Source organism: Ursus arctos, unplaced genomic scaffold (assembly GCF_023065955.2).
Source record: "Ursus arctos isolate Adak ecotype North America unplaced genomic scaffold, UrsArc2.0 scaffold_30, whole genome shotgun sequence".
Classification (NCBI taxonomy): Eukaryota; Metazoa; Chordata; class Mammalia; order Carnivora; family Ursidae; genus Ursus; species Ursus arctos.
This window is the reverse complement of record NW_026622986.1, coordinates 27,982,696-28,054,784: the sequence shown is the minus strand read 5'-3', so window position 1 is coordinate 28,054,784 and position 72,089 is coordinate 27,982,696. Positions and strand designations below refer to the sequence as shown.

The window sequence follows — 72,089 nt, the reverse complement described above, 5'->3', positions numbered from 1 at the left end:
CCCGTATCATCCTGCTGCATCTGTCCTAGCTTATACAATTTTCCAGTCGCTAAAAATTCATCAATCTTTTCAGCAATTTTTGTTCCTACTCCAGGCAATTTCTTAGCTTCTGCTCCACTTTTTATTTTGTATGGGTGCTTTGCTATCACAGATGCTGCTTTTCTATAGGCATGGTCCTTATGGATGGCCTAGTTCATGTTCTTCTCAAAGTTCGCAAGTTCTGTGAGCACGTCGGTGATTTTCCTGTTGAGCGTCTCTGGCTGTGCCTTTCATCTGCTCATGGCGGCCTGCCCAGGGACTGCAGAGTGCTCAAAGTCAGGGACTGGACCCCTCCCCCAGCTTTAAGGAGGGGCTGGCTCTTGGGGAAGGGGGCAGACCAACCCCAACAAAGTCAGCACGACCCACTGAACAAGGGCTATCTCTGAAAACATTGTACATATTCTTATTACTGATCAAAATAGGTAGGACATATTAATGAGAGGACCTCTGACTACAAATTTCTGCCTTTTACAATAATGCCCAACCTTTTCCTATTGCAAAAGAGATAATTAAGGCCTAGAAATAAAAATTATATATATATATATATATATATATATATATATATATATATATATAATTTTAACCTCACAAATTAGAGAAAAACTAGAACCTCTGTGTGTGTGTGTGTGTGTGTGTCATTTGTAAACTTCTCTTAATACTGTTTACTTGAGTAGAAATTCTCAAATCTAACTCTGCAACAGAATCACAGCCCAGAGTTTTCTTTTTTGTTTGTTTTTTAATTTGGTTGTTTTTTTTTGTTATAATAAAGATTTTCAGGCCCACCCCACGCATACTGAATCTGAATTCAGATGTGAAAGTTTCCCCAGAATCTGTATTTTTAAAAGTTGCACAAATTCTGATAATCAGATAAGTTTGGGAAATGTGATACAGAGAATGTACATCAAGAGAGCTGTACTAGTTTTCTACGGCTTCCTTAACAAAGTACCACATAGTAAGTAGCTTTGCCATGAGAAACATACCGAATCTCATCTTACAGTTCTGGAATCTAGAAGTTTGAGATCAAGATGTCAGCAAGGTTGGTTTCCTCCTGAGGGCTGTGAGGAAGAATCTCTTCCATACCTTTTCTCCAAGCGTCTAGAAGTTTGCAGGTGCTCTCCCCTGCATGTGTGCCTGTGTCCAAAGTTCTCTTTTTTATAAGGATTAGAAGCCAATCTTAGTCCAGTATGACTTCATCTTAACTAACTACATCTTCAAACAACCCCATTTCCAAATAAGGTCACATGCTGAGGTTTGTATGAATGTTGGGCAAACACAATTCAACCCATTACAGGAGTCTAAATTTACAACTACTCTTGTATAATTTGATTAAAAAAAAATAATAAGCCAGCTACGGCTAAGGCAGAGAGAATTGGTGGAGAAAGGATGTCCTTTGTTGTACTTGCTCTCTGATTTCAAGCTTCAGGTATACCAGCATAAGGTTGTACACAGGAGGGCTAGGATCTCACCTAGATTTTGGTGAATTTAATTTCCCTCTTCCACATCTTAGTGGGAATACTTCACCCCCTTTTATTATTGCATCCATTGTGATTACCAGCACTATCGAAGAGGACCTCACCACAAATTCTGGTAAATCAGACTTTGGAAAGCAAAAATGAAGTCACTTTGATCATTCATATCATGCTTGATACTTTAACATTCTTTGATTTTCAGTTTCATTATTTTTTTTTTTTTCCTTAGCTTTCCCTAACTAACATAAGCTAACATTTATTTATATCAGCCAGTGGTTAAAAAGGAATTGTACCAATTGGTATAGGAATATGATATCATATAATATCTAATTTTAAGCTAATTTCAGTGATTTTATTAAATAACGCAAAGCTTTAGGACCAAGAAATGTTTGTGGAGTTGCAGAACTGATATAAGTGATTATTAAGGTCACATGCCATTGCTTTAAATAGCTCTTGGATTTTTTTCTCCTAGTTTTCTAGACTGTTTTTCTGAATGTCACATAAGATAAATTTTCATTGCCTCCTAGACATTGTCTAATAAAAGGGGATGGTATCATTTTGGGGAAGATAATCAATACACTGACATTTTCCAAGAGTGATGTTTTATAGAAATTTAAGACCTAAATAAACAAACCCTCACAAGTAGTAGCACCTCTATAATTTAAGAATCCTTTTTCCGAAGAATCCCCAAGAGTTAATTTTAATTAGTGGCATACTAGAAAGCTAAACTCTATTGAAGACCTTTCAAGACTTCTCTGGAAGGAAATCATTGGCTTATTTTCTCAATCCTTGAAGGCAAGTATCCAAATTGTGTTAAAAAAAAAAAAAAAGACAAGGTTAAACTAAAGGAGAATTTAAAAAACAAGTCGTGTTTGTTCTATTAATAGTTTTGTACAGAGATTTTTGCATTCTTGTGCACACAGAAGTCAGATTGACAAAGATCACTGTAGACTTCTTAAGAAATAGATTTTCAACAATTTATTTCAACATTGCAATAAATCTTTCCCATCTTGTTGATAAAAGGAAAAACAATGCCTTTTGGGATTGGTCTGTTTGGTCCTCAACTGCAAGTTCAGCTTGCCCATAGACGGTCAGTATGGAGCTCGTTCTGTTATCTAATTTTGCAGAATTAGTGCACAGTGGTGAGAAGAAAGAAGCTAAACCTGACCACCTTTTCTCAGAACCAGAGGTCCCTCATCTCCTGTGACCTCTAAGTGGAACTGTGAGGCTGGCAGGCAGGCACAACAATGCTCAGAAGCTGATACTATAATCATTAAGTTTCTGATTTTTATCACCATCCCCATCCCTTCTTCACACATTCCTACTCTTTTCCCATAAAAGCTCGGTGTATGGAATTATCATGAGGAAAAGTAATAAAACTAAAGAATGTTTTTTCTCTGTCATTCTCTATTTGGCAACACCCTTGCTTTGAGTGTGTGTAGCAGAGCAAGTCAAGTGGACTCCCTTCACCTGCTTGGCTGGTGGGAGAGAGTGACACTTTTTGTCATTGCATCGTATGCTTTTTTTTTTTTTCCCTGATGTAAAGTTCGATGATTCATTAGTTGCGTATAACACCCAGTGCACCATGCAATACGTGCCCATTCGTATGCTCTTTGAGCTTGTGTTTCAGGTTTACAAATTTCTTCAGGGGTGTGAATACGCTGGGGTGTCAGAGGAACTGACATTCCCGTTTACTGAGTCTGTTGCGTTTTAAATATTTTCACCTGATGCCTTGAGAAATCCTTCCAGAAGCCTTCTTTATCCATTTAGCAAATCTGGTTATGGTTATTTGGTGTGGACGCAGGCAGGCTATGCAGACATCTGAAGTAGAACACAATGAACTGTTTATTCCTAGAAAATGCAGATGTGGGAATAAGCTAAGCTGTATTGAGGGAAAACTTCCAAAATCGAAGGACTGTATAAGCCTTTAAGCCTTAATCTGGTAGCCAATAATCTTATGAGGGTAGTAGCTGACAGAGCAATTTTTCTTGCAGGAAATATCACAGCTTCCTTTAAATTTATTCCAGTAATTATTTGACCCTCCTTCCCAAGCCAGGCAGAGCCCTCAGATCCCCAGAAACCTTGCTCCTTCACCACGCTCACCTTCTCAGAGCTCTCAGAGCACAGGATAGCAATGGCTCCACCTACAAGACCATGTGTCTTCTGGCTTGAGTGCATTTGCATTGGCAGATTAATCATTAGCAGCAAAGGCTCCCTAGGTCTGGCCTGAGGATCCCCTGTGACCTCGAGAAGCACACATTTCTATCGAAAAATTAGGAGGAAAACGGGAAACGAGTATCTATAAATGAGGTTGTCACAGCATTGCTGAAGTGGTAGTTGGGTCATCCTAATAGGCAGTGAGTGTAGAAACTGGATCGGAGGGGAAGTGGGAGCGAACTCAGTAAGTAAAACAGTGAACAGACAGGAGCAGCTACCCCAACTTCCCAGACTACTTAGATAGAAGTATTCTATTCCCTTGATGAATATCGGATTGATAAACTCAACCATATGACTGAGATATATTAAGGCAAATTAATGCTATATTTAAAAAATAATACAGAATAGTAGTCTATATGAATGCAAATAACAACATATTATTCCATACTTTTATAGATGTAAATTTATCTTTATTTTTTGCACTTTATTTTTAGTTCATTCTATGGGTCCAATGTACTTTCCATGACCAGTAAGTTTTGAATATCTAATATTCAATATTTCTTATTGACATGTAGAGATGAAGACAGTTTGTAATAAAGACATAGCTTGTATCTTGAGCAAAATATCAGATCCAGTTAGTAAATATAATTTCTTTCAAATGGTAAGAAATCCAGAATTTAGGTTCATGGCTCTCTCATTCTCCCTCTTTCTCTCTCTCTCTTTTTCTTTTATCAATGTTTCTTCTTCTCTTTTTAAATTATATTATGTTAATCACCATACAGTACTTCATTAGTTTTTGATGTAGTGTTCCATGCTTCATTGCTTGCATATAGCACCCAGTGCTCATTGCAATACGTACCCCCCTTAATACCTATCACCAGGCTAACCCATCCCCTCACCCCCCTCCACTCTGAAACCCTCAGTTTCCCAGCATAGTCTCTCATGGTTCATCTACCCCTCTGATTCCCTCTCTTCATTCTTCCCTTCCTTCTCCTAATGCCTTCCATGCTATTCCTTATTTTCCACATATGAGTGAAACCATATTTTGTCTTTCTCTGCTTGACTTATTTCACTCAGCATAATCCCCTCCAGTTCCATCCATGTCAATGCAAATGGTGGGTATTCATTCTTTCTGATGGTTGAGTCATCTTGCTCTCTCTTTTTGAGGAAAGATTTTTTTTTCCTTTCTCCACCTTTACTAGGCTAGACCTGACATATAACATTGTATAAAGTGTACAAAGTCTTGATTCGATATACTTATATATTGCAAAATGATTACCATGGTAACATTATCTAACACCTCCATCACATAACACAATTACCTTTGTGTGTGTGTATGTGCGTGTGTGTGGTGAGAATATTTAAGATCTACTCAGACGATATTTAGTACAATATTATTAACTACAATCACCACACGATACGTTAGGTCACCAGAATTGTTCTTTATTTTTTTTAAAGATTTTATTTATTTATTTGACAGAGAGAGACAGCAGGCGAGAGAGGGAACACAAGAAGGGGGAGTGGGAGAGGAAGAAGCAGGCTCCCAGCGGAGGAGCCTGATGTGGGGCTCAATCCCATAATGCCGGGATCATGCCCTGAGCCGAAGGCAGACGCTTAATGACTGCGCCACCTAGGCGCCCCAGAATTATTCATCTTATAACTGCAAATTTGTACCCTTTGACCAGGATATCCCCAATATCAGCCCCTCAGGCCCTTGTAACATTCTATGAGTTTGGCTTTTTTTTAATTCCATACATAAGTGAGAACATTTGCTATTTGTCTCTCCTTGCCTGACTTATTTATTAGAATAATGTCTTCAAGGTCCATCCATGTTGTTGCAAATGACAAGATTTCCTCCTTACTCATGGCTGAATAATACTCCACTGCTTACATATACCACAATTTCTTTATCCCTTCCTCCATTAATAAACACTTAGGTTGTTCCCATACCTTGGCTACTGTGAATAATGCTGTAATGGACACAGGACTACAAATACCTCTGTGAGATCCTGTTTCTGTTCCCTTTGGATAGCAATCCAGAAGTAGGCTTGCTTGATCATATGATTGTTCTTTTTTATTTTTTTGGAGGAATGTCCATACTGTTTTCCATAGTGGCTGCAAAATTTACATTCCCACCAATAGTGTGTAAGAGTTCTCTTCACATCCTTGAAAACACTTATTATCTCTTGTCTTTTTGATGATAGCCAATCTAACAAGGGTGAGATGGCTTTGTTTTACATTGCCTTGATGATTAGTGCTGTTGAGCACCTTTTCATGTACCTGCTGGCCATTTCTATGCCTTCTGTGGAAAAACGAATTTCAGATGTTCTGTCCATTTGTTAATCGAATTTTTTTGTATTGAGTTGTATGAATTCTTGATATATTTTGGATATTAACCACTTGATTAGATAGGCTGGTTTGCAAATACTTTCTCCCATCCTGTAGGCTGCCTTTTCATTTTGTTGTTGGCATATCTAACAAATTGTTGCCAAGACCAATCTCAAGAAGCATTTTCCTCTGTTTTCTTCTAAGAGTTTTACAAATTCAGGTCTTACATTTAAGTATTTAGTCTATTTCATGTTAACTTTTTGTGAGTAGTGTGAGATTAAATTGAAAACAAAAACATTAAAAGAATCAATCAATATTGGAAGATAATAGCATGATGATCTAACCTGCTAGTATGAAAATGAGGTATTAAAATGCAAAAACTGAAATAACATGGTAATCATGCAGACATAAACAAGCACACAGCACAAAAAATGGAGTGTTCATAAACAGGCCTATGACATATGCTAATGTTTATAATAAAGATATTAAAAACCATTAAGCAATTATAAATAATTCAATAATTGTTTTAGGATAATGTCTTCCCATTTGGAGAAAAACAGAATGCTGATTTCATATATATGTATAGTTTATATATATGACATGTAAATATACACATATAAAAGTAATGTCCTGATGGGTTAAAGAACTAGAAAAGTAGAATAACCTACAAAGTAATATCTTATGATCTTCAGAAGCAAGTCACATAGCCCAAGTATCATGAAAGGAAAGACTGTCAGATATGATTATATAACATTTAAGAAGATCCTGTCCAACACAGTATAACATTAAAATCTTCAAAACTCAACAGCATCATGTAAGAAATATTTGTAATACATAAAAGATAAAAGATTAAGGTCCTTAAAATTAAAATCTCCATCATCAATCTCAATATGATTGGCAAACTATACTATAAGAAATTTTGCAAAGATTATAGAGTAGAGGGGCGCCTGGGTGGCTCAGTTGTTAAGCGTCTGCCTTCAGCTCAGGGCATGATCCCAGCCTTCTGGGATCAAGCCCCACATCGGGCTCCTCTGCTGGGAGCCTGCTTCTTCCTCTCCCACTCCCCCTACTTGTGTTCCCTCTCTCGCTGGCTGTCTCTATCTCTGTCAAATAAATAAATAAAATCTTAAAAAAAAAAAAAGATTATAGAGTAGAAAACAACATTATAGTGAGTAAATATATGAAAGGATGACCAATCTCACTAATAATCATGGGAAGAAGGTATTTTTCACCATGAAATAGTCAAGAATGAAGAAGTATGTTTCCCAGGAAGGAATATGGATGCACGTTCTTACATGTTGTCAGTGAGAAGAGTTTACTTTGTCAGGACTGGACAATATCTGAAATTTTTTAAAATGCACTGCCTATGACTCATCAACCCCACTCAATAATGCTCACTGAAACGTTTAAAACTGATAAAGTGTTCACAACTTCAATGTTCATCAGCAACAGAGAGGTTATATACCTCACGGAGAATCCACACCACAGTCATGAGAAAGAATGAAGTAGCCCCACACACATACACTGATGTGCTGGGTACCTTAAGGGATTAGAAGGCCAAGGATGGAAAGCGGTTTGTCTACTTGTGTTATGCATAAGCATATTTAAATGCACAGCCACGGGAATGGGAAGAGAACTACCAAATGACTGACAGCATTTAAGTCTAGTAGACTAGTAGACTAAATAATGAGTGAGAAGTAATGGTAGTAAACGAATGGAAACATTCTTTCAAGTCTATCTGTATAAGTAATGATGGCCAAAACAGGCCAGTGACTAGTAGACAGTATGATTTTTAAAGCAAATAGTTAATATGTTTGATGCATGCTTGTTTTGGTTGTGTTTACAGCTGAAAATGTAGGTACTCAACAAATGTTTATTACTATTATGCTCTGACTTAAACAAACCAAAAGTTCTTTTCAATTATTAAAGAGTGAAAACATCACAGAAAACTCAGCTGCACAAGATTTAGAAGAGGTTGTGTGGTGTTTCTTATTCTACCACATCCAGCCCCCAGAACAACAGAGCCATGCACAAAGTAACACTGTTTAATGCCTGACTTTTAAATGCCTCATTTTTCTGACAGGCACTATCAATCTTTGCTTTTAACTCTGATGCTGTTTTCAATATCTCTATTTCAAAGGAGATTAAGCATTTTAACAGCAGTGATTTCTCCAGAAAGAGTGGAAAGGATGACACTGAATAAAGGATATTACTCTATTGAATGAACAGTTCCCTGAGTCTTTGAGATGCACAGGCTGAATGTTGTGCTGTGTTTATGAAATTCTCCCTAGATCCCTAATTATTCTCCTCTCTGTTCACAGATGTTTCTTGCTATTTGATGTGAGCTTTGAGAAGGAAAGGGATCATTTATAGAGTAATGAGATTACCTCACATCAAACTTATTTGGAAGAAGAGCAGTTTAGCTCTTCTCGGGCTAAAGTATTTTTGTTTGTTTTTTTGTTTGTTTGTTCTTGTTACTTGGTGATAGGATCTTTACTTCTGAAGACCAACAGATAAACCCCTGTCTGCAAATAATAGAATAAAATTGGAACCCTAATATCAGAAGTAGAAGGATTTGAATAAGCCAAGGGTTTATATTTTGAGTTGTGGATTTACTATGGCTAGTTTGGGTATGAGTTTTCCAATCTACAATGCATTATGTATGACTTGGATAGTGAGGAGCATGCATTGTTCAGAAGCAATGACTGGTAACAATGCAACAGACTGAGCACAATTAGTTACAAGTTCTCCTTGTATATACTGGGTTTTCTCTTTGCCCCATGAAGCTGTTCAGATGTTAACCACAGATTTATAGATGATACACTATGGAGAATACTGTGGCTGCTGCATTTCTCCCTGCTATTCTCTGTGGCATATTTTTACTAATACACATAGGTTTAGCTTTTACTGTTTGCAGGCTGGGAAAGTCAGAGTTCTACACTCAAAAGTGAAGATGGAAATGGTGATTTTCCCCCCCTCTTGGGAGTAACCCTCTGGCCTCCAGGCAGTTCTTTTAAAAATAGCTTCTGTCTGCCTTGTGCCATTATTATCACAGACACAATTCTCATCCTGACCGTCCAGAACTGAAATCAGCCTTCTGTATTCAACAGCCGTTCATCTGTGCAGGAGTTGCTTTTCTATAAGTCACTGTGGTATATGCCAGCTTAGTTGTTGGTGTCTCCATGAAGTTTTTACTTTGGGTTCCTAATATACAGTATGGAAAAAGCACATAATAAAACATATCTCTTACTTCCATGTAGAACTTATCACCCCAGGCATGTTGCCAGATAAAATAAAAACCAGAAGGAAGGTTATTTCATTTGTCCACAAAATGTAAATAACTCATGGGGTCTTTGTATCAGTTGCACTTGGGCTTAGGATGACTCATTATTTGGCCAAAGATAAAAAAGAGAAGCATCTGAAACTGTGAGCTTTCTACTAACAAAGAAGAAATGGTTCAATGAAAGGAGACTTGTCCATAAATGAAGCCCACACACTTTCTGAAATGGCACAACAGGATAAATAAAATATATAGATATATCGTTTCTTAATATTATATTGTTTCTACAAACCTACTGTTGTAAATTTCCCCCAATGCAAGACTGACTCTAGAATATAAACAGGAAATGAAGGCTACTTTCATTTTTAACAAATTTTATAATAAATATGAAAATAATTAATAATTAAAATAATATATATTATATAATTAAATTCTATTTTAAGCATATTTACACTATTATAATTATATATGTAATTATATATATATTAATTGTATTTATATTTACATTACTTATATGTTAATATAATACAATTACAATTTTATATAAAGCTACAGTCTATTATTATAAATATGATGGCTTGGGTCATCCACTTATTAACCAATACAATTACATCAGAAATGTAACAAAACAAATCACTTGGATTTTTTTCCCTGAAGTTTCAGATTTAAACTACAGACAGATGTTAAACAACCATGCAAGCAGCAAGGTTACCATATTTGTGTACCTTGTGATGAACAGAATAGCTGTGGTTACAGAACCTTTATGTTTTATTATAACTAGCTAGATGTTTCTAAGCTAGGAGTTTTACCCACAATGAGAGCCAAATATCATTGCCAGCAGGGAAATAATGCCAATGACAGTAGGGAAAGTCAAGGATGTCAACAAAAGTCTCCAGTTGGACTTTAGACTCCTGCAGCGCTGCATATCCTGATGGCATCATTCCTTCACTTAAAGTTCTTTCTTAGATTGGGTAGCATTTATGGCCACAAGGAGGACCTCTACCACTGCCATTCTTCCATTTATCTACTCATGATGTTATCTTTTATTGAGTATGTGCAAGCTATATCCTAACTGTGAGAAAGTGCAAAGGACACTGCAAAAAGAAAGCACAGATGATAGCAGCAAACAGAAGAGAAAAGAAGGTTGGATTATCTGCAGGGAAGAGCCAATCTTTTCACTGCACCAACCACCCCTGACGACTCCTTCAATGCGTTCCAATGTTTTCCAAGCAAGATGACCAGTTATAGTTTTCTTACTGCCTCAGTCTATTTTGGGCTTTCATCTTTCATTTTTGTGTTTATTTTATTCACTCTAGTTTATTATATTCACAGTTTGATTCTCCCCTTTCTTTGTTATTTATTAACATCTCAAATAGTTTTTAACTCCTACTTTGTGTCATGTCTAAGATCAAGACTACACACACAGGACCTGAGTGGCTCAGTTGGTTAAGTCTGCCTTCGGCTCAGGTCATGACTTCAGGGTCCTGGGATCGAGCCCAGCATCGGGCTCCCTGCTCAGCAGGGAGTCTGCTTCTCCCTCTGCCTCTCCCCCCTGCTCAAGTTCTCTCTCTCTCAAATAAACAAATAAAAATCTTAAAAAAAAAAAAAAAAAAAAAAAAAAGAGTAGAGACACAATCCATTATTCAAGGAGTTCCTGGTTTAGTAGAGGAGGCAGACGTAAAGCAAATACTTAGAAAAATTTATATCAGCATCATAAATACAATGAAAGAAAGTCACAATTAAACAGGATTACAGATCAGTGGTTCTAGGACAGCAGGTCACCTTTAAGTTAGGATACTAAGGATGTGCAAGAATTGATTAGGAAATAAGGAGAAGAAGAGAACAGTAGGATCAAGGAAACAACCTCTTCTGAGGGCCTGAGTTGGGAGGCAGAATGTCCCAATGGGAAGGTTAGCGAATCAAAGCCCTAGTAGGACAGAAACTGTAGGCAAGAGGGAGGGCAGGAAGGGACTTGTGTGTCAGCGTATGAATTTGTTTCTGTCTTTGTTTTCCTTTCTAGGAGTGACGAAGAGCTTAGTAAGCAGGAATGCATTCCTGAGTCTTAACTTTACTCTCTACCTACCTCAGGGGTGAGTCTATCACTTAGTCAATTTGACTCATACTCTGCACCTGGATTTCAAAAGACCATTTCTACTTTCTGTTGGACTTTTAGTGAGTTACAAGTCAGTCTGCCTTTAGGTATACTGCCAATTCACTCATGGCTTCCCAGCATTTTTGTTTAATTCATTTTGCTACCACTTTAATTTTTTAAATATTTCTTTTTAAAAACTTAATCTCACTGATGGTGTCATTGATGAATTTTTCCATATATCACTTCACATGCTTCCCAGGACTTATTTGTGATTTTATAATCAGAATATATTTTTTAAATCAGTATACCCTTTTTAAACACTATTTCTGCATATTATTTCAGAGATTTAAACTATGAACTAAAACCATGAAATTTTTTTTTTTTCCTCACAACTTTGAAAACATCTGGTTCCCTAAAAGTCTGGACATCAGCTCTATTAAAGTAATGTAATAATTCATCTGGCATTTCCCTTCTTTCTTGAAAATCAATTGGATAAGTGTTTGGTTAGGGCAATTGTCTTTAAAATATATTCATGTGCAAGGAAGATTCTGGAAGTCTCTTCCCAATTTTCAGAGAAGATTTAACTTAATAAATCAGAAATTTTATTCACTTATAGATTCCTATCTTTAAATTTTTTTATACTTTAAGACCTGTTCTTGTTCATTTGTTAGCAAGCATGATATATGCAGATATAGACACAAAATAGTAAATACGGATATTCTTCATGAGAAAGTGTTTTTGTTTGTTTTGTTTTTTGTTATCTAGCATCCTTGTCTTGGGTGACAGAGTAAGTGTGGTCTCATAGAATGAGTTTAAGGAAGCAATTCCACCTATCAATTTTTTAGAAATGTTTATTAATATCTGCTGTTAATTCCTTCTTGAATGTCTGGTGAAATTCAGTGGGAGAGCCATCCATATCTGGAGTTTTCTTTGCTGCAAGGTATTTGCCTATGAACTCATTTTATTTAATAAATACAGGACTGTCCAGGATATCTGTCTCTTCCCAAGTAAATTTTGGTACTTTGTGTCTTTGGAGCAATTTGGCAATACCACCTAAGTTGTTTGAACTTAGCGACACAAAGTTGAACACACTATTTACTTATCTTTTTAATATTTGTAAAATCTATAGTGCTGTCATTCCCCACATTATTGATATTGGTACTTTGTGTCTTCCCTTGTTTCCCGGACCAGTCTGACTTAAAACTTGTTGATTCTGCTGATCTCCTCAAAAAAAAAACTAGCTTTTGGTTTCACTGATTTCCTCTAATGGTTTTCTCTTCTCTATTTATTTATGGTCTTATAACTATTACTTCCTTTTCTTTATTTATTTGGGGTTTAATTTGCTCTTCTTTTCTAGTTTCTTATAGTGGAAGCTGAGATCATTCATTTGAGCCAAATTCTTTCTAATATAAGCATTTCAGTGCTACATGTTTTCTTCTAAGTACCATTTAACTGAAATTCATAAATTTTGATGTCATACTTCATTTGATTTCAGCTCAAAATAGTTTCTCATTTCCCTTTTCTTATTTTACCTAGGAATTATTTAGAAATGTGCTATTTAGCTTCCATGTACTTGAAGATTTTGCAGGTACATTTCTGTTATTAATTTCCTATTTAAGCCCAGGACGATAAAATAAACTGCTCTGTAAGATTTAAATTATTTTGAATTTCTTAAATCATGCTGTATGTATCAGAATGCATCTATTTTGCTAAATAATCTGGGTGTACTTGGGAAAAATGTGTATCTTGCTGTTGTCAGGAGAGTGTTCACAATACCATTTAAGTCAAGTTAGTGCTGGTCCAACACTACTGTTTAACTACTGATTTTGTCTCATTTTATTAATCACTGAAGGAGAGGCGTTGAACTCTTACTGATTATTATAAAATGACCTACTTTTCTTTGCTCTGAAATTTACTTAGTCTGATATCAATGCAGTGACTAAGATTTCTTATTATATAGTACCTACTCTTCACGTTATTTTACTTTTCCCTTGTTTGTGTCTTCATAATAAAAGTAGGTTTCTTACAGGAGCACATATTTGAGTCTCAATTTTTTATCCATCTGAAAATCTCTTTTAATCAAGTGTGTCTACCATTTACAAGCAATAAGTTTTAATTTAAACCTATCCTCTTACTCTGTTGGCTACGTGTCCTGTCCTTTGTTCTCCTCCTTTTTTTCTTTACTTTTGAACTAAGTATTTGTCAGGATTCTATTTTATTTCCTTTCTTGGTGTCTTAAATAAAACATCTGGTTGCCTGTAGTTAGCAGCCACTCTGCAGATTATGGCATACATTTTTTTTTAAGGTTTTATTTATTTATTTATTTGAGAGACAGAGCAAGAGAGAGCACAAGCAGAGGGAGCAGCAGAGGGAGAGGGAGAAGCAGGCTCCCCGCTGAGCAGGGAGCCCCATGTGGGACTCGATCTCAGGACCCTGGGATCATGACCTGAGCCAAAGGCAGATGCTTAACCGACTGAGCCACCCAGGCGCCCTAAATGGCTACATTTTTAATTTGCCATAATTCCCCTTTAGTTAATTCTATACCACTTCACATACAACATAAGAACCTCTGACTCTTGGTTTCGGCATCTGACTCTTGGTTTCGGCTCAGTTGTGATCTCAGGGTCATGAGATCAAGCCCTATGTTAGGCTTCAAGTGCAGCACAGAGTCTGTTTAGGTTCCTCTCTGCCTCTCCCTCTGCCCCTTCCTCTGCTCCTTCTCTCAAATAAATAAATAAATCTTAAAAAAAAAAAAAAAAAAAGAAAGAAAGAAAAAGAAAAAAACCTCCAACAGCACTGGCCCAATGTTTCCATGCTGTATTCTGTGATATTATTATCTTAAAATTTACTTCTACATAGTTGTAAACCACATGCACTTAAAAACCAATAATTTTTAAGGGACTTTAAAAATACTTTTTAAAATACGTGCTCATACAGTTAGCAATCCCTGTGCAAGCTGTTCCTTGTGTAGATCTCTACTCCTACCTGGTGTCACTTCCCTTCCCCTTCCCCTTCCCTTGTAGGGCTCTGACATTTCCTTCATGCAGCTCTGCTGGGGCCAGCGTCTTTTAGATTTCATATGTCTGAAAACATCTCTATTTGCCTTTGTTGTTGAACGATATTTTGGGTATAGAACAATAAGTTGCCAGGTTTTGTCAAAAAATAATAAGTCTTGTTTTATTTTCCCCTTTTAGTTCTTTAAAGATGTAGCTTCACTGTATTCAAGACAGCATGTTTTTGGACGAGAAGTCTTCTGTCATTTTTATGTCTGTCCCTCTGTACGGTATGTGTCTTTTCTCTCTGGCTGCCTTTGAAATTTTCTCTTAACTCTTGTGTTATGGACTCAATGTCTATGTCTCTCCAAGAGTCATATGTTGAGGCCCTAGCCCTCCAGTGTGATGGTATTTCAATGTAGAGCCTTTGTGAGGTAATTAGGTTTAAATGGAATCATCACAGTGGGGTGTCCATAATGGGACTGGCATCCTTATCAGTAGAGAAAGAGACCAGAGCTTGCTCTCATTCTCAGCCATATGAGGACGCAGTGAATAAGTGGCCAGAGAGCCTCACCAGGAGGCGCCTTGATCTTGGACCTCCAGCCTCCATAACTTTGAGAAATAAATGTCTGTTGTTTAAGCCCCCAGACTGTGGTATTTTGTTATAGCAGCCCTAATGGACTAGGGCACCTTGTTATAAGCAACATGATAGGATGGTTCTTAATGCAGATTTCTTCATGCTCCTCATGCCACAAATTCACTGAATTTCTTGAAAATTAAGTTTACAGTTTATATCAAATTTAGAAATTACTGGCCATTATTTATTCAAACATTTTTCCCCCTACCCTATCTCCTCTCCTTCAGAAACAACAGTTACATGTTTAATACTATCTTACTACTGGTACAATACTCTTGTGACTACTCCAACCAATACCCCTCGAATTACAACAATTAAATTTTTCATGCTGACTTATGAAATATGACCTATTTCTGGCCATACATGGGCCGCACTAATGATTCTCCTTTTCTGACAGTCCTGTCCTTGGCCTCCAATAGTTTCTTCAGATGCATGAATAGATCAGTACTCATCTGAAGAATCTCTCTTCAGATCTCTGGGGTATCCTCTCACTCTGTGCACCTCCCTCTTCTCTGGTGTTCTACCCTATAACTTTACCTCCCTTTGCCTCTCCAGACTCCCCACACCCCATCTGCTCAACCCAGGGAAACTATCAGCCTCTGCCTATAGCCCAGAACCTCTCCCCAGGCAGTAAGTTAGGACAATCATTGGGATCAAGGGCTTACCTTGTTTATTTCTTCTTTCTCTGAGATCATAACATAAAAATAAGCTGTAGCTTAATGAGGAATAAATTGGAAGGCAGACGTAATTATCTGTGTAATTTTTCTCAAAAAACATTGTGAGTTCCAGGTGCTCCTTCATTCAAATAATCTTGAAAACTACTGAAACATATCACCCTGAAGGGCTGTACATTCTGGACTGTTTCCTACCCTTCTTAGTGATGTTTTATTTAGGTTTTACTCAATATGGAGATAAGCTTAACATATAATTCAATTCAACAAACATACACTGAACAACTGCTAAGTATTGGGAGTACAGAAATTAACAAGTTCAGTCCCTATTCCTAAAAAGCTTTTATTCAAGAAGCAGAGACAGATACAGAAATGAACTTCAGTATATTTCTCCTATAAGAAAGGTAAACAAATAGTGTCAATAGGACATAGAAGTGAGGATATATTTAAATTATGTCCTAAATAAGAAGCAGGAAAGAGTCTCATGAAGAGGAGCTGAGATGCTGGAGATCTGGATAGCAGATATCTCAATGAGAATACAGGATTCTCCAAAACATTACACCATAAGACAACATGGTATTACAGCAGTTAGGTCGTGTTAGAGGATATAGGACAGCTTAAGATGTAGCACTAAATTTCCCGGAGAGACTGGTAAAGGCCTTGCCAATTCTGCTATATCATGGAAGCAAATAACCTAAAACTTAACCATATATGGTTAAGAAACTGGCCTTTTAAGGAAAGTTCCCAAGATCATAGGAATATAGAGACGGGCACTTTCTGTTGAACAATACTGCATAGCTAAACTGGTTAACTGGATCAAAAACTAATAATCTATATGTTGGCTAATTGAACATAATAATAAAAAATAATAAAGAAACAAATAAATACACACATACACTGGTTAACTGGAATGCACAGAGTAAAAGCAGTTTCTTTGTGGATTATGGACAAGAAATGGTTTTAAGAAAAATTCAATTTGAACAGGAAGCACTGACTCATAAATTGTTATGTAATAAGAATTTTTTCTCTTAAAATAAGGAATGAGAATGTAAAAACAACAACAACGCACACACACACACAAAACACAAAAAAAACTAACATGTTTACAACTAGGTAGACACAGTCTTCATTCTCCAAAACGTATAAAATAACAATATGTGGCAAGACTTCAAACTGCGAATAAAATACAAACAAATGCTACTGTTCTAATTTGTCTCAAACCTAAGAAGAATAACAACATGTGTATGCCTAGTTATTAAATCAATTACAATAAAACATGGGTTGCAAAGGCTAAAATATGTGATTAATATGTGATCAATGAAAATCAGAAGTAGATAGGTCACATAGAAAGCATATAGAAAAAATGTAGTGTTTCCAAGGACATAAAGGAAATACACAAAACGGGTGAAAATAATTTTAATGAGAAGCTCACAGTCATCAGAAGACTGTGACCAGAAATAAGTACTCATGTTATCCCTAGCCTTTTAACCATATAGATTTTTTGATATGAGTCTTAGTTTGTAAACATGAGATCTATTTGACAAAATAAACCTATTTCACTAAGAGCAATATATTATAAATCATCATAGGCACAAGCTTTATGCTTACTTGACATAATTAAATATAAAAATACAATTGCTTTCCCTGTACATAAAAATTGTGGAAAATACAACTGACGTATTCAAAATAGTCTGCATCATAAAGGAGCTTATGATATTTCTGAAAACACAAGAAATGTATACTTTTAAGAGTGTAACAATACATGAATGTCCCATAAGAAAATGAATTTATTGTGGAAAACTATCAGAAGGAAGTAGGTAAGGGTTTTATTCAAATGACTAGAGGGTTATGAAAGAACCAGAACAAAATATAAACCTTAGGAAGATTAGGATAGAACATCCTAGGACCCAAGTTTATAGATAGAGTCTAGGGAGCTAAGACCACGGCCATTTGTATGCACCAGGGTGAAGGAGATTTTCCTACTTCTACAACTTTTTGCTTTATTGGCATGAATGGAGCCCCTATTCTCATTGGCTACTGCACAGATGGCAGGTATCAGCCCAGAAAGATAAGTTCAGTGTGGCCAGCATGGATGATGGGGTTTCAGGAAAGAGAGAGCACTGCACACTCCAACCTTATTCCCGATAACTTTCTATAAATTAAATCATTTTTTTAAATTCTATGTTACTTGTGTTAACTATATTCCAATATAAGAAAAATCTGCACTACCAACATCTGCTATTTAAAGGAATTCTATGGTACAGCCTGCCAAAATACGAAAACTAACATTGTAAATGGTGATTCATGTTAACAAAATTTTATTTGTTGAGTCAGCATAAAGAGAAATGCATCATCCCTTATAAGTAAGGTTGCTGTTATGTATGTCCCTACTTGTGAATTATCCGGAGAAAAAGATAAAATAAAGGTATAGTGAGCTAAGCTGTACTTTAAAATCTAAAAACTCTGATTCTAGACTCCCCAGTATTAGCATACAAAATATACTACTTTACAAAAATAAAATTGGGAAGTCAAGAATTGAGCAATTCTTGCAAGAATTTCATCTTTGATGAGCCCTGGAGTACTTACTTGAAATGAAAGCATACGATAGAATATATACATTTCTGAAGTATTCAGGGCGATCCTAAACATGTGGAAATCCTGCACACAGCAAACCAGTGCTGGCAGGGCCTGTGATAAGCCTATATCGAAGTTAAAAGACAAACATGGAACCAGAATTCTGTTCTACAAAGCAGGTGGCTACAACCCAGGGAACTTGAAAGAAAAGATGTGAAAGCTTCCTTTCTTTGGAGCTGCTGCTATGTTTCTCTCCAAATTAAAAATGCGTGAAATGCACACTTTCATGTGTCATGTAACATCTTACAATAAATAAAAGAAAAATACGCCCAGTGTAGGAAAACCACTGGCTTCTTGGTCATTGATTGTTGCCTTCAGCCATTGATAATTTCTTGCATTGCTTTTTCAAACTGTTTTTCCATTTGCAGAATTCAATATTCCTGCAAAGCTGAGCTATAGTCACACATTAACGCTTGATCTATTCTCTACAGTACACCAATAGACCCTCTACCCTGGGACCAGAACATCCCTGTGGTGTATGATAACTGAAAGCAGGTCATCCGTGTGTGGAATTGAGGGAGATTGATGATGGCAAATACCCAATTGGATTTAAAATGAAAACACTCACGTTGTGCTTTTTAGGATTTAATTGCAGCTAAGATGATGCTATCAATTGTATTTTCAGGTACTATCCTCTAGCATGGCCCAAGATATATTGGTTTTAATATCAGTAATACTTTGAAGTTAAGAAATCACCCTCTACTTTGCCCTCGCCAAGGTGTTCATGGAATTCCAACACACATTTGTGCAGTTAGCCTCACAGTGACCCTGTAAGAAGAGAGCTATGGACATCCAGAAAAAAGCCATAAAACGGAGGGAGATGGAGGTTATGAAAAGCCGATAATATTTTTCTTTGGCTTCAGAAGCTCCAAGAGTGAAATGTGGCTCAGTAAGACTGATGGCTACCGTCATAAAATTTGTTAGGATTGGAGCATAAGCATATTCACAGATTCCATTTTCATTAAGATATTTTCCTTTGATCAATGAATAAAAAGCAATTTTACATGTCCAAACAGTATGCTTAGAGCATTATGGAAGATACAGAAAAACATTTCAACTTAAACTCTATTCTCAGGAAGAGCATGATATATTTTTATAATTTGGGAAATGGCACTCATAAATGCTGACAAGGATGTGGAGAAAAGGGACTCCTTGTGCCCTGCTGGTGGGAACGTAAATTGGTACAGCCACTATGGAAAACAGTATGGGGGGGTCTCTTGAAAAATTAAAAGTAGAACTAACATAGCTGCACTCATGTTAACTACAGATTTTTCACAACGGCCAAGATAAGGAAATAGCCCAAGCGTCCATTAACAAATGAATGAATAGCACACTCAGAATATCATTTGGTATATTCAATGGAACATTATCCACAAGAAACAAGATAATCCTGCCATTTGTGATGACATGGATGGATGTTCAGAGCATGATGCTAAGTAAAATATGTCAGACAGACAAAACATACTGTGTGGTACCATTTATACATAGAGTCTGAAAAAGCCAATTTGTAGAAATAGAGAGTAGAAGAATGATGACTGCCAGGAGCTGGAGAAAGATATTGGTCAAAGGGGAAAAACTTCCTGTTACAAGATGACCAAGTTCCAAAGATCTAAGGTGCAGCATTGGGACTGTATTAGCAATACTGTATCATACACTTGGAAGTTTCTAAGAGAGTAGATCCTAAATGTTATCATAACGTAAGTAAAAATTATGGGAGGTGATGCAGATGTTGGCTAACACGATGGTCGTAACCATTTGTCAATACAGAAGTTGTACAACCTTAAACTTATACAATGTTATATGTCAATTATATCTCACTAGAGGATGAAACAATATAAAGAAACAGACAAAAAAATTCCCTGTTTTAGTAGCTAGTTCTTATTGTTTTCTTAGTTTATATATGTGTGATTTCTCACCCTTTTTCAGGCAGGCAAATGTTTATCTATACTATTTATGTCACTGACAGTTTGATATGGAAGCAAATCCACTATGAATGACATGGAATGTTAGATTTAGCACAGGGAGTCAGTCTTATAAAATTCTGGGAACCATTCAAGAAGTAAGTGGAAAGCTGATTTCTCTGCATTTGTAGTGGCCATAAATTTGCTGTAAGATAGCAGGGCCAGTGGTGTGAAAGAAAAGCTGGACATGCATTTGTGGACAGCAAGAACAATATTAGATGGACAAACTGGATCACCTCACAACAAATGAAACCCACAAAGACAACCCAAAACCCATGACTGTCTCCCAACACAGCCAAAACAAAAGGATGTACAAGCCCAGAGAAGAAGTTACCTAAGCACCTGTCCTGGGACTCAGGGAAGCTGAGGGGGATGACACGCAGGTATCAGAGGAGCTGCAGGCCTGGCTGCTGCCCACCACTGCCCCTGGCCTGATGGGAGCAGCAAGAGATGAGTCACACAGCATTCAGGAATTTCATGGTATCCTCAGACCATCCCGGATGTTGCCCCACGTTCACCTTCTAAATCTCATACTAATTTTTCTTGTGCCCAAACCTACATCAGAAACTTAGAGGGAAAGAAATTCTGAAAAAAAAAAAAAAAACATAATTTTAGCCAAGGTAAACTGACCCAGTACAATGCCACTGGAGTTTGTCCCTTGTCAAAATGCCATCTGTGTACCCTTCATTTTAATAAAACTTCCTAATAAAGGTAAGAGAAAAGTCACAATTCTGCCAAACATGAATCAACTACCCTTCAGACAAATGAAAACATACTAATCCCCTCCTCAGAATGATTTTATCCGTCTCTGAGTGATTTATCTTGTACCTAAGTGACACTGTCCTTTTGATATCCTACAACATAAATCCCAAGATGTTAGGCTAGCTAATATTAACACACCTTATGTTAAGAGATAGGGGCATGGGACATAATGAAATACAAAGAAAAGAACTAGATACTATATATACAAATGTTTAATACCAACCAAGAAGGCAAACTTAGAACTACGATAGTCTTCATTTCTGCAACTGATCAAAAAGTCACAACTTGTGTTTAAAACTCTTCTTCCACTGTTCATTCATATGCCCTGTGCTTTTAGGAAGCAGCCAGGTGGTCAGCGTTCCTTTCCTGGTAAGGTATTCCAAACCTTCACTTCTGAAGTCCTTCTTCTTGTTACTTTTCCATTAACTTTTATCACAGGGTATGGTGGGGGGGGAGGGGGCAAGCTGTGCCTAAGGGGATCTTCTGCACTTGATATCACTCTTTTTCACCCCCATTGTGTGCCAGCAATCCAATTTCTTCCTCGTAGGTAGGATCAATTACCCCAGCCATTAAAATAACCCTCTTCTTTCCCTGTGGTTTCACTGGCATGAGGAGACCAATGTATCCAGGTTCCTCAGTCTACACCCCACTGGTTCCAGTTACATGGGACTATTACTACATCTCTTGGTAGTTATCTTTCTCCCTTGGGAACTAAGACTTTTAGACCGTAACAGCACAGGTTTGTGGAGACAGCAAAAAAAAAAAAAAAAAAAAAAAAAAATTTGTTAAGATTTCTTGAAGTAATAAAGGAAACACTCCCATTTCCAACTCCTGATTCCCCAGACCCATGAACTTGTTACAACCCTATAAGATGGTACCACTGAAAAAGCACAGTAGCTGGGTCTTCAAAAGATCATCACACCATTCCATCAGTGCAGTCATTTCAAAGTACTGAAGAACCTAGTGAGACCAGTAAATTCCACAAGTATCAGCTCATTGCCGAACTTAATTTTCCTTAAAAGAACTTTTCTTTTTCTTAGTCAATACTATGAGGAATATTACGGTGGTGAATAAAGCATTTACAAGTTTATGAAGGATGGTCAAGAGAAATATTCCTGACAAGATAAGCAAATTTATATATACAGAGTAAAAGAACGTTCCAATGAGAACACACAGCTTTCCCTTCCATGATGGGAATGGTGCAAATACTGCCAACTGGTGACTGGATGATCTCCCTGGAAAATGATGCTATATCAGGACACAGAATCGATCTTTACTGTCAGCAGGGTGGTCAGTCAGCATTAGCTGAGGTCAAATCAGCCCTGTTGAGTGAAAGTCCACATTGTGGAGTCTATGCATAAATTCCATTCATGCCACCATGGTTAATTTGTTCATTACTCACTGACCATGAACAATGGTGCCTTGGGAAAGAAGAGGACATAAACAGAATTGTTTATCTTGTCTACCACATTATTAAAATTCTACTCTTCTGAAAATTCACATAGGACATTCACATGGGACACATTCTGTCTTTTCGGAGAAATCCATCCAACACTTCTTCCCAAGGTCTCCTTGTTATCAATCTTCCAACTGTGTTTCTTCTAATCCTTGACCACCCAGCCAAATTGTTAGCTACTGCACCTCCCCCCAACACACATACACACCAAACTTCCAGTGGAAAATCCAGGGAAGATATTACTCTAGAGTGCCACCAAATCAATTAAAAGTTCAAACTCTTTCCAGAAGGATAATTTTATTTACATATATTATAATAATCTGGTTTTAATCTGGAGGTAAATACTTCGGTTAGATGCTGAGGGACAGACACAAAGGGCTGATGAGGTTGAATTACTCTGCCATTTCGTTTAGAGTGCACTGATTAATAACACCGACTTCTACCACATTCCTCTTTCCTAATGTTTGATTTTTATACCTGAGAACTCCAAATTCACAGCCGCCCCGTGTCTCCATCTCATAGGAGAACGCCTCCTGCTTCTACTCTAGTTTTTTCTGTGTCTGTTCTGAGTTGTAGTTTATGTCTATGGTTCCTATTTCTTTATATTTTTAATTACCACAGTCTAATTTGGTTTTTGTTTTTCAGAAATGTTTCAGAATAGCTGTTTCACTGATTATCTTTTTTCTTCTTTTGTATCCATATTTTTACCATATCCCTTTTTTTTATATATTGTCTCTGCCATGGTCATGAGGTTTGTTACAACTGTCAACATAACTTTATAATGTCACAGTGTTTTGTTTTTTGTTTTTTTTAAGATTTTATTTATTTATTTGACAGAGAGAGAGCGCGCCAGCGAGAGAGGGAACACAGGCAGGGGGAGTGGGAGAGGAAGCAGGCTCCCAGTGGAGGAGCCTGATGTGGGGCTTGATCTCAGGATCCCAGGACCACGCCCTGAGCCGAAGGCAGACGCTTAACAACTGAGCCACCCAGGCGCCCCTAATGTTACAGTGTTATAACAGTCAACCTTCTTAAACCAGATGTTTACCTATACTTTTTGTAACATGGAGCTGAAAAGTAATTTGGAGTCTTCCTATAGCACTTGTAAATTATGTATTCAAAATTATCTTGGTGTATATGAACCAATACACTTGAAAGGCATACTAGCTCCAGAGTCACATATAACAGAAGTATGTAAAATCCAGATTCCAGTTATAGCCTTTAACTCTTCTTCAAACACATTTTAATTCCTTCTCTTTTCTGATACTCTTTTCAGATTCACGCAGTACATTAAAATATTAAAGTGTTTCTCTTTACAGATATATGTAGTCTATAAATATGTATATATTTTATTCCTAGATCCTGTCAAATTTAATCTGCTTATTTTCAAGTCTAATACTAAGAAATCCACTTGCTCTGGCAGAACTTGTCACCACATCCACACCATCTATAATTTCTGAAATTTAGTATATCCCTTTATCTCATGTATTTTAAATCCTTTGAAAAACCTCTGGGAAATAAGGGCTGTAGGACCAAACACTAAATAACATTTTAGGGTTGAGAGGAAAGAAAATGTCAGTTCTAGCTAAACAATCAGTGATAAGAATTAACAATGTGCTTGACTTATAGCTCATTTTATGCCGTGTGAGCTAAGAAACACGGACTCATAAAAATTTAATCATCTGTGTGAAAACTTGAACATTTAGTCATAGCTTGTGTTTTAAAAAGAATTAGACATTTCTATGCTAGTATTGCCTACACTCTCTTCTCATACTTATGCCCCAAATTCTTTACTTATTTTACATTCCCAAATAATGATCAAGTTTTCTTTTAAGCACTAATATAAAAAATGGACCCACATAATTTCAAACAGCCCTATCAAGCCGTGATTCTGTGCCACGAGCACATCACACATCTACGTTCATTTTAATTCCTGAGCACTGTTTCTCACTGCAATATTTACATGCTATCATTAAAGCGGAAGGGAAGGAATACTTTTTCATGCACGGTGTTACTTTCCAGAACTGTGAAGAACTGCTATGGTTTCATGTGAAGATTACAGGGCTGTACATTCCTATAACTTAAAAAAGTTATATTAGCAGCTAAGTAAGTCAGTCTATCAGAATAACCAACTATCAGAATTTTAGCCTTTTCTTAGATGCCGTCTTTTGCCAGAATGGTGCATGACGGAAGGGACTGTCATGGTTGCAGTGTAAGGGAGGGCCAACCCACCACTCTTTTCTCCTATACCATGCTATAGCTTCAATTAACTTCTCAGAATAACACTTACCACAGAGGCAGAGTTATTAACAAACATATTCATGAATTTATAATCAGCAAAGATACAGCATGCATTATCAAATTGGTTAATATAACATGGGTTAGACTAGGAGGTAATTATTTCTTCCTTTTTCATATCTGAAATTATACTAGGACTAATAATACTTTTTTAAAATTTCACTTTTGATATCCTACATAGAGGGCCTCTAGGTTTCAATGACAAAGAAAATGTAACATGCTTAGCATCATGATCGCTTTATTGGGTGCAAACATGTAATTTGCTTTGGCCAATGGAATATGACATCTAAAATGCAGAAATAAGAAAATCTTTCTAGATTTACAGATTTCCCTTGCCAGGGAAATGGATACTGTTTTAAATAAGAGAATCTCCATCATCCTAAAAACCTCCGTAAAATAGGAGTGGTAGCAAGTACCCTGCTGCTGATTTTCAACAATTAAACCTGTGTTTTTAGAAGCCACTAATAAATGAGGGGGTTATTATAAGAGCTCATACTGACCAACACATCATGTATATAGATTCTATGCTGGAGACTAATATGCTCACAGTGAAGCACTATGTTTAAATGTAAGGAAAACTTTAAGAACCTATAAGAGTCTAGAAATAAATATTATAATTATAATAAATAATACTGTATACTTACAATATTCAGGCACAATTCTAAACCCTCTATGTGTAGTAACTCATTTTATTTACACAGTAATTATTATAGTTTCAGTTTTATCTCTGAGGAAATTGGGATACAACTATTAAGGGATTTGGCCAGGGCACATACCTAATAAGTATAAATTAAGCACCAATAAATATAAAACGCCATAAAATTAATAGGAACAAATGCTACAATTTAGTAAATACCAACTTTATACCATGTGCTGTTCTGTATATTATCTGATTTAATCCTCCCAGTACATTTCTAAGGTAGGGGTAATAATCACCTTTTGCAATGGGGAAACTAAAGCATAGAAAGTTAACTAACTTGCCCACATCATACACCTGATAAAGGGCAGATCAAAGATTAAAACTCAGGTCTGTCTGTAAGGCCCATGCACTTTGCACAATAGTATGCTGTTTTGCGCAAACACTTACCTTCACATTATCTATGGGAGAAAGAACAGTAAGTTGTAGAACAAATTTAATAATATCAATAAAAATGAAAGCAATGTTTTTCTAAACATCTGTACCTAAAATCAGTTCAGCTGCATTCACTGGAATTCAGAGTGAAACATGTAGATGCTAATATTATTCACTCATTAAGGCAAGAAATAAGACGATATGACAGCAAAATTTTAAGACAGCAGTGTTGAGTTACTTTAATATTGTCCTTTTGTCACCAATTATTACAACACTTGTACTTACTCATATCCACACATATCCAACTCCCCCAAATGAATTTATAATATATTTAATTAATTGTTACTAATAATATCCTTCTTTCTAGAATTGGGAAATATAAGAATTTTGGTGTCTTATAGAATAATCTATTTCTATGTAAAAAAGATTACTCTATTTAAAAATTACTATATAATTTATTCAAGTTATATATTCAAAAAACATTCTTTAAAGTTTTTATTTCTGGTTGTAAATCTTGCTGTTATATTTATGCATTAGCAAATTCTACACTTTAAGAGGCCACTGATTAAATTTGGTCCAATTTAAAAGCTTAATTAATTAGATGCCATTAACAATTACATCTCATTTATAAATTTAATATAGTCCCTTTCATTTTAAAGTACTTCAGTGGTCTGAGTGATAAAAGTTCCCGAGTACTTAAGTAATACCTTTAGCTCTATGAGATCAAACTTATAAGTATGAATGATTATAATAAATGTTCAACAGTATATTTCAACTTAATAAGATCTTTACTTAACGTTACAAATCTAGATCAATTATTTTCTAACAACTTTAAATTGAAATCCCAAGGCTTCCCAAAACTCTAGCATGCCGAACTGTCTTAAACCTTACAAGTAAATAAACTATCAAATAAACACTTGGTTTTATATTAAAATATGCATTAACATTTTGGATTTAGTTCCAAATATTTCCAAACTGAATTATAAATCTTCCTGGGGTCAAGGGATCCTAAGTCTTTATGAGGAAAATTTCTTCTCACCTAATGGAGGTTACTTATTACACAAAATTTTTGGTAAGTACTCTGGGGTGAATTCCTTCAATTTAACTTAGTGAGACACGCTAAGCTGACACTGCACTGTATTACAGGGACTTCATAACTCAAAAAAGAAATTACACTTGGAGATTCTGAAGCACATAGCCCAGTTCCCCAGTCAGATCATGGACATTTACAAACCACCAGGATATTAGAGGACTTTAATTTAGAATTCCCTGAGCAATCAAATGATTTAAATAATGATATCTGAACTTGATGTGATCCTATATGTTTTCCATATTCTTTATGGCTGATAGGATAAAGTGACGTTTATAGGCATTAAGTGACATCTAAATGGATTCTGAAAAGCCCCCAAACTATGTGGATTTTTGCAACTTTTACGGTTATACTTCTAGGTAATTCTCTAACTCTAGCAAGTCAGCACTTAGAGACAATGTCACGAGAGCACTAATGGCTATCACCTAAGAGGTAGAAAGTTTGAAAGACTACCACATATAATGTAACAAGGAAAAGCCAGGTAATTTATAAAAGCATAAGTGTTCCTGAAATTATCAAAGATTATCAGAGGGCATCAAACATGCTGAAATCTAAGAAAAGCAGGCGTTTGCAAGGGGAAATGGAATGCAGACACTGACTCAGCTCTCGCTGCTTAAAAGGAAAGCGTAGCTGCTGTAGAAAGTGTCAAGGAGAACTTAGGTAAAATTGTTAATGCATTGCTAAAGGTTAGCATGAAAATACAGAATATATGGAAGCCGCAGACACAAGGGGAATTTACATCAACTTACAGGTTCCTCTCCTTCGCAGAACACATCTAGAGCTGCTGAGGAAAAGTGGGTGTATAAACTCAAACACAGAAGAAACCTTCTCTTTGGGCAAGTTTCAAAGAAGAGAGCAAACACCACTGTGGAAACAGTTCACAGCCACAACCAGTTTTGTTGCCCCCACAAAATACAAATCTTCATCTACGCAGGAAGGGGTAGAAAATCCCCAGAGCAAAGATCAAGACCCTTAGAGGCTGGGGGGAAGGGTAAAGAAAACAGACACTCTATTCTTGAAGGTGATGCGGGCAATATTCCTTCACTCAGACTACCACAAGTCTCCAAAGGTTGAGAGAGAGACAAAACTGCTGAAAAGATCAAGAAAATCTAAATAGCACAAAGCACTGAAGAACTGCAAAAAATATCAAATGGCCTAAAATAAGTGTAATTGGAATCCAAGAGGCAGAAGAAGAAAAGACAAGGAAGAAATATCTGAAGAGACAATAATCAAGCATCTTCAGAAACTAATGAAGACATAAAAAGTCAGCCCCCCAAATTAAGAAGAATCATGGCAGGGTAGTCTCTCTCTCTCTCTCTCTCTCTCACACACACACACACACACACACACACACACACACACACCTGGATACCTTGTATTCCAACTATTGAAAAGTAAAATTAAAAAAGAAAATCTTGAACACAGTCTAAAAAAAAAAAAAATACATACAGAATGACAACAACAAAAAATAATTACAGCCAATCTCTTGTTAGAAGCTATGGGAACCAGAAGGCAGGTGCTGAAAGATGAAAATCTGTCAATCCAGAATTGTTTTATTTAGAAAAATGTCTTTAAAAAATAATGGAGAAATTGAGACAATTTTAGGCAAATAAAAACTAATACAATTCATTCATTAATGGGGCGCCTGGGTGGCTCAGTTAGTTAAAGTGGCCGACTCTTGGTTTCAGCTCAGGTCATGACCTCAGGGTCATGAGACTGAGCCCCACATTGGGCTTCATGCTCAGTACAGAGTCTGTTTGGGATTCTCTCCCCCCCCCCCAACACACTGATTGCGTGTGTGCGTGTGCTCTCTCTAAAATAAATACATAAAATCTTTAAAAAAAAAAAAAGAATTCATTAACAGTAAAACTGCGCTACAAGAAATGTTAAGAGATGGTCTTATGGCAGAAAGAATATATCAAACAGGCACTTGGACCTCCATGAAGAAATAGCTACCCAGGAAATGGTTAAAATGAAGGTAAACATGGTAGACTTTTTATTTACTATAATTTTTTAAAAAAATAATTGTCCTGTCTAAAGCAAAAACAATAGCAATACACCAATGCATTGTTGATTAATGGCACATGGGGAATAAAATGAATGGCAGCAGTATCAGAAAAGATATCAGAGAAGAACTGAGATTAGTTACAAGGGTTTTAAACTGCATGCAAGGTGATATGATACCATTTAAAGTCGAACTGTTATTAATTAAAGATGTATGCTGTAAATCATACAAAAAACCATGAGTGGATTTTGGGGAGTGACAGTCTCCACCCTAATTGTCATTATGGTTACAGAGCTTTGCATTTACAAAATTAATGTAACTGTGCATACTAAACAGAGCATACGTCACTGTATGTAACACTTAAAAGAAGTAAAATTGGAAGACATTTCTGATTCTTACTCTCACAAAGATATTGTGAGGCTCAAAATCCTTGGGAGGGCACAGAACTACTTTGATAAGATTTACAGACCCTCTTTATGAAAGATTTCAGAAATTGGAACATTCTGGAATTTGGAGTCCAATATCCCAAGCTCCCTGGAAGATAAACTCCAAATGCAGAGGCAGTTGATGCAGGACATTGGAGGATGGAAGAAATCTCAGAAGATATAGATTAAGTAATTTTTGTTTTTTTAAAAACTTTATTTGAGAGAGAGAGAGCACACAAGAGAGCACGCATGAGCAGGGGGAGGGGCAGAGGGAGAAGCAGACTCCCCGGCTGAGCAGGAAACCCCACATGGGGATGGATCCCAGGACCCTGAGATCATGACATGAGCCGAACGTGCGCCAGATCAAGTAATTTTTTAAGGCTTAGGAGAAAATTTTTCTTTTATTTATATAATATTAATAAGTTTGTGGTCCTGCAAAGGCATGCTTGTAATAAAAAATGTGCTACCAGGCTATCAAAAGGTTCTCAAGACAAGAAAGATCCTTTTATTTTCTCCATACTATTTCTCCAACTCCATTTGAGACACTGCCAGAAGCCTGCTCTTAAGGAAGCATTACAAGAATGTGGAAAATCTGAAAGGAGGGAGAGGTCGGGTAGAGACAGGAAGCTAATGCAAAGGGATGGTTCCTAATTGTACTTTGACTCTTCTCACAAGCAACGCGTTTTACTGAAGAGTTGCTGTGGGAACTCTGGTGTTTAATTTCCTGACATTTCTGAGAATCAAATCTAACAGGTACGGTTCGATTAACATAGTTTAGTCAGGATGCTGTATTTTGGTCTCTTCTGACATGTAAGAGAGGCCAAGCTAATACTAAAATCTGAGCAAGTCTTTTGTTAAAACAAATATTCTAAGCCAATCTTCCTGTCAAGGGAACAAATCCCAGTAGAGATCACTATTTAGACTTCTTTCCTCTTCCCTCACTCAGATGCTGGGCCTTGCCTTGACTAGGGTCTGAGCCAGTCAGTGGGGCGGGAGGTTTGTTTTTCCATTACTATATCCCCAATACCTAACAGTGCATGGCACAAAATATACATCGGATATATTTTTGTAAATGAGTAGATGACTAAATAGATGGATGAATAAAAGCTACTCTGAACTGGAAACATGGGAGACATATTTAGAGGTGGGTGCCAAGGATGTGGTTATGTTTGCCACATCCCTCATGGTTAGGTGGAAGTCCCTGGGGTCTAGGGAAACCTGCAGGACCCACAGCGAGCAGTTCTAAATGGTACACCAGGACTAACTCCCCCTTTGAATGAATGTCTCTAGTTTCTAACATTCATATGGCAATTATTACAAATTGTTTTGAATAGCACACTTATCCCTAAATGAAAATGTCTAAACATCTCTTGGTTCTCTCTCAAAGGGGTCCTTGAATCAGGGAGACCTAAATTCTAATCCCAATATCACTACTTACTAATCACAAGACTGTGAAGAAGTTATTTACCCTTTCTGTTCCCAGTTTTATTCATCTATAAAATGGAGCTGATAACATCTAAATGACTAAAATGATGAGAGATCAGGTATTTAGAGTACCTAGAATAGAGTCTAGCTAATTTTGATTTGAACATGCCATAAGTATTTTCATCCTTCCAGCAGTTAGTTTAGGATCTGTGCTTCAAACAATCTTCTTGGGCATAAGGAGTAAATCTATTTGTCTCCCTTAACACTTTGTACCCTGCAGCTGAGAGTGGTCATGACCTGGTGGCTCCACTCAGGTATAGAAAAATATACAATGACTCTGGCCAGAGAAAATAAGGACAAAGAAAACAAGAACCTTTTTTTTTTTCTTTTTTTTTTTTTTTTGCTCCCTCTGTAGGCAATCAGTTTGTCACTGGATGCCTAGGGTCTGATTATCCTTCTTTACATTCTTAGCATGAATAGCTACAAAATGTAAGTGGACCTGTAATTATCAACTTTTTAAAAGTCTCCTCAATGATAATGGTCTCAAGGGCTTAAGACCTCAATGAATCTTGATATGTCTCTTTTGCAGAGTTTTCCCTTTGTTTTGAAAATATTTATCCAGGAGAAGAATGGATCCATTTTCAAATTTCCTTTAATAATGTGTTCATCGTGCCTACTCTATCCATAAACACCTATATGGGCCGTGTTTTTATATATATTTTTTTCAAAAGCAGCTCTACATAAGGGATGTTTATTTAATCTAATTTTTATTTCTTTGAGAGAAAAATAAACCTAATAACACAAATTTGGAATTTGTTTAATAACTTTAGAAGTATCCTGTACTTACTTCACTTTTTTGATAATATATGGTGGAGATAGAACATAGTATGAAAGAAGATAGAATATGACATCTGTCATCCCTTCCATACTTTCTTAGTGGTCTGGTACAATGGTGTGTACCCCAGCATGTCTTGAATTGATACTCCCATCTGGTTTAAAGCTGCCTAATTTTTTTTTTTTTAAGATTTTATTTATTTAGTTGACAGAGACAGCCAGCGAGAGAGGGAACACAAGCAGGAGGAGTGGGAGAGGAAGAAGCAGGCTCATAGCAGAGGAGCCTGATGTGGGGCTCGATCCCACAACGTCGGGATCACGCCCTGAGCCGAAGGCAGACGCTTAACGACTGCGCCACCCAGGTGCCCCTAAAGCCTCCTAATTTTAACACAGATCAGCTTCACAATATAGATGAGGATCTAGACAAATGGTCCAACAGAACTCTGTGATGAAAGTTCTTATATCTGTGCTTTCCAGTGTGTAGCCACTAGCTACGTGTGACTGTTGATCACCAGAAATCTGGCTAGTGTGACTAAGAACTGAATTTATTATTTATTAATTTAAATTAAAAAATTAAATTAAAATAGTCATGTGGCTAGTGGTTTCATATTAACACAGTGATAAATTAACCTTTTTTTAAAGATTTTATTTACTTATTTGTCACAGAGAGAATGAGGGAGAGAGAGAGGGAGCACAAGCACGGGGAGCAGTAGGCAGAGCGAGAAGCAGACTCCCCGCTCAGCAGGGAGCCTGATGCCTGATGCGGGCCTTGATCCCAGAACCTCAGGATCATGACCCAAGCCAAACGCAGACGCCCAACCGACTGAGCCACCCGGGTGCCCCTAAGCTTCATTTCAATATTTATTTATTTAACAATCTTATAGGAAACCAAATGAGCATCCCAAGAAAAGTCTACCTTTGAGCCTTTATATTTACTCAAGTACAGAAAACTGGAAAAGGGATAATAGCATTACCTCTTTTTATACTCATGGAGAAAACAAATCCATTGTTAATAAAAACACACACTGAATGAACATTTCTTCCTTACATATTTTGTGTCAGATACTGCACAGGAATTTATGGGAACAAACATAAATATAAGACAGACATAACCGCTGTTCTAGGAAGCATACAGACTGGTAAAGAAAGACACGAACACCTATTATGTAGAGTAATCAATACTGCAGCAAGACCACATGCTCTCTGCTATCAGAATACAGAGACAGAAAAAAATAGCTCTGCCTAAAATTGGTATGAAGTGGTATATATAAGGTGAGGAATATTCAGGACAGCATAAGGTGCCTGGCTATACCATCTTCGAACGCATGTTATTACTGCATTTTGTAATGAGTTTCACCATTCAACAACTACATATACACTTTGTGAATGAAGAAAGTTGGTATTATTTTAAAATTAGTTAAAAAATTGTCAAAAATTTTCAGTCCGGGTTTATGTATCTCTACTTGTTCCCACAAGTAAGAGAATATCTTATTAAACACATAAACATTTTTATACAAGTTACAGCCCAATGACAAGCATTTAAATATATTTAATTTTGTCAAACTGCAGAAATTTATAACCATTCAAGCGGACACACACACACAGACACACATATAATATATATATATATTATATATATAAAACATAACATGCATACATACATACAACTTTACTGAGGTACACTTCACGGGCCATAAAATCCACCTCTTGTCAGGGTGCAATGAATTTTTTTTTTCTTTTAGTAAATTTATAGATTTGTGAATCATTACTGCAATCCAGATTTAGAGCTTTTCCGTGAGTCCAAATATTTCCCTGAATCTATCTGCAGTCCCCCTCCTCACACCCACCACCCTAGATTAGACAATCACTGATCTGGCCTCTATACATTTGTCTTTTGGGGGTATTTTACATAAATGGAACTTTAGGATTCAAGAATTCTACCTTCCTATCTAAATGAAAACACCACCTTAGTTACCTGAGAAAATTCAAAATCACAAACAATCCTTATGAGGCCATAGGAAAAAAATGCAGTAACTTGGGGAAAGAGTCTTGAACTGGGAGCAGGGTTGCTGGGCCTGCCCTCCATGCTTGGGGGAGGGCACAAAAGTCAACTTTATAGCTTTTCTTCTCTATCTGCGAGTGTGTGACTAATGGTTGCAGACAGACAGCTCCTGTTCAGTGTGTTCCGCCTGTATTCTCAGAAGAACGCCTGTGTATTTGAGATGCTGTCCTTCTTCTCTGTTGGTAACCTCAGCAATCCCATCACGCTGGGTCAGTAAGTAGGAACCAGGAGAAAGAAAGTAGGAAACAATAGTTTCCTGGGGGTTGGGCAGTTTTCTCAGAATGTACTTACTTGATGCTAGAAGAGTGCTTCCTTTGATAGAGTCTTTTAAAAAAGCATTGATTACTCACACTCCCACACATGCATGCACAGACATAAAAGTCAAGTGCCACTTATGTAAGAATAGGGACTTAAAGTTCACTAGGGATTAATTTTTCTTCTCTTTTCTTCCTCCCTTCCCTGCTAAATAAAAGCATGTGAGATATGTCAAATCAGTGTGTCCTACTGTGAGTTTCTTTGCATTATTTTTAAAAATCTTTTTGGGAATGAGGAGAAAGTCATGATTAGTGATTTGTGATTTAGTTCCATTCTGATTAAGAGGATTTAAGCTGCAATTTCTGCCATTATGAATTAAATGTCACAGTTCATTAGAGTAAAGCCAATTCAGTCCATTCCAACTTTATATCCATGTTTCTGATATTAAATCCTTTCCTCAGGATGTATTAACTTGGCATCAAGATGCTCCAAGTGTATCTTTTTTCAATTAAAGAAGAAAATATCAGAGCATAACTTTTTCGGTTGCATTAATGTTCGAGAGACAGGTGTGAGCTAGAGAAGGAAAATGATCTCTTGGTCTAATTCTAATGATTTCAGAAATAACTCGAAAATAGAAGATGTTAGGAACTAGCAGGCATAAGCCAGCTTTTGCTTGTATTCATGAGTGTAGAACAAGCAAACTAATTTTCTACACCCCCTAATTTTATGGGGCTCTCATGCATCCCCAAATTAAAATGTAAATATAAGTCCCGGAAAATCATTTTTAATTATTTGATAATATGGTTAGGTAATTATTTATACTTGTATATTTTCTCATGTACTTTAAAAATTTTATGTATAGGAAGAAAAGCTTCAACATTGTAACTTGGCTGGCTCATACAAGGTGCTTCATTTATATTAGCTGAATAAATTAGAAACTATTAAGGATATAACAAACTTCGCACCTATAATTTGAAGTCATTTCTTAAAATAATCTAAGGTAATTATTCTTCACATATTATAATTTATTATGTTAAATGATCAAAGTAGATAATGTATTACTAACTTCAGATTTGCCTTTCAGACAAAATAGGAAGTTATATGGACACATGGGAATATAAAATGTTGAATGACCAGGGATAAAAAAATAAATATGTAATCATCTGATTGTAGAACATAATTAGTATATCCACAGAGATATTACTTGGGAAAAACCGACAATCTACTGATTCCTGTAACTCAGCTCTTCTATTTCCAGAAATTCTTCCAAAGAATTTTCTGTATGTACTTTCTTCATTTCATCTCATTTTCTCTCCTAAACTCTCTTCAATCAGACTTTTATCTCAAATGCTTTTATCTAGCTCACTAAAGCCCTAGCTCCTGGTAATTCCAACAGGTGATTCTCACTCCCCATTTTATTGCTACTGTATTGCTCACAACTGACCACTCCCTTGTTACCTGAGACACTTGTTTCACTTGGTTTCTGGACCAACACTCCCTTGTTTTTCTTCTAATAGTGGACATTTCTTTTGTACATCTATTTCTGGTCTACACATTTTGGTATGCTGGGGGGCTCCATTCTCAAACATGTTTCTGCTCTATTTTATGTCATTACCCAGATAATCTAACAAGTACCACTGCCTCAAACATCGTCTACATCATCCACAATATTGCACATTGTTTTGGGTTGAATTTTAACCCTCCCCAAATTCATATTTTGAATTCTATCATATCACATCAAATCTATATTCATGGGCTATGACTGCCATAACAAAGTATCACACAGCAGCTTAAATAACAGAAAATACTGTCTCACAGTTCTGGAGGTCAGAATGCGACTTTCTTTGGAAATAATTTTCTATATCCCTACAAGCGAGTTGCTAATTTCATGCAGACATGTACTGTTTTTAAACGTATTGGTTCAACTTTGTATAGTCATTGTAATTATAATTAGTTAGGTTATGATGAGATCATACTGGAGCAGGCTGGGCTTCTAATCCAATGATTGGTGTCCCTATAAAAAGGGGAAATTCAGAGCACCCAGGTGGCTCCGTCAATTAAGCAGCTGACTCTTGGTTTCAGCTCAGGTCATGATCTCAAGGTCCTGGGATCAAGCCCCACCTTGGGGGGGGGGGGTCCACACTTAGTGGGGAGTCTGCTTGAGGATTCTCTTTCTCCCTCTCCCTCCATCCCTCCTCCAATTCACGTGCTCTCTTTCATTCTCTCTCAAATAAATAAATAAATCTGAAAAAAAGGGGAGGGGGATGGAAATCAAACACAGGCAAGAACACAAAGAGAAAACCATGCAAAAGTGAAAGCAGAGATCCAGGTGATGCTTTTAGAAGTCAAGGAATGACAAAGATTTCCAGGAAACCACCAGAAGCTAGTGGAAAAGCGTGAATCAAGTTCTTCCTTATAACTCTTGAAAGGAACCACCCCTGTCCATGAAATCTTGATTTCAGACTTCTACTCTCCAGAATGGTGAAACAAATTATTTCTGTTTAAGCCCCTTGGTTTCTGATACTCTCGTTTCAGCTCCCCTAGCCAACAAATATAGATTAGATCTGAAATAATATGAAAAATTCTTATCTCCGGCTCCATTACTTTCCTGAAATTTACATGCAATTACTTCCTTGGCATTCTCACTGGCATCTTAAACTGATCTCTTCGTTCTTCCATCTGCACCCGAATCTTGCTCTTCCCCAGTTATGCACATCTGAGTAAATGACACTGAACTGTTGAGGTAAAAAACCTTGAAGTCATACTTTCACTCAGTACTCACATCCAAAGACACCAAGAAGTGGAGACTTCAACTGTGTCTCACACTGCACCACCAATGATTCAACACCATTCTTATTCACATGCGGTTTCATCCACCTTGATTAGCAAAAACAGGAACAAGTGAAATGCTTTTTTAGACGTTATGATTGTCTCCACTGTTAATCCTCTATGATTAATTTTCCATACAATGATTGGTGTTATCTTTTAAAACTTTACTTACTTATTTATTTAACGATTTACTTATTTAAGAGAGAGAGAGAGTGAGAGAGAGAGAGAGAGAGAGAGAGAGCACGAGCAGGGGGAGAGGCAGAGGGAGAGGGAGAAGCAGACTTCCTGCTGAGCAAGGAGCCTGATGCAGTCCAGGATCATGACCTGAGCCTGAGCCGAAGGCAGACACTTAACCAACTGAGCCGCCCAGGCATCCTATCTTTTAAAACTTTAAATGAGACTTTTTTCCCTTTAATCTGCACCAAACTTAACAATGGTTTCCCAATAAACTCTGTAGCAACGCTTATACTACCCGCAAGCAGTGGTTCTCACTTTTGACTCTACTACCCCGCTCCTAGAGGTATTTTGCAATGCCTGGTGACATTTGTGGATGTTACAACATGAGGAGGGGAGCTACTGGCATCTAGCGAGTAGAGATGAGGAAGGCTGATAAGCATCCAGAATGCACAGGATACCCCAGAATGCGAATAGTGCTGGAACTGGGAAATTCTGAGCCATACAACCTGACTCCTTTCTGACTTACAGCCTATCAACTGTCCCTTGCTCATCTCCTCTAGCCACATTTTCATTCAGTCTCACTAAGCGAAACACATTCCTGTAACAGGGTTTTTTCAACTTGCTGTTTCTTCTGCTATAAGACTCTTATCCTAGATGTCATGGACTTCACACTATCACTTGATTCAGTTTTCTACCTCTCCAGAAAGACCTTCTGTGAGGTACCCACATGAAATAGCACCTCCCTGATAGTTTATCACGTTTCCTGCTTATCACTTAATGCCTATCATTATATATTTTCTTTTTATTTAATTATCTCAACCAGCACCACCACCACACCCTCAAATAAAATGTAAGCTCCATAATTAATAGCAGAATTTTTTTGTTTTTGTTTTTGCTTACCATCGTACCCTCAGCACCCAGAACACTCAAACAAAAGCAAAAACAACCCCTTTGTGGAATGAACGAATGAATGTGTTAGTTGACTAATCTTCCACGGCCAGAAGTCAACAGGGAACCCATGTTTGCAGTATGAGCACCTTTTTGTCAATATATAAATCCTAGCAGAACCAGAACTTTGTGCATCATTGACAAGATCCCCACCCTTCCCTACCCTTAAACTGCACAGTCTCAAGCAATTATGCACCTAAAGACCCTTTGGAGTAATCTCATCACAGTCACACCAGAAGCTGAGGTCTCCCAGAAAAGCCCTTAACACTCAGACTCAAACCTATGTAAAACTATGTTCAAATCCTATTTTGGCCCATCTTTCACTCCACAACTTCTGACACCCTTCCACCACTGCACCTTCTGGATCTCATGGCCACACAGCAGCAAATACCTTCTTCTCTGAATATTCCTTCACATTCTCCAATAGTTCACATCCCTATGATACTTCCTTACAATGAGTATGTTCTTTTCCATATATCTTCCTACGTAAGACCTCAAGGGAATAGGATGCCATCCTTACTCTTCCCCAAAAAAGCCAGTTTTGAATTGCATGTCACTTAATTATATTACACATTATGTTACTGTGTTACAATGGTCTTCCAAAGCCTAGGGAAATTCCCTCTCCTTTAAAGGATTTACCTCCTGGTGCTTGTCACTCTCTCTCTCAAATTCCTCCTTTCATAATTCTTGGTACTTTCGATTCTGATTTAGATTATCCTTCCAATAACTTGGTCTTTCCACTTCTAAACCTACTTTCCTTCAGTAATCTTATTCTCTATCCCAGTCAGAGCACTCATTGTCATGGTTGTACGTAGACTTTGTAATTGTGAAAATATGCAATCTTTCTCATTGCTTCAATTTCAAGCATTCCACTCTCCAAACATCCATTTTTGTTTCTATTCCGACTTAATCCTTCCCATGACTAGCAAGTAGACTTGCAGTTATTCTTGACTTTTTAAAGATATTCTACAGTTATATTCAGGGTCCAACCCACTGTTCATCACCTTCAACTATAATGAACTGCTATTGTTTTTGTACTTTTTATAAACATTAAAAATAAAATTATCATTTAATTTGCACTGACATAACCCAATTTTTAATGTTAATGAGAGGAAAATACTGAGTCATTTTAACAAGAAAATGATGGATATGTTCTTTGGGTAGGACGCATATAAACAAAGATGTAGGAATAAGAATGCACGGGATGAATACATAGAGTAGATCCATGAGTCAGTAAAATAAGTCTTGCTGAATAAACGGGATATGTTCAAGTTAGAGCCAGAAGCTAAAAAGAGAAATATATGTCATGTTCAGAAACTGGGTAACTTTGACTATAACACAAAGTGATAGAATTCATTTCTGAAGCAGGAGATCACTTATGAAGCTGACTTTCTTTGCACAAGGCCTGATCAAGGTGTTATCAGAGTTTGTTCATTTTACTTTAGTGCCCTGAAAAACACTTCTTTATGGTTGATTTAATAGAATACTGCTGACAGTCACAATCCTACATGACAAAGTCTTTCATTAACTAATGGATATAAATGGCAAGAAGATATAAATAATATTGAGAGTTTTGCTGGGGGACAACTGGTTATTTGCAAAGAAAAAAAAATCACATTATCGATCTCTCCTAGTCAATAGAGTAAAACAAATGGTGACCTTTTCTTCATTTAATAGCTCAAAATTATTGGTTGTATACTAAAAGAAACTGAGAATGTGGCTTTATATCAATCTTATTTATAGTTTCTATTTTAGAGCTTCAAAGCAATCATTAAAGGGTCAAAACATATTTGAAAATCACTGGTAATTTTAAAAGCAGATGAGATGCTTGGAATTCCTTTCTTTATGTGTCTATGACTTAATACTGGTAATTAATCTATATCTTTGGTCTTGCTCATCTTAATGGGACTTATCAGAGTGAGAAGGTATTACAATTTAAGAATCTAATTAATATAATGACTTTACCTTCTATGTCTATGTAATCACTTGATCTTCAAATTGTTTTTAAATGCGCAGTTCAACAAATAATCACTAAACAAATACATCTGAAACCAACATTCACATCAAGATATGGAATCCCAAAAGCCTCTTTCACACCCCTTCCCAATTACTTAATGTTCCCTGCCACTTAAAGATACCCCAGTAATCACTTCTTAATTTTTTTTTATAGTCTTACCACATAAACTTCCATGTCAAAACACTATATTCCAGTTTTTCTTGTTAAAAAATTCACAGAAATTGAATTATATGGAATTTAATCTTTAATATGGCTTGATATTATGTTTGTGAAAATTATTCTTGCTGTTGGGAAGTGTGTTTATTTTAATTGCTAAGTAGTATTCTATGGTATGGTTATAACATGTTTTTTGTTTTTTGTTTTTTTTTAATTTTTTTACTGATAACATACACAGAGATCTGTATCAGTCAATACTGGCTGGGTTATGCCAAGGAAACAGAATTCTCAAGTCTCCGTGGTCTAAATCAACAGGACTGCTTCTCACTCATGCTTTATTCCCATTGCAGACTAGCTGCTGATTTGCCACCTGAGTTATCATCCTTCTTTTAAGATCCAGTATGACAGAGCAGCTACTATCTGGAGAGTTCCCTAAGGCAGCACTAGTGAGGAGTGGGGGAAAAATTTGGCAAAGACACATTTGCTCTTAAAGCTTCTACATGGAAACTATGCATGCCAGTTCTAATCACATTTCATCAACCAAAAAATGCTACATGGCCTTGCATGACTTCAAAAAGCAAAAAAAGAAAGTAAAATTTTCCTGAAAAGAAGTGAACTGGATATTGAATAAGAATAATAAAGTCTACCAGAGACAGTTCTTGATTTCTGCAAATTCTTGGTTTGTTCAACCTCATGTAATTAGAACACATCCACACTCATACTAATTAAAACATTCCAAAAGTTCCAAGCAGCTTCTTCTTTGAAACCAAAGACAATTAAAAAAAAAATCAATAAAACCAAGAGCTATTTTTTTAAAAGATTAAAAAAAACGGATAAAACTTTAGCTAGACTAAGAAAAGAGAGAAGATTCAAATAAAACAAAAAAAGAGGTGACATTACACCTGGTACCACAAAAATACAAAGGATAGTAAGATATTACTATGAAAAATTGTATGCCACAAATTGAAAAAACTAGAAGACATGGATACATTTCTAGATTAGTAACTTAACCCACCAAGACTGAAACTAGCAAATAAAATAAGATGAAATTAGAAAAGGAGACAAACCATAAGAGACTCTTAACTCTAGGTTACAAACTGAGGGTTGCTGGAGGGAAGGTGGGTGGAGGGATGGGGTAACTGAGTGATGGACATTAAGGAGGACACGTGATGTAATGAGCACTGGGTGTTATAGGCAACTGATGAATCATTGAACTCTACCTCTGAAACTAATAACACAGTAAATGTTAATTAATTGAATTTAAATAAAATTATTTAAAAAAAAGAAAATCTGAACAGACCAATAATGAGAAAGAAGACTGAATCAGTAAAATTCTACCAAAAAAAGAAAAGCCCAGGACCTAATGATTTCCCTGGTGAATTCTACTAAACATTTAGAGAAGTATTACTGCTAATCCTATTCAAACTGGACCTTTATCTTATACCACAGACCAAAAAACAAAAACAAAAACAAAAACAAAAACAAAACAAAACAAAAAACCAAAAAATGAAAAGAGGGAATACTCCAAAACTCATTTTGTGAGGTGAGTATTACCCTGATACAAAAACCAGATAAGGACACTACTAGAGAAGAAAAATATAGACCAACATCCCTGATGAATATAGATGCAAAAATTTTCAATAAAACCTTAGAAAAATGAATTCATCAGCACATCAAAAAGATCATATATCATTATCCAGTGAGATCCATCCCTGGGATGCAAGCATGGTTGAAAATACACATACCAATAAATAGGATATACCAAACTAATACAGTGAAAGATAAAACCATATGATCATCTCAACAGGTACAGAAAAAGCACTTAATCAAATACAAGATCCTTTCACAATAAAAATGCTCAATAAATTGGATATAGGAGGAATGTATATCAACATAATAAAGCCCATATATGACAAACTCACAGCAAACAGGATACTCAATGGTAAAAGGTTGAAAGCTTTTCCTCTAAGATCAAGAATAAGACAAAGATTCTCACTCTCACCAATCCCATTCAACATAGTATTAGGTATCTTAGCCACAGTAATTAAGTAAGATAAAGAAAATACATAAAAGCCATTCAAGACAGAAAGGAAGACATAAAATTGTCTTTGTTTACAGATGATATAATCTTGTATATAGAAAACTTTAAAGACTTCACAAAAAAAAAAAAAAAAAAAAAAAAAAAAAAAAACTATAAGAACTAATAAGCCAATTCAGTAAAGTTTCAGGATACAAAATCAACATATAGAAATTCCAGGGTCCCTGCTTAGCAGGGAGTCTGCCTCTCTCTCTCCCTCTGCCCCTCCCCCCACCTGTGCCTTCTCTCTCTCAACTAACTAACTAAATAAATAAATAAAATCTTTATTTATTTATTTTTTTAAAGGGGCATTTGGGTGCCTCAGTCAGTTAAGCATCTGCCTTTGGCTCAGGTCATGATCCCAGGGTCCTGAGATCAAGCCCTGAGTTGGATTCCCTGCTCAGCAGGGAGTCCACTTTTCTCTCTCCCTCTGCCCCTCCCCCCACTTGTGCTCCTCCTTCTCTCTTGCACTCTCTCTCAAATAAATAAATAAAATCTTAAAAAAAATTAAAATCAGGTGTGTTTCTATATACTAACAACAAAACATCTGTAAAGGAAATGAAGAAAACCACCCTAGTCACAATAGCACCAAAAACAATGAAATAAATCTAAGTAGGTAAAAGATAACAAAACTGTGACTTTCATAAAAGAAGCTGAAGAAAACTCAAATAAACAGAAAGACATCTATGTTTATGGATTAGAAAAATTAATATTATTAAATGTCAGTACCACCCAAAGACATTTGTGGATTCAATAAAATCTTTATTAAAATACTAATGACATCTTTCAATGAAATAGAAAAAAAAATCCTAAAACGTGTATGTAACCACAGAAGAACTCAAATACCAAAGGAATCCTAGGAAAGAAGGACAAAGCTGGAAGCATCACACTTTCTGATTTCAAACTATACTAGAAAGTTATAGTTATCAAAACAGCATGGTGCTGCCATAAATATAGACACGGACCACGGGGGGAAAGTCAAGAGCCCAGAAATAAACCCATACATGTATGCTCAACTACTATTTGACAATAGATTCAATATACTCAATGGGAAAGGACAGTATCTTCAAAAAACGGTGTTGGGAAAACTGGATTCCCACATGCAAAAGAATGAAAATAGACCTTACCTATTATCGTACACAAAAGTCAACTCAAAATGAACTGAAGACTTGAAAATAAGACCCAAAACTGTAAAACTCCTATCTAGAACACATATGGGTAATCTCCTCTTTGGTCTTAGCTATGATTTTTTTTGAGATCGGACACCAAAAGGAAAGACAAGAAAAGTAAAAATAAATGAGTACATAAAGCTAAAATGATTCTGTTTTCTAAAAAGAAAAAATCAACAAAATGAAAGACAACCTATGGAATGGGAGAAATTATCTACAAATTATCTGAAAAGGGGTTAATATCCAAAATACATAAAGAACTCATACAACTCAATATCAAAACAATCTTAATAAAAAATGGGTAGTGGATCTGCATAGACATTTTTTCAAAGAATACATATAAATGGCCAACAGGTACATGAAAAGGGATTCAATATCACTAATCATCACAGAAATACAAATCAAAACCACAATGAGATATCATCTCATACCTGTGGGATAGCTTTCACCAAAAAGACCAGAGATTACAAATATTGGTAAGGGTCTGCAGAAAAGGGAACTCCTGTCCATTACTGGTGGGAGTATAAATTGGTGCAGCCAGTATGGAAGAACATTGTGGTGATTCCTCACAAATTAAAACACACAAAAACACAAAACTACCATATGACCCAGAAATCTCACTTCTGGGGATGTATTCAAAGGAAATGAAATTAGGATCTCAAAGAGGTATCTGTACTCCCATGTCCATTACAACACTGTTCACAGTAGGCAAAATATGGAAGCAACCTAACTGTTGGTACATTAAATGAAATAAGTCATACACAGAAAGACAAACACTATGTAACATCACTTGTATGTGGAATCTAAAAAGCCAAACTCATAGAAACAATAGTAGAGTCATTGTTGCCAGGAGCTCAGGGGTGGACGTGTGGGAGAAATGGATAGATGTTCTTCAAAGGGTACAAACTTCCAGTCATAAGATGAATAAGTTTTGGGGATCTACAGTACAGCATGGTGACTATAGTTAATACTGTGTTATATACTTGAAAGTTACTAAGAGAGTAAACTCCAAACATTCTCAACACACACACACACACACACACACACGGTATTTATGTAAGGTAATGGAAGTTAGTTAGCTAACTGTATTGTGTTAATCATTTAAACACTATATGAATGTATCAGATTATCATGTTGTATACCTTAAATTTACATAATGTTTTATGTCAATCATATCTCAAAGCTGGAAAAAATGTGTTTCCAGTGGATACACACACACACAAAAAAAGTTATGTGGCACATACAGACAGCAGATACACATTGATGGAACATGAATAAGATGGCGGTAACAGACTCTTTGACTTTTTCTAATCTATTTATACTTATCCACTGAGACTTTAATTATTCTATTTTTCATTACCATAGTTACAATTTCGTGATCTTTTTAATACTTTTTACTCTTCCTCTGAAGAAAAATTGTTCCGTCTTTTACCCTTTTGAACCCTATAAGGACAACACTTTAAAGTCTGAGTCTAAAATTTCAATATCAAAAACTCTGAAAGGTCTCTTTGTCTATTATTTTGGTTATTTTTTGTTCATGTTGTCTGTCTCCATAGATGCCTAATGATATAAAACTGTCAGGGGCACCTGGGTGGCTCCGTTGCTTAAGCATCTTAATCCTGGCTCAAGTCATGATCTCAAGGTCTTGAGATCGAGCCCTGTATCGGGCTCTGCGTTGGGTGCAAAGCCTGCTCAAGATCCTCTCTCTCCCTCTGCCCCTCTCCTCTCAAAAAAACAAAACAAAACAAAACAAAACAAAAAAACAAAAAAAACTGTCATGTATTCTATTTTAAAACTGCATTTAGCAATTACTTGGGAGATGGGATGGTATTTTTCTTACCCAAATAATGCATACATTGGGTTCTCTCAAGTAGCTGGGAGCTAAAGAAACTAGGTTCCTTCAAGTTGTAGTTTAGAGAATGAAATAATTCACAGCAAAGCTGCACTGACTGCAATGTGTTGCATTTAAAAATGTACCTTGTCATCAGTGACCTAGGTATTGTTTAATCCTCTATAAGAGAGTGCCAATAATCCATTCTCATCCCCAAACAGAAGTAGGATCAATGACTACACTTCCTGGTTCTTCACTCTGGTTCCAGTTTCTGATGCTCTTAAAAACATGGTTCTTTAAACAAACACAACAAAGCAAAAAACATTCACCATGGGAGTTGAGCAGGGATGCCTCTACTAGATTGCATTCTTCCTGCCAGAGATATTTGCTGTTCCACTGGTTCCCTGTGAGGTTCATTTAACACTGTGTAGCAAATCTCTTTAGGTCCAGAAAAAAAAAAAAAAAAAGATATGCACAGCCCTAGGCATATTCCTTCAATAGAAAGATTCATAATAGTTTAGGATTTGCAACTTAATGGAGTAAAACTTCTCCCGCAATACCCTTAACTGAGAACCAAGTCTACATCAAAATGGTTTTCTTAAGGGGTTCTTCATATGTTAACAAGCTTCATTACTTCAGAAATTTGATTTAGGAAACTCAGAGAAGAAAACAAAACAAAAAAGCTCACAAACTACACTTAGTCTCCAGCTCTCACTAAAATGAAGAGCAATGTTTGACTGAGAGATGTCTTTGTTATCAAAGACCCATTCATTATTGAGTATCTATTTCAGAGAATGAGAAGCACTTCAGGACCCAGGAGAGCGACAGTCCTATCAGCTTGGTCCAATTGGTGTCTTTATCAGCTGGCATAGAGCAGATTCTCAACAAAATTCAACGGCTGGCAGGAACATTTCACTGCTATCTTCTATTTATTCATCAGACAGTAGACCAGCCCACTCAACTCAGACAGAAGGGTGCCCATCTGATTTTTAAAGGCCTCCAAGAAAGGCATGCCACTGCCACCCCTCAGAAGCCTTTTCCGTATCTCCTGGAGTCCAGCTGGGCCCCGAATGCAGTCTGCTCACCAGCTGCTACTGCTTCCCACTGCTCTGGCCAGAAACACACTGGCCACCTTCCATGTGAGCAGGCTCCCTCCTTAATCATTTCTAGAACTGCAGAGGGGGTGCTGGAAATATCTTGTCTAAGCTCTGCAGCAGTAATTAAAAGTACCTGATTCCAAAGCACTGAAAAGGTTAAAAGACACACCATCCAAAAAGTGACCCTTACATACATTTTACCTGATGAATCTGGACAAGTCTTCTCACAATGAATATAAGGAGATGAAAATACAATTCTCATTTAATTTCTACCAGGATGACAGGTTTCATACTAGGATGAGCTTATTTCATGCACTTTCCATGATTATTTTCCTCATCATTTCCTTTCTTAAATGGGAAAATACTATGTCTTTACAACTGGTATGATGAGTGCATAGCCTTTGGAAAATGGTGAACACAACTTTATTACCTATTCCTCCCAATAAATACTACTTTTACATTAAGACTGTGGCAATAATTTCTTTCGCTTTGGAATACAAGATTGAGAAAAATCCCGCATTTTTCTATTTAGCATTAAATCAATACCAGATGGCAATTCTATGTCACAAAATATAGCTTGATTTACTAATTAAAATTAATAAACACGTCATCATAAACATGTTCAAAGTAAAGACTTCTTCTTCTCCTATTCCCAAATCATCTTCATATCCAGACAAGAGAGACCCCTGCCGTAGACCCCATGTTTCACAAAAAATACTAACTAAAACATTTATTTAAGAGTATATGGGTACCTATGTCACTTGGGAGTCTGGCACTCAAGGCTGACAAAGCATCATCCTTAACCTTAAAAATCCGCTCTTGTGATTGATACCATCCAGGGTACAGTAAGCACACATTCAACTCTTATCCCATGTTCTTGAAACAAAAGAAAACTGTGAATGTCATGAAGATTTAAGGCTTGTGTCACTGCTGATGTCAAGAGAGACACCACATGAGACTGCTGGGATACCTGGGCAGTAGAAATGCTGGAGTAAATGAACTAGTATGGACTGGATCATCCTGCTGGAAGCGTGCCATAGACAGGGGCTCCTTACTAGAAAATACTATTGGTTTATTGGCCAGGTTTCTATTAGTAGCACGTCTACGAGAAAATTTATTTGGGTAGCCTGTCTTCTCTACCTCCCAGCCCACCCCAGCCCTGACAATAGCAGAAAAATGGACTGCAGGTCAACCTAACCTGTCTTTCCCAGTAAGAGAAAAGCAATCAATTTGTCAAATCCTTCTCAAGAAAGTATTAACATAATAGATTTTGCATACTGAGGTCTGATTTTTTAGTAGCACTAAATGTGTATTTTCTTGTTTTTATGTTTCAGTTGATGGTTCTGGAAGTATTCATGAATTAAACTGTCACTTACAACTTACTTAAGAATATTTTGCAGTAATACAAAGTTCAGAATAATCTAAAATATCTTGATAGACAAAAAGATACATAGATAAATGATAGATATAGATGGACCTACATTTGTGAAAGGTGATAACAATCTTTCACAATATCGTACACGTCTAGGTATTACTTCAAGAGAGAATAAAAACTGATAATTTATATGATACATGAAAATATTATATTTCCCATTATAATTGGAATTTGTTACATTGGGTCCATCACAATTATTTCTGTATGACATGTATTATCATAATTGCATTCTGATATAAATATTGCTTTGTTAATTTTATTGCCTTAAGTGCTGCAACCAGTCAAGTGAAGTTTCCCGGAATTAAAGTAATAATTTAAAAAAATATATTTACAGTAATTTGAGAAAGGCAGTCTAATTTGGCAATACTGTCAACAGATCAATTTATGTGAAAATGTTAAAGACTGTAACTAGTGAATTTTCTGAAATAAAAGCAATAAAAATACATTATATGGAAAAATACATAATAATGTGTAGGTCATGTTTTTTTTTTCTTTTTTTAGAGAGGGAGGTGGGGGTTGCAGAAAGAGAATCTCAAGCAGGCTCCGCACCCAGCACAGAGCTCAAATGTAGGGCTTGATCGCACAACCCTGAGATCATGACCTGAGCTGAAATCAAGAGTCGGACACTCAACTGACTGAGCTACCCAAGCGCCCCAGAGATCATTTTATTTTGTGATCCTAACATTGCTGGCCCAGCCCTGAAACCCAGTCCTGGACACTGGTAGTTAATTCTATCATTGTTGGTATTTTGACAACTTACAGGAAAATAATATTGTAGATTTAAATGTGTTTGTTTTATATTGTCATTATAAAGGGTTTGTATAAGTAGGACAAGAGACCATCATTTCATAGTTAATGTGTTAGCTTTTAAATACTTCGAACTATCACACGTGGGCTTCATTTGTATTCTTACCTTGATCCTACAAATGTTAGCAGGGGAGGTCTTTCTTCTCTAGGCTGAGGTGGTCCTTGCTGGCTGCCTGCCTTTGAAAAGGGGGCATATCTGTCTTTAGTTCCCTTCTTGAGAAAAACCTCCCCCCCAATGAAAAAAACTACTCTATAAGCCTTTGCATAGGCTCCAGGCACAAGAGAATGAGAGAAGCTGTTTTTACTTGACCTAGTGGCTTTCTATTCCCAGAGCCTGACGTATTATCCTCTCATGGGGTGTTCTCACCTATGATTCTCACACAGTAGCAAGATGGTATCCCAAGCTGGCTACTTCCTACTAAGGTTTTCCAGAGATTCCCTACACATAAGACCCTGCTGTTGAAATCCCTTTACTCCTCAGAGTTCTTAAGTGGACTTTTCAAATGTCTGTCTCTCCCTAGACTATGGTCCACTCTTAGCTCTGGAGTGCAAGCCAATTCCAAAGCATCGGTGCTTGCTGGTGGTGTTCTCACCACCAAAGCACACCTGTTTCTTGCCCTCACATCTCGGACCATGTGGCATCCTGATTAAGAAGCTCCGCAAGTTCCTTCTCCAGGGGAGGAAAGGCAATGTTGCTTGTAATGCTACTTTCGCTACAAACAAAAAACAAAACCAAACAACAACAACAACAAAAAAAACACTCCACAAATTTTTACCCTTTTCATATTCCTTTCTATATCTTTGATCTGGCTGAAGGATTTATGTCACACTCATTTTGGTAACAACTATACTTATGCATTGATAATACCGTATTATTGAGACACAACTGGATTTTAAAATCCTGTTGTATCTGTGAATGTTGTTATATTCATGTGATACTTTAATTATTATTCTAATGCTAATGTGAAATATAAAGAGTCATAAAATGATAATGCTAGAGAAGTCCTCTGAAAATAATTAGGTTTCTTAGCTAGCAGTGCACATGAGCAGAACCCACCGATATGAAAAATACATATGACTAGGCTTCACCAGGAGCAACTGGTACCCTGAATTTCAAAAGGGGAATAACTTGTCTGTTGTATGAAAGGTACACAGTTGATTTTGATACCATCCCAGTTAAGGAATTGCCAATCTAGTTTCACCTCCTTTTACAAAAGAACAAATGGAATGCCAGAGAGATAAAGAGCAGGAACTGAGTCAGCAAGTAGAAAAGGCGGGGACTAGAAGCTGTCTAACTCCTCATCCCCCGCTCTTCCCCTGTGCCAAATGGTTGATCTGCTGTGACCACAGCCTCTTTGATGGTAAGTACTTTCAGTTCACCAGTGTAATTATTTCTCATCAGTCAGCGATTCCACAAGCAGAAAAATACTCCCAAAAAGAGTGTTGGAGGAAATCAGTGTATTAGGAGGGCAGGATAGAAATTCACTATATTGTTCTAAGATAGAAAACAGGCACGTCCTAAAGAAATACAGGTAATTCTTCCAGTCTATAAAAAAGTCATTTCGTGCTACAGGCTGTCAGCGTTTTCAACATCACCAGATGAGTAATACTCCTAGGTCATTGCTCACGAAACAAATTAACTGTTACATTCTACTAGTAAAGTACTACCTGAATGCTAGTCTGGAGAATTTGACTTGCAATTAGGTTGCCTTCATTTTTCTTTGGGGGGGGGGGCTCATAATAGTAATATTGCCAGTAAAGGCAAAGTCTTCAGATTGATGAATTTGTAGATACGTACATTATTGACAGGACTTAAAAAAGGACCAATACTGGAGCAAACAGTCCTTCAAATAAATAAATCCTTAAAATTGAAGTATGCACTTTCTCTTTACAGAGCATTACCTCAGCAAATGCATAAGGTTTTCTGAGATAATTATCAGGACCCTTCTTAATGTCTTATAGGAAAACCTATATATTTGGAACAGCTGTTAGTGTCAGACAGCCTAAAATTCCAGAAAAGGGCACAGGCTGGTAAAGTTGTTTTTAAAGAAGCTGGCAGATTTGACTTGTAAGTGGACTTAATAATAAAAATTACCAAATTTCAAATTAGTTTATGCTTAAATATTAACATTAACTTTCAGATTTTTAACAAATGAACAACAATTAAGATCAGTCATCCCAAATGTCTTTGAAATTCACAAATTAATGTTCATTCAGTTTAGTTAGGCAGGTACTTCTTTGATCATAGAACTTCCAAGCAGAACAAAAACTAGAGTCCATCCCTCCAACCTCCTTTCCAATGCTACAATGTGATATATGCGTTCCCAAGACACTCTGATGTTTTGCAAAAGCATGCATGAATATAGCGTTGGGGGAAGACCAGTTATACCAGACTGCCCAAACCCTAAGAAAGACTGAGTGTGCTGAGCTATGGAGTCAAGGGAAAAGTGGACACAGACCTGTGCACTGAGCTCTGCAGACTGACCAGAAAGCCAAAGGCAGCCAAGGGGAAGATCAAGAGGTAAATGAATGACTTGTACAACACTGTATTCTGTGGCTGATGTGTCCATGGCCTCAGTTTACTTTGCACTACTAGGAGGCAAACACCACGTACATTTTTGGAAAAATCACACGTGGACCAATGCAACTTCCACATTATGATGACAGCATCCTCCTCACACGTAAGGCAATTTACCATTTACCATCCTATTTTGCAAAGCAGAAATGAGTTATAGTGAAAATAGATTGCATAGAGTCCTATACCATCTCTTTTAAAAGTCTCTGCCTACACATTTCACAACTTTTTAAGTCAGTTAATGCCAATAATGATTAGTTTAGTTCTAGTTCTTGGAATATTCTTCCCTTTTTGAGCCAAAATGTTGCCATGTAATTGCTGGTTTTAAGTACATCTTCTGCAGTAGGATAAACTGCTGTTCCCTTGAGAAAGATTTTCGATTGTTTGAGTAGAACTTGTTTCTCATATGTATTAACTTCTGTGTGTGTGTGTGTGTGTGTGTGTGTGTGTGTGTGGCTTCTGAATGTGTTTAACAGGGTATAAATCAGAAATAACAGGCTACTACCTAGCCTGTTACAATTTAAACAAATCTTCAATTCGTATAACTTTTTCCTTTTAAGTCTGGACTAAAATTTTTCTCATATATCTCTCTTACCCAATGGAAAGACCATTCCTAACCTGTTCCTTAGGGTTTCTAGAAGAAATTCCAAAGAATTTTTTTTTTAATATTTTATTAATTTGTCAGAGAGAGAGAACAGAAGCAGGGGGAGTGGCAGGCAGAGGGAGAAGCAGGCTCCTCACCGAGCAAAAAGCCTGACACAGGACTCAATCCTGGGACCCTGGGATCATGACCTGAGCCGAAGGCAGACACCTAACCGACTGAGCCACCCAGGTGTTCCAAGGAATTTCAAATGATTGCGGTATGTTACATATCACTCTTTACCACCTGCCTTTTCAGGCTGCTTCCCTGAGATGCAATGTCCTCCCAGACAGGAGCTCCATCACCTCAGCAAGCATTTCAGGTTTCCTGATTCCTGAGCTTTGTCAAAAGATTATCAGCACTCAAGTCTTCTCATTTTCCTGCAGGTACTTGATCTCTCCTGCAACAAAAACACCCACTTTCTCAGTTTCAACTGATGAAAACAGTCGGTGTCATTCATCTATCCAATAGGTATCTACTGAGCCTACTGTGTACCAGACACCGTTGGAGGCACTGGAGAAACAGAACTGAACAAAATGGAAATGAAAACTACAACAAAAACACTGTCCTCACAGAGCTCACAGTCTAGGAAAGGACAGCATATGGCACATTTCATCAAATAGAAGATACACTGACTGTGAGACATACTGCTCTTTTATATCTTACATACAATTATTGTAAGATTCCATAGATCGCAAGTTACATCCGATTTCAGACATGTTCAAGCGCAGAGAAGCATGCCTTGGAGTGAATAAAACACACTGTACTGGGAGGTGGACAAAAACAAAAAACAAAACAAAACAAAACAAACAAAAAACACGGTCAAGGGCTTCAAGGTGTTTGCAGTTTTAATTAAGATGACCCTTCCTAAAGCCCAAATGCCTTCTGCAATCTTCACCTACCTACTGGACTTTGCAGCCTTAAGGTCATGAGGGTCTTTAATCTCAACATGTAGAAAACCCGTTCTCCATTAAATATCTGATATCCACGAGTTCTTCTCCCTGGATCATACAGGACTCTTTTCTCTCTCTTGGTTAATCAGGAAGTCCTGTCAAGACAACCTCCAATGTTTCCAGTACCTCCATTTCTCCCAGCCAGAGTCCTGGTTTATGACTTCCATATCATGTACTCTGAATCATATTATATTCTTCTAACTAGTCTCCTCAATACAATGTCCGTCCCATCTCCAATCTACGTTCCATAATACTATGTTCACCTCTTGTGGCGCCTGGGTAGCTCAGTTGGTTAAGCATTTGACTCTTGATTTCAGCTCAGGTAATGATCTCAGGGTCATGGGATTGAGTCCCATGTTGGGGTCTGCACTGAGTGTGGAGAGTGCTTAAGATTCTCTCTCTCCCTCTCCCCCTCCCCACTCTCTTTCTCTGTCTAAAAACATAATGATGATACTATATCCATATCTATAAATATTTGTCTTTCAGATATAATCAAGTCATCCTTGTTCAAAAAAAAACTCCATTGGCTATTGCTTGGTAAATGAAAAAGTTCTACAACTTGAGCAAAGCATTTATTACTACTCATGGCAGGATTTCAGTTTATTCTTCTCATTTCATCTGCTTTTACTCCCCTTCACTCTCTACAGCATGTTTGGCTGCACCAAATTATTTGCTTTTGTTCAAAAATGGTATTTACCTATGAACCTTTGAGCTTCTGTCCATACTGGTGTCCTCGATTTCAATTAATTCCTTGTTACCTACCCTTCTGGATGTTTTCATTGCTAGTCTTTTCTCCAACCCACCAACTAAACTGGAATCACCTGCTCTTCATCTACACCTGGAACTTTTTTGTATTGATGTTTACTACAATCTATAATACTTTCCTGTCTCCCTCACTATACTGCAAATTCCTTGAAAGTGCTAATCAACTTCTGTTTTAGAACCAAAACCTCTGATTCTGAATTTTTATTTTATTACCTACAAATTATGCGGCTAAAAAATTCTCAATCTCTCTAAATCACAGTTTCTGTATCTATAGAAGTAGAGGATTTTAACAAGAAATTTACAACATTGTCTCTTTAACCCATGGACATCTGACATGTGAGGACAGGGAGAGAGTGCAGGTAAAGAGTTGAGTATATTTTACGTAGTAACATTTATGCTGCATCAAGGATACATTATCAAATAATAATAATAATAATAATAAAAGAAATAATGATAAAAAAATGAAAGTTAAAAAACAACTTACAAAAGACAAAAATAATGCAATTAATTCAATTTCTGATTAAGGAAAAATAGACATTATGTCAAATTTAATTAAGGAAAGAAGTAAAATTAAAAGATGATATTCAGTTATAGTGAAATGAAAAACACAAAAGAAGCTATAAATAATAGACTACCTTATGATCACTAGACAACTCATATACTAATCAATACTCAAAAACAATTATCAAACTATTTTCCAATATAATAAAATTTACATATTTTTTGTTTTTAATGTCACTGCTGATATATTGTGATGCTTGCTTTTTTTTTTAGTTTTATTATATGAGCTAGCCTTTCACAGACTATTTTTCTGCTCACTGCCACTGTATCAGAATTAAATTTTATATATTTGATTTTTCTTCAAGGTACTAAAAAGGTATACTGACCACAAGAGAGATTAACAACATGTTAATTCAGTTGTGTTGCCTAAAAATAAATCTGACATGCAGCTTATCAGTTCTACCAAGTTTCATGATAATTTTGAGCAATAGTTACTTTTTAATTTCCTAGTTTTTAATCAATATAACACACACATATGACTTTAAATAGAAAGGCTTACCATACAAGCAGTTTAATACCCCAGAAGAAAGCCCTTTGTTATGTCTAAGTTTTTTTGGGGTAATAACCTATGCATCTACACGTAATATGCCTGATGAACTCTTTGTATCAGTTAGTAATCACACATACTTGGCTGCTAAGAACTAAACTCTAAAAGAGCAGCAGCTTAAACAGATTAGGAGCATGTATGCATACTCTCAGGGGCTAAACTGTGTCCCCGCCTGCCTCCCGAAAATGTATCTTTTGAAGCCCTAACCCTCAGTACCTTAGAATGTAACTAAATTTGGAGACAGGGACTTTAGAAGGTAAGTCCACTAAAATGGGGCTGTTAGGATGGGCCCTAATTCAATGTGACTAGTGTCCTTCTAAGAATGATTATGACATTCAGAGAGACACCAGAAACCCACACATACACAGAGGGAGGATCCTGTGACGAGGCAGCAAGAGTATGGTCTTCTGAAAGCCACAGAGAGAGGCCTGGGGAGAAACCAAACCTGCCAACACCTTGATCCTGGTTGGGCGTCCAGCCTCCAGAATACGAGAAAATAAATGTGTGTGGTTTAGGCCACCTGGTCTATGGTATTTTGTTATGGTAGCTGTCTTCGTCCATTATGGCTACTATACCAAAAATACCACAGACGGGGGGGGGGGGGGGCGGGGAGCTTAAGCAACTGATATGTATTTCACACAGTCCTGGAGGCTGCCAAGTCCAAAATCACAGTGCTGCTAAATTTGGTTGTTGGTGAGAACCCTCTGTCTGGTTTGCGAACGAATACCTTGTTCCATGCTCACGTAGCACAGACAGAAAGAGAATGCAAACACTAATCCAATTATGAAGGCCCCATACCCATGACCTAATTACCTCCCCAAAGACCCCATTTCCTAATACCATCCTATTTCAACATATAAATTTTAGGGTGACACACTCGGTCACCCCACACATCCCAACATGACTTGGATTCTGAAAGCTGGTTGTGGTCGTTTAGCCCTGGTATGATGAAGAGACTGGGCTCTTTCAAATTTTCTGCTTTACCATCCCTAGTGATTGACTTTCATATTAAAGCTTAATTCATGAACTCCAAGTGTCTGCTCTAGGTAAGCTCTAGCCAGCAAGCCACATTCCAGGCAGGTGGGGGGGGGGTGACTTAATAACTTTAAAATTATTATAAAATCTTCCTATCGATCTTTTTCTAGTTGGAAAGCCAATTCTTTCTCTCATGTGCATTCACTCTGTTCAAGTTATAGTATAAAATGATTTGTAAAGGGGAGCAGTTTAGTATATTGTATCTACACATGTAATAAGTATTAAATAATTAGGATATTTATTCCCATCATTTTATAAGTGATGAAATGTAGCTATAAGTTTTGAGAATAGGCCTAGGGACAGCGTTTTCCAATTGCAGAAGTAGTCACTTGGCATTTTCTTCAAAACTGATACTGCTAATACTCAAAACTTCTTGCAAAATTCTTTAAAAAGGCATCTCTTCCATTTTCACACCTAACCAAAGCTCTTGCAATGCCCCCAGTCCAATTTTCCCCTTCTCCTCTGTGGTGTCCTCAGATCCTTCAACAAGCTATTTTTCACTAAGACATCCAAGAGCTATTGTGGTACAAATATTTCAAAAACCTTGGGCTATTTCTATCTTTAACTTGGAATTACAAAAGTCTAGTTGGCCCACATTACTATGATAGTCTCTCATCAATATAGTTGACTCCCACCATAATATCTGAAATATTCCCTAAGGGTAAGAGGAGAATGAACTGATCAAACAAAAAAACATAAGATTTTCCGCAAGAAGGGAGAAGTACATGTGTCTGATTTACTATGCACCACATAGAGACTATTAAAACATATTCCCCTAGCCTTCAGAAAATTGGTTTAAATATTCCATATAGTAGAACTGCAAAATTGCACAATATCTCAATATTTTCCCCAATTAGTACTACATATTAAATTTTTAGAATAACTATTAGAAATGCTAATTTTTATTTCCATGTAATTTTAATTCACAGAGGTATAAGTTACAGACACTGTCAATTTTTTTTTATTACTTAATGCTTTCCATTCTGAAAGATATATTTTTGTCCCTCTCCTTTATAATGATTGAAAGAGGACAGTGAAAGGGGACAGTAAGAAAGACACATCTTAAAACTTGTCCCTAGGGCACAAAACTAATGATCCAATATCGTTTCCACTTTTTGTGAATTTTGTCTAAGTGATATTTCTTCATGAAAAATAATAAACATAACTAATAGTTTTGTTTCTTGCTCCAGTTTTTATATTTGAAATGTATTTGGTCTTTTTTTCCTACTATAAAAAGAACTTAACATTTCTAACATTTTAGATTATCACTAGACTATAAGAGAAATTATTCACTGGTTTAAACTCAAACTTCAAGATACTGGCCAATAGGATAACACCCATTATCTATATGTATGTTTGTGTATATAAACTGCATGACAGTTTGGATATGAAAATTTTAAAAAACTTATGATCAAATGTAATTTGTACTCAAGTGCTTGCTTGAAATTAAAAACAAACAAACAAAAAAAAAACTGAAATATATTTGAAATTGCATCTTCCTTCCTAGACACATTCTTGCTTTCTTTTCCTAACAAACATACTTTCCTCAGTAGACAGATACACAGATCTGGTCATTACCACAGTGGGATTTCCAGAGTGATGGTACATTTGATCTCAATTTCCCCATCTGTAAATAACATGTGAAGATACAGACAAGATGTTCAGCTATACGTGTAGTTATTATATTTTGTTATTGGCTGGACTCAGAAGTATCAGGCTCTTATATTCACATTTAACCTCCTGACATTCCTAGAAGATTGACCATCTATTATAATTTCACTACTAAAAGTAAATGTATATTAGCAACATTAATTTATTTAATTGAACAAAGTGAAAATAAACTATTGAAAATAGTACATATTATAATCTCAGAGAAAAATCACTTTTCAGATTAAAAATGCATCAATTAGGGGCGCCTGGGTGGCGCAGTCATTAAGCGTCTGCCTTCGGCTCAGGGCATGATCCCAGCGTTCTGGGATCAAGCCCCACGTCAGGCTTCTCCGCTAGGAGCCTGCTTCTTCCTCTCCCACTTCCCCTGCTTGTGTTCCCTCTCTCGCTGGCTGTCTCTCTCTCTCAAATAAATAAATAAATAAAATCTTTAGGGGCGCCTGGGTGGCACAGCAGTTAAGCGTCTGCCTTCGGCTCAGGGTGTGATCCTGGCATTATGGGATTGAGCCCCACATCAGGCTCCTCCACTATGAGCCTGTTTCTTCCTCTCCCACTCCCCCTGCTTGTGTTCCCTCTCTCGCTGGCTGTCTCTATCTCTGTCAAATAAATAAATAAATAAATAAATAAATAAATAAATAAATAAAATCTTTAAAAAAAACCACATCAATTAAAATAAAATAAACAAAGACCACTTCCCATATGAAACGGACCATCAGTATCGGTTTCCTTGCTTCAAATATACAGATCTCCATCTGTAAGGTACTACTTCTTTCACATATAATTATTCATAAATTCATATACTGCTTGATTTAACATATATCTGATGTGAACCTGTCACTCTGTGACCATGTTGCTAAGTGCTGGGAATGGAATGATTAGCAAGACTCAGTTTTCATGGAGCTTATGATTTACTGCATGAGCTAAATATGGATCTAGGATTCAGAGATGATACATAGTATGTGAGATATGTGTCGTGATGGAAGGGAATCTAACGCTTTGAGATCAAAGAACAAAAGAAACTAAGCTAGACCAGGGATCAAGCAAGGTTTGTCCAAGGGGAAAAAAAAAAAAAAAAGCAAACAAAAAACCTCAAACTGAGCTCTAATGTATGAGTGACTGTCAAGCAGCAAAAGAGAGGTGTCAGGGAGAACATTCCAGATAGAGGTGGAACAAAAGTAAAGAGCCTAGGAAGGAGAGTAGCGAATGTGAGAAAATTATAAAAGCAGTTCAACACATCTGGGCATAGAACCATGGGAAGAAAGGGAGTATGATGGGGAAGGAGCAGAGCCATGCAGAGCCCTGTAACCACTACGACAATGTTGTCCCACTTTTAGTGCAAGGAGAAGGCAGCTGGAGTCAGATCTGGGCCTCTGGGGAAAAAAAAAAAAAAAGTATAGTAAGTGAACTTTTGTTTTACTCCAGCAAGAAATGATGACAGCTTTAGAGATGATGGTGGCTGTGGACATGGGAAAAATGATGGAGCCAAAAGACAGAAAAGGTAACACTGAGAGGATGTGATGGGTTTTATGAGGGATATGATCAGGCAGGGGGAGGTCAAGGGTGATTTCTAAATCCATGCTTGCACAACGGAGTGAGTGGGGATGACACTCCCTAAGGTAAAGACTGCTGAAAGAGGTCAGGCTTTTGAGGACAGATCCCGAGAAACATTAAGTTTGAAGGACTTTAAGCACCTGTATCTGATAAAGTCCATTGAGGAGACAGAAACATACCTGTAGTGTCAACAGGGAGAATTAACAAAGAATGTTAAACTAGGTATACAATTATTAACAAATGAAAAGGTAAAGAAAAAAAAAAAAATTAAGACATCCCAGAGGTGTAAACTGTAGGAACAGGTGCTGTCCTTACAGCTGAGGGAAGACAAGGAACACCAGGAAAAACCTAGGATCTTAGGGGAGGGTCTCGGAAAACCAGAACATGAGCTCTGAAGAACAGGCACCTCAAATGGCCTGCAATGTGTCTGGACTCAAAGACTGGGCTCCCACAGGTCCAGACACAGACCTCCAAGAATTGGGCACTGGGAGCTCTCCTGGTGTCTCTGAGTTGAAGCTCTTCCTGCAAGTGCTGGGAAATATGCAAAGGGTTTCAGCTGCTGCTGCAGGAAACAATCTCTGTTGATGGAAGGAAGAAGCAACAACACTGACAGTAACCTCAAGCAAGAAGTCAGTCCATCAGAAGCAAACATGCACACAAAGATAGCAAAAAAGATTGAGACTCTTGCCCCAGCCTTCAGTCAGCCCTTACCCCCCTATTTGCAGAGGCTACGAGGAATCCAATTGGCCACGAAATGTGGTTTCAGAGCCCCAGTCAGAGAATCATGAAGACCGAGAGCACAAAAGGATCAGTTTAGAGCTGAGGTGAGAGGCAAAAAACAAAACAAAACAAAAATAAAACCAAAACCATAATACATAACAAAACATCTAAGTGGAGATGACACTCAGCCAGTAGATATATGACCCTGGAATTCAAGTGATATCTTAGGTTCTATATATGTGTCCTCAACATATTGAAATTGTGCTGACTCAGGTAAAACAACCCGGGGAGGGAGAAAAGAATGACTAGGGCCATGTGCTTAGGCAATCGATGCCTAAAAAGCTGAATAAAATGGTTCCAAGGACACTGGGAAGGAGTGACCACAGTAGTTGGAGAAAAAAAGCAGGACAATATTGTGCCAAATTTTTAAAAGATGAAGAATACTATTTAAAGACAGGGAGTGTTCAACTTGTTACATTCTGCTGAAGAGTCAAGTTAAATGAGGACAGGAAAACAGGCTTTAGATTACTTCTTTTTTAATCTAGCAGCTGTTGAGGAACAACTGGCCATGAGGGGATGAATGAGTGCTTAGGGCTTATTTTTGGTTTGTTTGTTTGTTTTTGTATTTGTGTTGACTGTGGGCAGGTATGTTTTCACGTTTTTTAGTCTTATACTACAGCAAAGTGCACCATTTGGCTGAACATCCAGCTTTTTCTAGAGAGCAGTGTCCATGACTCAGAGTCCAAGGTGCCTTAGGACCAGCCTATACTATACTCCTTGGTATACTTTGAGTTCCTGCAACAAGAGCCTTTTTTCTTTTTTTTTTTTTTTAACTTGAGCTCAACTTGGGCAAAGGCCATCTCGCCCAGATCTAATTGTGAGAACATCTACTTTGCCATGGTTTGGAAGGTCGGCGCGTGCCAGTGAAATGTGGGTGCCTAAGAGTCAGTGGATCTTTCTCCAGGGGATCCAGGATGGAGTCCCACCAATCCCCTGCTGGCCCTAAATCTGTGTGTCCCCAGGCCATGGCAAAACTGCACTGCTCTGCTCCGTTGGCTAACGGAGGCCCTAGGCAGGGGGTGACAAGGGCTTGGGTTGGTGTGGACAAAGAAGCAAATGGTCTTTGGAAGGCATGGTACTCACGTTTGCAAGACGAGGAGAACACGGAGGATGGCTGCCGACAGAAAGCGGAAGGCGGCCTAAGCTGACAGACCACGTCGTAGCAGGCAGGCTCTCGTTCAGCCCTTCTTCGGGCCTTAGTTCAGATTGCAGCTCTGCATTATGAATGTCGCAGGCCTTGGACTTTGGCAGACACCATATCGGGGCCCCCCGGGGTTTCTGGACGGCTACAGTTGCGCTGCCGGCCATGCTTAATTCCCTCCCCAGTCTGGCCTCAGGCGGCCGCTCCTGTGCAGAGTATTTGCTAGTGTGTGTCCTCCGATACCCTGCCGGGCCTCCGAGGACAAGAGCCTTGCACTGTGACTCAGCGACCAACTGCGGGGCGGTCAAAGAGCCCACAAACGCTGGGTATTCCGTGATAAGTGACGCGAGCCAAACGTTGCACGCAGGAGCCCTCTGCACACGGGCACCACGTGCTTCCCGTCCCAGTTCTCCTGGGCATTACGGATGTCTCGTGAGATCTCGCGAGATTAAGCTTCATCCGGGCCCTGTGGTCTCGGCGATGCAGCTGCAGACCTGGTTTCCTGTTTTTCTGAGGCAGTCGGTTGTTCACTAAGTCCCAGCCCTCCTTTTCCCAGCTTGTCCTTCGCAACTTCAAAAAGAGCTCTTTTGGAGGTGTTGAGAGCAAAGCTGACGGAAGTGAATTAAGAGGTGAGTGCGTGGAGGAAGCAAAAGAGACCAAACGTGTCCTAACTATTGTGTATGAAAAGTAGAAAGTGGTAGCTAGTAGGAGTACGGAATCGAGAGGTTTCTTGTTTTGGTTTTCAAAATGTGACGGAGTTGACTAAGTGTATCTCCATTCAACAAAATTATCCAAATCAGAAGCAGATATATAGAATAGTAAGAAGAGATAGTTAAGAAGGTAGGTGGCTCTGGAAACGTAAGGTGTGATAGAAAGGAGTATATTAGAAAACAAAAACAAACCTGTTCTTACCTATTGTTATTAAATAATTGCTTTTCTACATCGGTTAAGAAAGGAGAAGAAATATGCATTAGTACTGCATTGTATAATTACCTAATTACCTTTACCTGTGATTTGTGATTTTTTTCACGTTAATTGAAATTACTATCTGGAGTCATTTGCTTTCAGCATAAAAACTTTAGTTGTTTTGTTTTTTTGTTTTGTATTGTTTCAAGATTTTACCTATCCATCTGAAAAAGAGAGAGCACACAAGCGGTGGGGAAGGGCAGAGGGAGAGGGAGAAGCAGACTCCCAGGTGAGCAGGGAGCTGATGCTGGCCTTGATCCCAGGACCCTGAGATCATGACCTGCGCGAGGGCAGGCACTTAACCAACAGAGCCACCCAGGCGCCCCTAAAACTTTAGTATTTCTTATAAGGGGTATCTGCTAGCAACAAATTCTAAGTTTTTGTTTTCTTGGGAGTGTCTTTATTTTGTCTTCGTTCTTGAAAAATATCTTTGATGGATACAGGGTTCTTGCTTGACAGGTGTTTTCACTGAGCACTTTAAATAGGTTATGCAGCTGCTTTCTGGGCTCCATTGTGTCTGATGAGAAGTCAGATGTTGAAATGAAATATTTTGAACCTTATTAAATGACTTCATGTAAGCGTTCCTGTTAATTCTAAAATCGATCTTGAAAATGGGAAACACTGTTTCTCTTTTTAAATTTTATGCAACCTAGAAGTCCCAGGCTACAGATGGAGCAAAGGGGTAGTTAAAAAATAAATGCTACAGAGATGAAAAGTACAGCACAAGGAATATAGTCAATAATATTGTAATAATGTCTGGTGGAAAATGGTTACTACACTTATCCTGGTGAGCACTGCATGCTGTATAGAATTGTCAAATCATTATGTCATGCATCTGAAACTAATATAACATGGTGTATCAATTATACTTAATATAGGTCTACTTAAACTTCTTCCATTAGCCATCAAAATTAGCTTTCAAGATAGACCTTTTGCAAGTCAGGTTTTTCCTTGAGAAACAGAAAAACTCTCACAAAACAATAGAAAATATTGTATGAAATTTCTGAAAACAGTTCAGCAATATGGACCCATAAGCATGTGCCAATACGGTGCTCCGTAAAATTTGTTTCATGGAAGATTACTCCTATAAGAGGCTCATTGACAAAATTACTGGTCAAGTAAATTTGGGGAAATCTACCTTCAATCTCCTTAGAAATTTTTCCATATTAAAGATTCTGCAAAGTATTACACTAACAATTCTATTTAACTTTGTCTTAAAAATTTAAAAACCTCTGTGGACAAAAACCCCTTTATTTATGGAATGTATTAACTTCCTTTGAGCCAGTGTTCTGTGGACCACACTTTGGAAACTATAGCCTGAATGAAGAGTCAGTTAACAAGCTATACGTTGAGTAACCTACCACCAACATCAACAGAAAAAATGATAAGAATGATAAGATTCTTTCAATGTGCCTGGCTTTCACAAACATTTCTTACTAGATTTTATGAAAAACTTTCTCTAAATCACTCCTCAATTTCATTTCTACTCTATTAATTCAGTTATAAAGGTAGATAAATGCAAATCTCAAAATTTAGAGATTGTTATTTTGGTGTGAGTCCCGGATATGATACTTCTTGTCATCTTTTCCTCCTCTCTCTCCACCCTCCTCTTTGGCCTTAATGATTCCCGAGTAAAACAAGGTAAATGAAGATAATGCTACTTGAACATAAAACTGTCGCCTTCTGGTCTGTAGGTTACCTTATTCTAGGAACTTACCTATTTCACAAGGAGTAATTATTCTCCCATATAAAAAAAAATCACCCTCTCTCCTCCATGCATGCAAAGGCAATAGATTATCCTTGCACAAAGTCACAGGATCACCCTTTCCCTTATATCCTGAAGTCCCATTGATCAGTGTCAGTTCTTTGCCATCTTATTTGGTCCTCTTGTACAAAAGCTCATCATAGTGGTTCTAACTATTTCATTATGTTTAACTTGTTATCTTCTAAAATCACCAATTATTTCTTAACAGTGACACTAATAACAGAAAATTGATGTTTTCACCTTTACCTCAAATTGCAATATGCTGTAGAGATGGATGAAATTTGTAGTATTCCAAATACAATGTTGCCTTCTTATTGGCAAAATACAATTACACAACTAATTGGCCGTTATGTTGCAGTGTGATACCAGCTTGGCCCACACCTCTTCTCCTGCTGGCAATGCAGGAGTTGGTCTACTTCCGTACGCCCTTTCAGTATGTTTTATTATTTAAGCCAAGAGAATGGTCACTCAGTGGATGTTCTTGGCAACTCCAAGGCACAGATGCTGGGCTCTCACGTTTATCTTTTTTCCAACAGGAGCCATATGGAAATAAGTGCCTAATTTCTTGGCTAGGAGCCGGTCAAGCTTTTTATGAGGCCTACTTGCTAGATTTTGTGGCAGCCACAGGTTTACTTTTGTGCTTAGTTGCATTGTTAAATAGCTGATGATCACTTCTGATTATTCTTCATGGTGGGCTTTTTACAGAGTGATTTTAGTTAAAAAAAATTTCATTCATAGATAATGAACAATCCCAGTTCTTTATTTTATACTCTAGCCTATAATTTATGGACTATATTATACCCCTAAAGTTTTGCCACCTTTAAGAAGTAATAAATATAAAATAGAAAACTAGAATTTGAAAATTTTCAGAAATTTTCTGTATAATATAATACAATGAATATTTGTAATTAACTTATCTAAATTTCCATAATCTTTTTGGTATAAATATTAGACATGGTCTTTGACATAAATCCAGACTAATTAAAAAATATATTATCAAGAATGTCCAATTGCCATAGCTGATCCTGGTATTAAAGTAAATGAATAAGTAAAATCTTAAATAGTGATCCGGGTAAAAAAGCAACTAATTTGGAGGTTTTACTTTTAGGGCTGTGAAAAAGGATACCAGTGAAGGAAAGAGGTGAAAATGGATTCAGGGGGAGGAGGAAGCGAAGCTGAGGAGTCTCAGATGATATTGTTATGATATGCTGCCCAGATTTGAAAGGGGTCTGTGTGTCATCCTGAGGAATTTGGACTTCATGATGCTCTTGTAAGCAGCACAACCCACTGATAGCTGTGGCAAGAAAGTTCACATATGTGTTTTAAAAGTATGAGGGGCAGATTGGTTTTAGGGTGATACAAGCAGGAGGTACTCCAGCTGAGAAAGAATTTCAGCAGTCCAAGACAGAGCTAATAAGGCTTGCAGTTAAGACAACAGTGGTGGAAGGGGGTGATAATTAGCAGGGTTTCCAAAAATATTCAGGAAAAAAATAACGTATATTACTGAGGACAGTGTGCTGAATGCATTTCACAGAACTTTTCCCCTCCCAACTCTGTGCTAAAACAATGGGATTATAAAACAAGCCTAACGTTAGACTCAGGAATAAAGCAGAGTGCTTCAGAGGCCTTGAATTATCCAGAGAGAGCACAGAAAGCTTTCTGTTGTCCGGGAAGCCTGTTCAAGAACAGTGAAGCTGCCTGCGACAGCTGGCACACTTGTGTTTAGAGGAAGGCCACATTGCCAGTCCCCTGAAAGAAGCCTGTCTTCACTCCCTCTCCCCACCCCTTTCCCCTTTCCATTTGCACCTGGAAAGCCTGAGCGTGAAGAGCCAAAACTGGAGGGGAGATTTCAATTCCGCAACCTTCCGTGTTGGGTTACCAGAGTAATATTAATCCTTGTGGCTGTAGTGGGGTCTCAGAAGACACCAGCAGCTTTGCCTCCTGAATAGTTCTTGAATCAAACAGAAAATAAAAATGAAACTATAAATCACTCAAAAATTAACTAAAAATGTTAACCATATCAGAATATACAGTATAAAACTAAAGCTGTGTTAAGAGGAACTTTAGAGGCAGACATTATTTTATTATAAAAAAGAAAACTAACAATAGTTTAAATATATAACATGAAAACAATGTTATATAAAGATAAAGGGAAGATTAATAAAGTATTCAGATGAAATAAGATAAAATAGTAAAATAATAAAATCAAATTTAGGTCTTGAAAACAAAATAGAAGAACACTTGACAAACCTGATAAAATGAAACAAAACAAAAAACAAAACCAACATAAACAGAAAATAGAATATAAATTGGCATATAATCACAGATACAGTAAGTGTTGAAAGTAACAGCAAAGAATATTAAATGCAAAATTGACCCAAGGAGAGTGAGAAAATCAGATAAACTATAGTAGAAATTGGGACGATTAAGGAAAATCCAATAAAAATAATAAGATGCAACAGAGTTTTTCAGCTGATTTCTATTTTAACTTAAATATACCTTTGTGTTTTAAAGACACAAATGATAGTTTCCCAACTTATTTTTAAATCCATCATATACCTAGATTGTAGCTATGTTAAAGTTACACAAAAATGTTTCATTTTATTGGTAGACATAAAGATGAAACTTCTGAATAAAATTTGAACAAATCAAATTCAGTGAATATACCAATATGCCATGACTAGGTGGGGTATTCTAAAATGAAAGATGTTTCAACACTAAGAAACAGTTTGTTGTATTTGTTAATGTATTATAATTTATTAAATTATTATAATAAAAAAGTTAATACAATTTCAAAATACTTAGATATTTTAAAACTTAGCTGCCATTCTTAATATGTTTTTCAAGTAAAATAGGAAGAGACACATACACAATTAAAGGGATTGTGTTTTTTTTCCCCAAACATATCTGAAATACCATATAAAATTTCAAATACTTGACTATGTCTGTTCAAATCAGTAATGAGATAGAAGCCTGTGAATGATTATAGACATGGAAAAGTCAAAATACATAGTTAAAAACTAGCAAGCAGTCACCTGTTAGAATTAGTAAGAGACTTAGATAAAACACCTACATATACATAATAAATATGCAAAAGTGTAGAGTATCGATGATAACAATAAACATTTTGAAATGGAAGTGGAAGAAGAAAGGAGATCTTAGCTTAATAACATCAAAACTAAAAAATCAAAATAAATAAAAGCATAATATTTAATAAGATAATCACCAAACTTTATTGAAGAATTTTTAAAAAGTTTAGGATTTAATCAAAATAAGTATCAAAATCAAAATAATCAAAGATAAATAAAATTATAGGATTTAGTAAGAAGATAATTACCAAACTTCATTGAAGTGTAAAATAAAAAAAGGTGGGGTACTGAAATATTGGAAATATCATTCTTGAAAGAGCTAATAATAAAAATGCCAGTCTTACACAAATTGACAATTTCAATCAGAATTCTGAATTGTAACTTAACAGAAATGACTTTAGAGTCCGCAGGAGAAAATATAAGTGAGAATTTCACAGAATAATTTGGAAAAATAAGTGGTAGCAAATAGAGACTCTCCTTGACAGATAATAAAATTTATTGGTTTAATCAGGTTTTGTAGTTACAGCCACAGAAGCCAACTCTGGCAGACATAAGTAGGAAGTTATTAATTAAATTGGGTATACATATGATCTCAGGCAGAATACGTTTGGAGGCTCTACTGCTAGGGTCCTCTCCCAAGACCATATGCATAGAGGTCACATGAAAAAAACACAGAAACATACAACTCAGCCAGCATAGAATAGGGACACAAAAATTTGTGTCAGGGGTCTGTGGAGACCTAGATGATACCAAAAAGCTATGTAATAGGAATAAAAATGACCCATAAATAGATAAGCCCTCAAGAGGTACTGAAGCCCGTAAATCATTTTAGTTCCTGAATTGAATGAAGTTGATATAGGATAGCCAGTGTCACCAAATGCCTGCCAGTATTACGTATGCGTGGTTCTCTATGGAGGAACATCCCAGGACCCAAAATATTTCTTCAGTTACTCATGCTATGTTTAATACCCAGTCAAAACTAACAATTTTATGAGAAGACAATACAGTATGACTGAAAACCAAGAGATACTAACACACAATAAAATCAAGCCAGAGATCAAGCAATACCTATGAATCACAATTTACAGTTTTAAATGTTTTATTTATTCTATTTAAGCCACTGAAAACTAGACAAAGGAACAGTCTTAGAGCAGCCAGGGAGATGAAGTCACATGCCATTGAAAGAGTGACATAAACAGGGATAACTAGTTTTTCAAATAAAACCTATAGATATCAGTAATTACATTAACTGTAAATGAAAGAGACTGCTCTAATTAAAAGATAAAGATTGCCAGGCTGGATAAAAACCCAAAACCCATAATGTGTTTCTTGAAAGAAAAGCTCTAAGATCAAACACTGAGAAATAAAAATATGAAAAAAATTATATCCTGCAAACATTAACCAAAAACAGTGGTTTAACTACATTAATACCAGATAAAAAGAAGATTCAAAGAAAAAAATCATTACTTGAGCTAGAGGAACATTTCATGAGCATGAAAATTGCATTTTGCCAATATATGAAAATTCTACCTTGTTATATGCCTAAAATATAGTATAAAACATAAAAAACAAAGATTAATAACTAAATACATTACTTCATAATAATGAGAAGTTTTAGTACACCTCTCCCTACAGACAAAATAAGGCAGTAATATAGAAGCTTAAACAACACACTACTACAAATACATGGAACATCCAACATCTGCAGAATATGCATTCTATTCAAGTGCACATAAAGCATTTGTTTTTATTGACCATATGCTGCATCACAAAGCAAATGTCAAATTTCAAATGAATTAAACCCTTATAGTATGTTTCTAATCATAGTGTAATTAAGCTAGAATTTAACCACAAAAAGATTACTAAAAAAACCTCTGGAAATTAAAAAAAAAAAAAAAAAATTGTGTATAAACTCTTTATGATTCAAGAAAAAAATAAAATCAAAATAATAAAATATTTCTAAATAAATGATAATATACTTGATATTTAAAGCTAATATTTAGTGTAACTAAAGTTTTGTTAGAAGGGAAATTTATAACATTAAATCTATATATTAAGAAAAAAGGAATGCTGAAATTATCCAAAATATCTGTTTAAGAAAGTAGAGGGGGATAACAAATTGAAATAAATTGTACAGGTAATAAGGTAATAGAAAAATCAAAAATGAATAAAATTTAAATATACTCAAAGGATTAGCAAAATTAAAATTGGTTTATAGAAAGTCTGACAAAATTGATAATTCTCTACTAAGATAAAAAATTAGAAGTTACCAAAAAAAAGGGGGGGGGATAAAAAAGGCTGTCCACTAGATCATAGAAAAATTAAAACAATTATAAGTGGTTATGATGAACAAATTATGCCAATAAATTTGAAAACTAAATAAAATAGTAAAACTTTTAGAAAATACAACTTATTAAAACTCAAAAAGAAGTAATAGAAAATCTGGACACTGTTATAAACACTAAATAAATTCAATCTCCAATAAAAAAAAAAAAATCCTTCCATAAAGAGAGCTTCAAGGTAGAAGGCCTCATCCGTAAAATCTTAAGGAAAAAAATATTATGGCAACCTTACAAAGTCAAGAGAACATAAAATGGTGGGGCACCTGGGTGGCTCAGTTGGTTACATGTCTGCCTTCGCTCAGGTCATGATCGCAGGGTCCTGGAATCAAGCCCCACATGAGGCTCCTTGCTCAGCAGGGAAGTCTGCCTCTCCCTGTCCATCTGCCTCCCCTGTCTCTCTTTCTTTCTCTCGCTCTCTCTCAAATAAAATCTTTAAAAAAAGAGAGAACATGAAATGGTAGCTGAAATTGATAAAAGTGTAATAAAAAAATAGATCAATTCTAATATTAAATTTGATTTAAATATTGTAAACATAGTATTACCATATTAAACAATAAATAATCAACAGATTCATCTAAGAAATGGAATTTTATCCAACATCCTGAACTCAACATAATTCCCAAGATTCACAAACAAAAGAGGAAAAAAAAATATAATCATCTCAATTGGTGAAAAAGCATTTTTTAAAATTCAACATCAATTCTTGATTTTAAAAGAAATTAGCAAACTATAATCAGGAATGAATTTCCTTATTCAGATAAATAGGGTCTAGAAAAACACTTCAAGGTAGCAACCTTCTGGAGGTATTCTCTAATTGCTACTTTTCAACATTGATTGGCCATCTAGTTACTATAATAAGTCAAAACAGAAAAATCAAAGTTATAGAGATCCTGCAGTATATTAACATATTCATATTTGCACATAAATGTAATTGTATCATAGAAAAATAATATATCCCTTATTAAAAATAAGTTAGTTTAGCAGGTAATATAAAAAATCACTTGTATTTTATATATCGTAAATAGAATATGAAAATATATAAGATACAATTTACAATTGGAGCCCAAAAATGTAAGATAAAATACAACAAAATATGTAGAAGACTTTGACACAGAAACTTACGTAGCATTATTGAGAAAAACCAAAGGCTTAAGTCATCAAGAAATAGACCATATTCCTATATTGGAAAATTCAATAATGCAAAATATGTCTTTTTTTTTCCAAATTAGTATGTATATATTGAATGTGATTTCAATCAAAACCCCAGTGTCCATGTATGTGTTTAAGTATCAAAATTATTCTAAAAAATATAAAAGGCCAGTAATGCTTAAGACAGTTTTGTAGATGGACAAAAATATAGGAGGAAATACATAAACACATATGTACTTTTGTTTTAAACTAATTAAGACAGTATGGTATTAAAATATATGTTGTGTGTGTGTATGTTGGATATGTATATCTACCTTATATCAAGCAGTCTTGAGGATGTTATGTATATTTGCCAGATTATTTTTTGGACACCCTAAAAAATCATGTTACAGAACTATAAACAATTTGGTGTTGGACGGAAATAATTAACCCAATGGAACTGAGTGGACTCGGTGATATAGACAAACATATGTTTGTGTGTTTGATGTGTATGTGTGTGATAATTTAAAATGTGATACATGTAGAATTTTCAAGTCAATGATAGGGCAGATCATTGAATTAATGATGTTGGCACAAATGACTATTTCTTTCGAAAAATAAAATGGAGTTTTATTATTTCATAATACTCAAAAATATTCTAATTACTGTATACACCTAAACCTAAAGATGAACTTACATGCTTTTAAAAGTCTCAAAACTATTAAAATTGTATGGACAAAATTATGTTTACAAACTTGGAATAGGAAAAACAAAACAAAACAGAAACTTGGGATAGGAAAACTCATAAAATATGACATGAAACCTAAAATTCATAAAGAAATATTTTAATATGATCAGACAGTTCACAGGGAATTAAACAAATATAGCATAAATAGACAACAAACAAATAATACATAAATAGCATATACTCAAACAGGAAGTTAAAATAGCATAAATAATAAATGATGAATAACACCAATAAAAATAAATAGCATATTCTCAAACTTTCTAGTAATCAAGGAAGTACAAATCAAAACCATGAGATGAAATTTTTATCCTATCATATTTAAAAATCTCCAATATTCACTAACATCAAGTATAGGTGAGAATGTACCTAAACTGATTATTTCCTGTATTAGTATAAATTGAGAATTATCTAATAAATTTTAAATCTGCTAATTCTATAATCCAACAATTCCACTTTGAGGTATCTGCACTAGAAAACTTGTGTGTTAGCGTACAGGCATAGTGAAGGAAACACATTGCACATTGTTTGTAACTGTGAAAGCAAATCAGTTTAAATGGCTATCACTAATAAACCGTGGAACAGCCATCCTGTAGTTTGTTACGTAGCTGTAAGATTTCTGATTCCTTCAGCATCTAGTGTCCATCAAGTAGGTCTTACTTTTGGATGCCTCCTGAGATACACAATCCCAGGGTAAAAACTGCAGCTCCAGGTTGTACTCTAAGGTGAAAGAAGGGCACCAGTCAGAGAAGAGCATTGGAGGAATTCTTACCCCTGAACAGCCCTAGGATTCTGATCCCTGTCCCGTTGCCTCCGGCCATTAGCAACAAGGTACTCAAGAGTCTTTAGCTGCCTTTCCTGACCTGGGATAGTCTGGAAATTGAAACCTCACTTTTTTGAAAGCTTATCATCTTTGAATTCCTGCCCAGAAATCTGTCACTATTTTGTTAGAACATGAATACTATTTGGTCATTTGTATTTTAATTTCTTTCAGGCTCGTTTGGTTGTCTCTAGAAAGAGAATTTATTGTTGCCTAATGATCTCTACCAAGAAACTAGAAATGCCTTCAGTCTCTATGATTTCTGTATAAGCAGACATGTACTTTCTTTTCATCCCTAAAACTATTTGGATCTTTTTCTTTTTTCCTTATCAATCTCAGCAGATACTTGTCTATTTTGCTAGTCTTTATAAAAATACCAATTATTTACTCTCTTGATTAATGCTATTGTATGGTTGGTTTTATATCCTTTATTTTCTGTTCTTATTTTCCCCTCATTTCACTTTCTTGCATTTCTACTGAAATACTAACATTATAACTAATTCATTTTCAGGATTCATTCCTTTCCACATAGA

At 36.4% G+C, this 72,089-nt stretch overlaps 1 pseudogene; it reads right to left on the bottom strand.

The window, feature by feature from the left end:
• The window catches only part of LOC113241080 (DNA polymerase beta-like), a 1,102-nt pseudogene extending 821 nt beyond the window's left edge, over window positions 1–281 (bottom strand).
• Between the last annotated feature and the right edge of the window lie 71,808 nt (window positions 282–72,089).